Source organism: Arachis hypogaea, chromosome 14, assembly GCF_003086295.3.
Source record: "Arachis hypogaea cultivar Tifrunner chromosome 14, arahy.Tifrunner.gnm2.J5K5, whole genome shotgun sequence".
NCBI lineage: Eukaryota > Viridiplantae > Streptophyta > Magnoliopsida > Fabales > Fabaceae > Arachis > Arachis hypogaea.
Genome location: NC_092049.1, coordinates 9432936 through 9505024, shown reverse-complemented (window position 1 = coordinate 9505024; position 72089 = coordinate 9432936). Strand labels below are relative to the sequence as shown.

Below are 72089 nucleotides of genomic sequence, written 5' to 3'. Positions count from 1 at the left end.
ACAATTGCTTCAGGTTGGGAGTAGTACCACTCCCTCGCCTTTTCCTCTAGAGAAAACGGGAAGGCGATTAGCAGAACAGAAGTTTCATCTGCACCATGACGCCTAACAGTAGAACAGGCTGTCTGAAAATCCCTGAGGTGCTTGATAGGCTCCTGAGCCGATAAGCCATGAAACTTAGGTATTAAGTTGATTAGCGCAGTTTTCAGTTCAAAATCTGCAGCCAGATTTGAGTGACGCGCTTGATACGGTTGCAGAGTAAAGTCTGGGGCTCCTGCCTCCTGGAGAGTAATCCTCCTGGGCACTACCATGTTACCTGTACGTAAATCAACAGAATGAGTAGTAGAAGAGCTTGTTTCTTCCTCAAATGCCACTTCAGATTCGCCTTCAGAAGAGACTGGTTAATTGATAACAACCACTTCACTACCTTTAGAGTCTAACCGACCCCGAGCTCGCCTAATACATGAAAGAGTTCTTTCAATTTCAGGATCAAATGTGGCTAAGCTCGGATCAGGCAGTGAACGCGTCATTCAACGAAAGAAACATACAGCTCATGGTAATAAAATAAAATAAAATACACGAATAAATAAATTAAAAATATGTACACCAACTAATAATTTAGCATTCTATTGCAACTCCCTGGAAACGGCGCCAAAAATTGATGCGGGCAGAAATCAGCCAATTAAGAAATTAATATAAGAAATACGTTGCGAGTATAGTTCTTAACCAGCAAAAATCCACTTATCAATTTAGAAAGGTTCTTACAAAATTAGAATAAAAATACTGGGAGTATGAATCCCAGGTCGTCTCCCAACGAGTTGACAAAAGGGTGCTATCTTATTAATCAGGAGTTTTCCGAGAAATTTTGAGAGTTGAATGACAGAAAACGAATAATTGTAAATTAGCGCAATGAAAATTAAAAAAGATTTATATATTCAAAATAAAAAGCCTTGACTGGGGGAATGATTAATTGGAAGTTCTATCCTTGTTGGAATTCTCTCAAGTGTAGTGTAAAGAGGTTGTTGTTTTCACTTAGTTAACCCTCACTAAATAAAGGAAAGTCAAGCGATTGTGCTAACTCTTATTCGCAAATCCTAATCCTCTCCCTTGGGAAGGACTAGCATTAGTAATTCGAGAATTAGCCAACAACTTCCAATTTAACTAATCACTTGAGCATTCCAACTCTAGGGTCTCTATTTAATCAACCTCCAAATCAAGTTGGGAGTCTACTCCATCGACATGAAAACTACTTGCACAGAATTAAAAAGGGAGTAAAAGGAAGACATGATAAACAATAACTGAAAATTAATTAAGAGTAAAAGTAATCCTTTGCATTAATAAATTCTAAAAATAATCAAATTGTAACTCTGAACAGAGATTAAGGATATGGAAGAGTAAGGGAATAAGAAAACAAACTAGGATAACAACTTCAACGGAGGTAATGACTCTTCTCAATATCCAAAGCAAAAGCATAAACTATCAAACTATGAATGTGTTGAAAACCTAGAGGAAGAGTGAATTTTTCTCCAAGATTCCAATCTAAAAATCTAAAACTATTCTAATGAGAATGTGTGTTTAGTCTCTGCATGTTCTCTGGCTCTAGTCTGTGTTTCTGGGCCGGAAACTGGGTCCAAACTCGGCCCAAAATCGCCCCCAGCATTTTCTGTGATTTCTGCAGATCGCACATGTCACGCGTACGCATCCATCACGCGTACGCGTCGCTGGTCATCGTCGCGTTTCACGCGTGCGCGTTAGGTACGTGCACGCGTCATCGTGCAAAACTCCAATCCACGCGCACGCGTCAAGTACGCTCGCGCGTCGCTGTGCAGATCTTCAAATCACGCGCACGCGTGATCCATGCGTGCGCATCGATGCTCGCTGGTTACCTCCTTTATTTCTTGTGCTCCTTCCATTTTTACAAGCTTCCTCTCCATCCTCTAAGCCATTCCTGCCCTATAAGGCCTGAAAACACTGAACACAGATCACGGCATCGAATGTTATAAAGAAGGATTAAAATATACAAATTAAAGGCTTAGGAAGCAAGTTTTTCAACCATAAAACAAAACTAGAAAGGAATTGTTAAACCATGCAATTCGTATGAATAAATGTGCAAAGACTTGATGAAACCACTCAATTGAGCACAAGATAAACTATAAAATAGTGGTTTATCAATAAGTCACATCCATTAAGTATCCTAATGATCATAAGATCTTTGGATGTGTAAAATGATCAATTCCGTCCTAAAGAAGAAAATGAAGATATCCTTGGTCCTAAAGTACCATATCTTAGTGTCATTGGAGTGCTAATGTATCTTGCTAATAATATACAACCCGATATATCATTTTCTGTGAATTTACTAGCAAGGTATAGTTCCTGTCCAACCAGAAGACATTGGAATGGAATCAAACAAATCTTTCAATATCTTTATGAAACGGTTGATATGGGATTGTTTTATCCATATGGATCCAAGTCACAACTAGTTGGCTATGCAAATGCAGGATACTTGTCTGATCCACACAAAGGGGGATCTCAAATAGTATACCTGTTCACATATGGTGGTACATCTATATCATTGAGGCTCACGAAACAGACGATTGTAGCAACATCCTCTAATCATGCTAAAATACTAGTAATACATGAAGCAAGTCGCAAGTGTTTTTAGCTCAGGAGTTTGATTCAATATATTCTATTATCATGTGGACTGATTGATAATAAAATAGCTCCAACTGTTCTATTTGAAGATAATACAGCATGCATTACTCAACTTAAAGGTGGATATATCAAAGGTGATAAAACAAAGCATATCTCTTCTAAATTCTTATTCACTCATGATCTTCAAAATCAAGGGACAATTGATGTCCGACAAATCCGCTCAAGTGATAATCTGGCTGATTTATTTACAAAGTCACTCCAAAAATCCTCCTTTGAAAGATTGGTATATTATATTGGGATGCGTCGATTTCGAGATATTAAATAATGCCAACAAGAGGGGGAGACTGTACTCTTTCTTCCTTGGTCAGATTTTTTTCATTGGATTTTTCTTGACAAGGTTTTTAACGAGGCAGTCATCATCACAAAGGATATTGTACTCTTTTTCTTTCACTAAATTTTTTTTCCCATTGAGTTTTTCTTTAATAAAGTTTTAATGAGGCATAATGCTAAATGGACATCCAAAGGAGAGTGTTGTTGTAACACCCTAACTTCTAGCACCTCATGACCGTACTAAAAGTTCGAGCGCTACTTACCTCTATTTCTTTAGTTTCCTACTATATTTATTTAATATTGAGTCTCTACACGTTAACTTGTCTATAGTTTTTAAGAAAAACGAAATTCCTTTTATTTTAATATATAATAACTATTAATACATATACTATTAATACATAATAACTATTCATGCAAGACTCAAATATAAACCTACCCCTCTGTAAAAATACAATACTTTAAAATACCAAGGGCGAAGGGAAAATAAAATCTAAGATTAAACCAAACACGAAAAATACGAATACATATGTACGCAAAACTTGGTAGTTCAGTCGCGGTTCCGCGTCAAGGGTTCCTGAACCTATTGCTGAAACAGAAGATCTGTAGGGGGTGAGAACGTCATCCTCGCATGTTCTCAGTAAGGATAGCAAATGCCATAAAAATATACAGAATAATATACAAATAGTTAACTCATAACCCAAAAATAGTTTTCTTTATTAAACCCTTGAAATCCTTCCTAAGTCTTACCTAAAGACAGGTAAACCCCTTTCCTTAAACCACATTACTTAAAGAAATCTCCGTCACAATAACAATTCCTCGTCCCTAAATAATATTCCTCAATTGCTGCAATATCTAAATAAGGCAGCATCGCAAATAATATACCTAAACCCAAACCACAAACATCAGCCCCCACCACGTTATTAAGTCCACAACACAAGTAGAATGTCCAGTCAGGTACACAAGCAAGTTACCAAGACAACAGCACAATCACAAATAAACAAAATAAGCAACCACAATCAAATGCAAATGCGCAAACAATATGATGCATGTCTGTCCTAAGCAGGCTATGAGCTCACGCATCGCTTGTCTACCCGCAACCCGACGTTACTTGGGGTGAACCCCGAATATGGTTCCTTTACCATGTCAGTCAGGCACAATTATCATCATGGGCGAACCCATGTCAGTTAGGATATCTTGGCATCACGGTATGAACAGGCTATCAATTAGGTGAACCTTCCCACATTAGCAACCTTAGGCTATCAGTTAGGTGGGCACTTTCGCATTAGCAACCATAGGCTATCAATTAGGCAGACATTCTCACATTAGCAACCTTAAGCTATCAGTTAGGCGGGCACTTCCGCATTAGCACTTTGGTACAAAGATTCATTTAACATACACTTTTCAAGCATCTATCATATTCATTCTTTTTTATTTCTTTCCTCTTAAGTATCTATTTTCTTCATTAGTTCTCATTTCCTTTCTTTTTATTATTCCTCTACATCACCAATTACATACGCACACCCCCGCATCACCTACATTATTAAATGTCCCTCCGCATCACCGCTTAATTACACATACCTCTGCATCACCAAATAATCAATCACACCTTTGCATCACCACCTATCTACTCATCTATCATACCCTTAAATCAGTTTTTAAGTAATCAAACTTCATAATGCTTAATGAAAACTCTTTTTCTTAATAAACCGAACTCAATTATAACTTAAAACAAAAATCTTTTCTCAATAGATTAAACTTAAAACATAGTACTTTTCTTGATAAATTGAAAATCAACTATTATGAATCCTAAATTAAGTTTTCTTTTAAATAATGCCTTAAGCAAACCTCGGAGTTTTATAAAAACTTCTGCAGCGTTCTCTCTAAAATTCGGTTTTTGCCACTCTTCAAAGGCCCCAAGTTAACCACCTTTCAAACTCTTTTTAAAACATTTTCAAGTAACAAATTCAATAATCACACTGTTCGAAATATCAAATAAGTTTTCAATAATCAAATCATTTTCTTTAAAACTAAACCTCTTTCTATTTCATAAAATTTAGCTCCCTTTCAAATCTTTGCTATTAAAACCAAAGAAAAATCCGCACGTTCATTCAAACTTTACAAAACCTTCCGACCATGTTCTTTTTACATTTAACATTAACCAAAACCACCTTTTCATTTATTTTTACAAGAACTCACTCCCCCTTAAAACTCGACTTCACCACCCTTACGAGCTCCCTCACTTCCATAACTTTTCGACAATTTACCAGTCTTCTATCAGTACTTTTCAAACATAAGGTTCTCAATAATTGACATATGATTCAAATTCTTGTAAAATCATTCATAAACTCTCAAAATTACTACTTCTAGTTAATAAATCAATTCCCATTCACTTTCATAACCAAAAACTCAATCACAAACACAGCCAATCATTCACAGTAAAAAATCCAAACTCAATAACATTATGATTTTGATCATATTTGTAATTATTTATTATACTTTTGGACATCCTTAAATTGAAAACTGTTAATTTTAAAATAAAATCCCTTATCTCCATACAAGATCAAAATCAACGAAAATTTCGGAAAAACTTTCTGATCGAACTGCTGAAGAGGAAAACGCTAGAATTGGCTACTCCACTTCCGGAACTTCTTCGGCCGAACCTTGCATGGAGCAACTCCACCATCGATTTCTTCCAAATAAAAATGACGTCAACGTAAAGAGAAAGAAGATACAAATATTTTTATTGGATTAGATTTTTTATTGGAGTTATGAATCACAAAAAATCAAGCTCGAAGGCTCGGAGGTGCCATGGAATCATGGCTTCTCACTTTAAGACATTCTCTCTTTTTTTCTTTTGTTTTGGTTTCGGTGGAATGAAGAAACCAAATGAAGCAAAATGATAATTAGTGGTGATGAATGAATTTAAAAGGAGGGTACATGTCATTGCTCATATATATGCCAAGGAAACATGTGTAATGTTTATATATATATATATATATATATATATATATATATATATATATATATATATGAAACATTTTAAGTACATCGGGAATACTGGTGCTCTAATTATTTTAACCGTTGATCTTAATTATAAAAAATATATATAATATATATTAATTGAAATTAACGATTAAAATAACTGGTATACGATACTTTCCAGTACACTTAAAATATTTCCATATATATATATATATATGGTGTGTGTGTGTGTTGTGTGTGTACTCCGGTGCACTTGAAATATTTCCATACCACATGTGTGCGCGCGTTTATAATTATAATATATATATATATATATATATATATATATATATATATATATATATATATATATTTGTTAAAATATTTTATTGTAATAAAAATAATTTAAAAATTTTAATAAATTTTAAACTCAAAGTATTATAAAATTTAATTTAATTATTTTTAAAAAAATATTTTTTAAATTAAATAATAAATTATGAATAACTCATTATTTAATTTTAAAAAATTCGAGTTATTATTGTTGTGATAAAAATGGTTAGGTGGATGTCTATTTATGATAGGCAGTTTAATATTCTCAAGATAAAATACATTTAATAGAGTTTGAAAAAGTAACATTGTGTACGTATGTAAATACGAGAATAAGACTCGGTTAATAATATACAATCAATAACAATTCACTATCTCTCTTTTATAGTGTCAAAACACTCTCGTTTTATATATATATATATATATATATATATATATATATATATATATATATATATATATATATATATATGAATTATTTTTATTATATTGTGATATTAATTGTGATAAATATTAATATTAGAATTTTTTTATTTTTTTTATTTTATATCTATTTTCTCTTCATTATTTATTTATTTCGCAACACATATATCACGTTTTTATTTTTTATACCTTATATTATTGCTTTTTTTTTTTTACTTGGGTTATTCCATACTTTGATTTTTCTTCTAAAACTTATACCTTACAAAGACAATATTAAAATGTTGATGTAAATTTTGAACTAAATCACATGATTCTATTTTTATTGTATTTAATTATTTATAGTTAACTCATTCATAAGGATATATCAATTTGTTCATTCCATTTCTAAATTTCGTAAAAAAAAAAACCTATAATATATATACATCTTTTCAGTTTTCTCATTGTTATTACATATTACATCATGTTTAATTTTCATATTAAAATTTTAATTAACTATTTATTTTCACATTTTATAATTTATGTTTTTAATTTTAATAATTAATATATTTTTTATTTAATATGATCATTTCTTTGTCATGAATTTAATTCTTTAATTTTAGTTCCATTGGTCAATTCTTTTTTTCATTAGGTTCTTTTTCATGAATGATGTTATTTAATCACTTATTACTATCAGGACCTAATCCTCATTCAACTTTCATGTTCAAACAATTTTATCATTATGTTTATTTATTTATTTTCACTATTTTTTATTTATAATTTTTTCTCTAAAATTAATTGTAATTTTTTTCTAATATTTTGGATAAACATAGTTGTCTGACTGTTTAGTAGAAGTTCAGATTTTTTGTTTGTAATATATATGTTCAATTTATCTATTAATCAGAATTATATCATAATATTGACTAATCTTTATTTGAATGAAAATAATTTATTAAATCTGGTAATGCAGCATCCATTTATTCATATTTTTTTACTCGGCATGATATCATTTTTATTTTCATATAAATTTTTTTCTTCTATTTATATAATGCAAGATGTTAATAAATCATTATGCATGCATTATGTAATTTTTAGTTCCCGTATAAGCACGGGTTCATTCACTAATATTAATTCAAAGCAAGAATAACATGGGATCCACTTGTAGATCTTGGTCTATGTCCAAAGAAGAAAAAAACAAAAATAATATGATACTAAATTTATACAAATAAAATCAAAACATACCATTAATCAAAAAAATAAAATCAAACCATACAATTATTTCAACTACTCATACATGTATATTTGGCAATGGATTTCTTGCTCCATATTTTATGTGGGAGTATCATTAACCCACTTAAAAATAATTATAAATTGAACTCCGTTTTTTTTTTTTTGAAAAAACTAAAAATTAGAAATTGACCTCTGTATTTATTAACTTTTACACTTTTCCCTTTTTAATTTTGATCACAGATTCAACGTTGTAAACCATTTGCTCTGATAGGGTTTTGCCCTCTTTCAATATTGATTGCCATGGTCTCTTCCTCTTCCTCTGCCGTCTCTCTCATCCGCTCATCTTCGCCGTGCAACCCGCTTCCGCTTCCACGGCCGCCGTGCCACCCGCTTCTCCACGCCGCGCAACCCACTTCCCCGCCGTCGTGCAACCCGCTTCCCGCTGCCGCACAACCCGCTTCCCCCGCTTTCTATCAGGTAACATTTTCACCCTATCTCTTGTATATATATATTTTCTTGCTTCTTTCCAAACTCAGATTCTATTTAGTTTATTTTGTTTTATTGCTTTTTCTATGGTAAGGTTTTTATGAATTTGAATGAAGTTTAATTTCAATTTGTGTTTGATATATGTTAAAGAAACTTTGTTTCAGTTGTTTATCAGTGATTCTATATTTCTGGTTCATATGTGCTGTTTCTTCTTATTTATTGGTAACAACCATAATTTGATTGATTCTGTATGTGTATATTAAATTTGATTTCTTACTAGCTAGCTAGCTTGCTATAGTGATATGACATTATTATTATGCACAGCTTCGTATTTAGGGCTTAAAGAGTTTTTGCCACCATATTTGGATCAAAATCTCACAAATCAAGAACTCATCTCAGGAGTCAGCTTTGCCTCTGATGGTTCTGGTTATGACACACTTACACCAACTCTCAGTGTATCTATAACACTACTCTCTTTCTTTATCTACATCTTATTTATCACATGCCTGAAATGGTTATAATTCCTTTTTATTCCTCAAATATATGTTTCATGCCTAGCTTTAATTTGTCAATTTGGTTAAAAATATTTTTGTACAAAATTACTTACCTAAATCCTCTTTATGTATAGATATAGATGGATAGAAGTATTAAGTATACATAGATTGGTTAATTTTTCTGAATTTGTATTGGTCTCTCTATCAATTGCAGAATGTAATTTCAATTCAAAAACAGTTGGAACATTTCAAAGAATACAAAAATAGGTTGGAGAGGATTCTTGGTAAACAGAAAACAGAAGATCATATGAAGAACGCTATATTTTTCAGAAGTGCAGGGACAAATAACTTTGTTATTAATTATTTTACATTGCCAATACGAAGAAAGACAGGGGATAAGTTATTGTTTGGAACGGTGTAGAATTGAAGGAAGTAATTGGTATCCAGAGAAAGAGAAAGAAAAGGACAGAGGATAAGTTATTGTTTTGCAGCATGAAGCAGTAGCTACCTGGCGTTGATGCTAAATTGCAGAAGATTGCAGATTCTACGAGGTTAGTTGTTGTCATCAGATGATTGATGGTTATCTGTTATGCAATGTAACAGTCATACGAAGTGAATTCAAGGGGCATTGAAATATTCTGCAAGAGTTGGCTTCCTGAGGCATCCAAGCCAAAAGCAACAGTGTTTTTCTGTAATGGATATGGAGACATCTGCACTTTTTTCTTTGAAGGCATGTTCCTGATATTAATAACATGTATCTGCAATTAACTAGAGCAGTAATGCTGTGAATTAGCAACTCGAACGTGTCATGGGATTATTTTCAGGCATAGCTAGGAAGATAGCATTAGCTGGATACAGAGTCTTTGCTATGGATTATCCTGGATTTGGCCTTTCACAAGGCCTCCATGGCTATATCCCTAATTTTGATGGTCTTGTTGATGATGTCATTGAACATTACTCCAAAATCAAAGGTAATTAAATTCTCACCATCTGCTCTGTCTCGAATTTTAGTTGGTGTTAATTTTGCTGTCATAATAAATCTGTTGAGATGCCATTAGTTTCTCCTCAGAAAGTAGATCAAATATGATATCATTGTCTCCTGGTTGGTGGTTTTTGTACTTTAGATAGAGTAAAGTGATTAGAATGGCATAATGTTTACTTCTGTTCTATCATTATAAATTAGCCTGTATGAAGCAATGCTTAATAGTAGAAAGTTCAAAGAGGATATCAGAAGGAATGAGTGTCAACTAGGCAATAGCATAACTAGAATTAAAGCATCAAATGTATGATGTGCATTAGGAAACTATGATGTGCAGAAACCCCAAGGGTAACATTAACATTGCAGAGTTGAGAAAGGCCGCAGAAACTCACAAGGACAACTTATCAGCACTTATGGTAAAATTTGCTTCTTATATATTGATACTTGTATATTCTAGTTATATAAGCAAATTGACATTATTGTCAAACTTTGAGCCTTTTTTATACTAAGTTTGGTTATAATTTGATTGTAGGTAACATATCCCTCAACCTATGAATGTACCTACGGGCTTAGATTATTCCTGCGAGGCTGCGACCACTTTGAGCCTTTTCTTACTTTTTATGAGATATACTTTTCTTTGAGTCTTTTCTATTATTCTTACTTTTCTTACTTTTCATGAGATATACTTCAGTTCTATGAATGTACCTACGGGCTAGATTATACTTCAGTTCTGTTTTCTTTTAAAGGAAAATGGATGACTGCAGGCTCAATGTCAACAATGATGAATTCTGTTTTAAATATTACAACCAGAGTGCATATAAGTTGTTATCCAAGTGCTTTGCGAATCCTTGCAGCATAGACCAATATACTATGATATTTGCATGGCAGTGATGCAATATTGGAATATTTCTAAAAAAGTCTTGCCTCTTCCTCCTCACTCAAGTGAATAATAATTGTGTTACTTTATTTTATGATTGATGTTGTACTTTGTAGTTTTATATGATTATTTGTATGAAGTTATATTGTATTATATAACTTAAGATAGATCAATTATTTGTATGATTATTTTTTATCTCTCTCATTGTGTATCACTTTTATATTATCCTATTAAAAACTTATAATTCTGGATAAAACTAAAAATCATTAGTGTTATTTACCTTATTTTTTAAAATTTTTTTATGATGAACTCATCTTTATTAAAGTAAAAAAATAAACTGTATAATATATATTTTACAACTATAAGTACAAAATTACTTGAAATTTAGATAATAATGATCTATTCACTAATTACGCTATATCCTTTTGGTAAATGGTTAAAGATCAAAGTAGAATTTTACTCTTAAAATTTTAAATTTTAATATTTTTAAAAATAATATATTTACATTTTTGCAATCGAAAAACAATCTTTCTTGATGGGCACCGAATCAAAGAGAGAAGCAAAAATTATTGAAAACCAAAAAGAAAGAGAGATGAGCTCGTGTTTAGCTCTTATCATGCAGTAACAATAGTACTCACCTAAAAAAATTATTTTTTAGAAATTCCATACAAAAAGAAAGTTAGGAAAGAGACGTTGAAAATGTGAGTGTAGATGGTTTCAGAAGGAATGCCGGTTTCCTTTTTTAATGGTAAAAAGTAAAAACCAACTCCAAATGACATGAACATGAAAGATGAATGTTGGTAAGGGCAACTGGGAGAATTAAAAATGTTGGTCAGAATAGTTTTCTTTGACCAAATACTTCATATAGGACCAAAGATATTAGCCTAGTTTAAGATAAATCCAACAAGACACACCAAAGAATATAGCATCAAAAGCAATTGCCCTAAAGATCATGGTTCAATCCATTCTGCGTTATTGCTATTAGTAGACAGTCCTGCATTCCTTGATCTTAAAGCCATCTGAAAACTTAGAATCTGAAAACTCAGAATCTAATTTCACAACACAAACTCATCTTAGATTCATAAAAATTAACCAGAAAGAAAGATGAAAGTGAAAAGGCAGTGGCTTATACATATTTGGAATGTAGTGATATCCTGTTGTTGCAAGGCTATTGCTAATTGCAGATCAGAACTGTCACACAATTACAGGTAAGATCAAAATTAACCATATCGTATTGAATAATTTTAATTGAAATTACAACAGGATTTAAAAAGGAAAGGGGGAAGGGAGAAAATGTTTACAATGAATTCTATGGGAGTCAATTTTTGGAACCTAATGTATGGTCTAATGCTCAAGTTAAATCTCGCATGTTACATGGCCTTTGTAAATAAATTTACATGAAATATTCCTAACTAGCATCTTAAACCAGAAATAAAGGATTCCACAACCTTAAACCAAAATACTATACCATATTACAGCACTTCATTGCTATTGTACGAAGCATTCTCGTCATATACCTACAATATAAACAATATAATATCATTAGTACTAGCTAATAGGCAGCAATTAAAACTTTGTCATAACTCATTGGTAAAAATACTTACTAGTGAGTCATCTTCAATGTTCATGTGGTCATCCAAGTCATTATCAAATGACATTCATATCATATCATATGGTTATGGACTTGCAGTAAAGGCAAGAAAAAAGGAATAGCAAAGTGCAAAAAGCCAAGAAGGGGGTTAAAATGGACATGAGGCCATAATTATACAAAGGAAAAATATTATTTTGTATGAAATCACATTCACACATCTGCACAAGAATTTAATTATAACTTTACTGGAAACAAATTTATATAGACATGCAATCATTATTGTTATAAAGGTAAAATTCTTTGATTCAGTCATCTACTTTGCTAGTTGAGGTTTTGACGTTGAAAAGGGAATGGTTCAACGTTCAGATTTGATTGGCCTTTACACTCAATTTTGTTTCGATTTCATGGCAATAACATTCCTCCTAACTACTGAGTAGCACAGCAATATCATCACTATTATCACCCAAAAAAGAAAAAAACATACGAAATGATGAATTGAAATGGCATAATGATTAACTAACCTCCAAGCGTTGAGGCAGCGTCTTGCGCGGCGGCGGCGGAAGCAGGTTGCGGCGTCATCTGAGGCGTGTTGTGACGGCGAGGATTGGCGAACAAGAGATACAGCAGAGGAAGAGGATGAGAGAATGGTGGTGAATGAAATTGAATGAAAAACCCTAGCAGAAATGCTTCTCTTCTCTTCTCTTTTCTTCTCTTCTCTTCTCTTCTCTTCTCTTCTCTTTAATCTTCTGCAATTTAGCATCAACGCCAGGTAGCTGCTGCTTCATGCTGCAAAACAATAACTTATCCTCTGTCCTCTTCTTTCTCTTTCTCTGGATACCAATTACTTCCTTCAATTCTACACCGTTCCAAACAATAACTTATCCCCTGTCTTTCTTCGTATTGGCAATGTAAAATAATTAATAACAAAGTTATTTGTCCCTGCACTTCTGAAAAATATAGCGTTCTTCATATGATCTTCTGTTTTCTGTTTACCAAGAATCCTCTCCAACCTATTTTTGTATTCTTTGAAATGTTCCAACTGTTTTTGAATTGAAATTACATTCTGCAATTGATAGAGAAACCAATACAAATTCAGAAAAATTAACCAATCTATGTATACTTAATACTTCTATCCATCTATATCTATACATAAAGAGGATTTAGGTAAGTAATTTTGTACAAAAATATTTTTAACCAAATTGACAAATTAAAGCTAGGCATGAAACATATATTTGAGGAATAAAAAGGAATTATAACCATTTCAGGCATGTGATAAATAAGATGTAGATAAAGAAAGAGAGTAGTGTTATAGATACACTGAGAGTTGGTGTAAGTGTGTCATAACCAGAACCATCAGAGGCAAAGCTGACTCCTGAGATGAGTTCTTGATTTGTGAGATTTAGATCCAAATATGGTGGCAAAAACTCTTTAAGCCCTAAATACGAAGCTGTGCATAATAATAATGTCATATCACTATAGCAAGCTAGCTAGCTAGTAAGAAATCAAATTTAATATACACATACAGAATCAATCAAATTATGGTTGTTACCAATAAATAAGAAGAAACAGCACATATGAACCAGAAATATAGAATCACTGATAAACAACTGAAACAAAGTTTCTTTAACATATATCAAACACAAATTGAAATTAAACTTCATTCAAATTCACAAAAACCTTACCATAGAAAAAGCAATAAAACAAAATAAACTAAATAGAATCTGAGTTTGGAAAGAAGCAAGAAAATATATATATACAAGAGATAGGGTGAAAATGTTACCTGATAGAAAGCGGGGGAAGCGGGTTGTGCGGCAGCGGGAAGCGGGTTGCACGACGGCGGGGAAGTGGGTTGCGCGGCGTGGAGAAGCGGGTGGCACGGCGGCCGTGGAAGCGGAAGCGGGTTGCACGGCGAAGATGAGCGGATGAGAGAGACGGCAGAGGAAGAGGAAGAGACCATGGCAATCAATATTGAAAGAGGGCAAAACCCTATCAGAGCAAATGGTTTACAACGTTGAATCTGTGATCAAAATTAAAAAGGGAAAAGTGTAAAAGTTAATAAATACAGAGGTCAATTTCTAATTTTTAGTTTTTTCAAAAAAAAAAAAAGGGGTTCAATTTATAATTATTTTTAAGTGGGTTAATGATACTCCCACATAAAATATGGAGCAAGAAATCCATTGCCTGTATATTTAATGATGCCACAGTATAAAATATAATGAAAATCTTCTAGGGTAAATTAACATTTTTTTTTCTATTTTAAAAACAATGTAACAACTAAGTGCGGAGCCCTCTTATCTCCAAAAAGACCTAAAAAAAAAAATCTAAAACTTCTTACATCAAAATCTTTTTTTATTGGATACATAGTTTTTCTATTTTAATAAATTTGTTTATTGAATTATAAAATTACTCTCAAGATATTAAAATAAATATTGATGTAAGACATTTTTATTTCTCAATAAAGACTAAAGGCATAAATGGCAAGATGTGTATTATATTAGATAAAGCCAAGAAACAAAATTTTTAAAAAAATTATATTATCTCAGCATTATTTAAAAAAAAAAAAGAATAGATTGATCATCCACTACTATCAACACCACACAGATTTTACATCATCTTCTTCTGTCTATTACTATTTACCACCAAAAAATTTTTGGGAAAACTAATATAAAGGACCATTAATAAAACTTAATTAATAAAAAGGATTATTAATTTTAAAATTATTAAAAAGGACTAATTTATATATTATTAAAAATAAAAACAAAAAAATGAAAAATGAAAAGACAATAATATCCAATAATCTTTCTTCTCCTTCCCTTTGTTTTCTTTCCCCATCTTCTTCACCCGTTCTCAAACCCACTCCATATCCAACCTAAGGAAAACGTCGGTGGCGCGCGCTTGAGAAGATTCGCCAAAGGTAGAATCGTCGTATCAGAGGCCGAATCGATGCCGTCTTCGTCGCGTCAAAAGAGATTCGTCTTCATCACCATCCAGCAAAGTTGTCAGAGGCAAAATCGTCATCTTCGGGTAGAATCGTCTTCTGAAGCTCGTCGCCGGCGGTGAAACTCATTCATCCCTCGTCGACCATCGCTCCTTTGACTCCTCCAGTCGCTCGCAGCAGCAAGCCCCACCTGAAGCTCCCCAAAGCCACACGCTTATTTCAGGTTCAAGTCCCTGCCTTAAGCTTTTGAGCTATATTAGTATCCCTGAAATTAAAAATTGTATAGCTTTTAAGGTGAAAACTGCAATACATGATGAAGTTTGTTAATTTTCAATTCATGAATAAGATTTTAGTGTGATCTGGAAATGCCTTAATTCAAACCTGATGATGCTATTAGTCACTGACTCACTGTTTTGTTTTACTGATTATGCGATTTTCAATTTTGTTTCTTTCAAGTTATAAGGGCATATGCATTAAACAAAATCTAAGTTACAGTTTTTTTAATGAATATAGTAGTGCATTATTGATGTTAAGAGCGTTATCTTTGGCCCCAGTAAGAACTCTAATAACACTTGTTGTCTATATTGAAAAATACATTAATGAATGAATGAATCTGAATTTGAAGGGTTTATGTTCAATGTGTGTTTGGTATGAGGCTGAAAATAAAGATGGATCAGTTTTTGTTTCTAAACTTGTGTTCTAAAATTTTTCATGGACTTTAAACACAATGCTTTGGCGTTGCTTATGATTGTAGCATTTCTTCCTATTTGTCTAATTAGAAGAACCTGATTATATGTCATGACTCTTAATTATGTTTACACAAAAAAATGCAGGATTTCAAAGATAAAGAGCTTACTTCAACAATTTGGTCTAATAAAAAGGGTCATGTGGTAAGTATCACTACTAGCCTTTAGGTGGCTACAATTTAGTGACCTAAAATAATTTATATTGGTTATAATAATAAAAGTTTATGGTGATTGTTTTGCCAGAGAATTAACCAAAGTTCTTGATTTCACTTTATACTTTGTTTCTACAGGCTCAGGCAAGACAGCAAGGAGAATACGAGACTTTCCACCGTGACTTAAATATTGGATTTGGTAAATGAGATTTTAGTCTTTTGGATCTTGAAAACCCGTTTCCAAATAATGAAGCTTCTGTCCATCTTCTTTGGCATAGAGAGAAAGATTTGATGGTGCCTGTTATAGTACAACGATACATCGCCGAAAATCTTCCCTGAATTCAGTATCATGAACTCAAAGGATCTGGTCACTTGTTCCCTTATCTTGATGGTATGAGTGATACTATCATTAAGTCACTTTTAGGTGCAAAGTAGGCTTCTATGTTATAGGCTTCTCCCTATCTGAAAATTCAAAGAGTTGATTAGAGTGAAATGTATTATCTACATTGAAATATCATTGAGTACACATGGCTGTAGGGAGAATTAGGTTACTTTCAAACATGAATTCTATCTCTTGCTTGAAAACAGATTGAAAGAGAAGCTGAAATGTTTCTCTACAGCCTCATTGAGTCTATGAACTTGAATTGATTTGAAATATGAATTTCTTTTTGATGAGTGTGATGATCATTGTCCATGATTATTAGTAACTAGCAACTATCAAGGCTATCAATGAAGCATAAGGAATAATAGTATGAAAACATTAGAGTGATCTAATTTTACTGGAAGACTGGTATGGAAGCACAATTATTCATTGGATCTTTGACTTGTAATGAAAATATCAATTGAAAATTTTATAAAGTGTTTCTTTTTCTAAGATTGTTTTGTTTAACTATGAGCAGAGTTACACAATTTCAGTGTAAAATTGCAGAGTTTGTGTAGAAAATTACAGAACATTAGTGCAAAATCATAGAAAAAATTAAATTGCAGATTTTTATTTACTAAGTGCAGCAACTTTAATGCAGAATTGCATAATAGAACTAAAGCCAAACCTGTTGCATAATCCAAGTGCATATTTGCATAAACGCTATTAAAATCAACGTAAAACTATAAAATTCAAGTGTAAGATTACACAAATTTAATTAAAAATCAAAGTAAAACTATAAAGTTTAAGTGTAGATACAATTAAGAAACTCAGCAGAATCACCTAATATGCATAACTTAAGAAAAACCAATATTGCAATTCTAAATGTGACAATCTATAAAATTAGAACTACCTAAAAGAAATTCATATTTTTTCTGGATTAGGATTTCTACATTTAGAACGATTATGACCACTCTGATCACATCGGCTACATTTGTAAACATGCACATCTTGAAATTGTGACTCTCGACGCTTCTTGCATGGTCTTCCCAGAGGACGAGTTGTTGTAGGTGGCATAAGAAAAATATTATTCTCCCAGTCTGTTAGGGTCAGGTTGTTGACATCAGGCATATCATGAGTTTCAATTGGGATCATACTGCTCGCATAAATCTTTTCTTGTGAACTTTTCAGATAGCACTCCTCTACATAGGTGTAGATGTTGCCATGTAATAATTTAATTGCAGCACAAGCATGTGGACATGGAATTCCAGTCATTTGCCATTCAAGACATGTACATTCTATGCGTAGTAGATTCACACATACATCAACATTTGACCCTCTAACCATAACATTATGATCTCCATATCTCACTGCTTTAAGAAACTCACTTCTAGCTACATGCTCCATCAATATTTTATCAATCTTTGGCCCAACTTCATTCTTCCATTTAGTCATCTCTAACTTTGCAGTATATAACAGATTTGCAAGTTTGTCTCTATGCTCTGTTATTAAAGCACAAATACTATGAGTCCTCTCTTTTCTTATCCATGAATTAAATGATTCAGCTACATTGGTAGTTATGAGGTCCCATCGTCGATGAGGGAATTGAGACTTTGCCCATTTGTTAATATCTCCTTTAGTCTCTAACCAATTTGCAAGTTCTGGTGAAAATGCACGAAGTTGTTCCACAGCTTCTGTAAATTCTGTGCCAAAACGGGTATAACAAACTGCGTCTAGTAGTTTTTTTGCATCTTCTTTTACTTCACCGCGTATTCCCCTCTGTAATTTTTTAGTTTCTGCACAAAAATTTTCTTTCACATGTCGATAACAATAAGCATGTCTATCCCTGTCATATACTTGCTCCACAGCTGCAATAATTGATGGATGCCTATCAGATATTAACGTAACTGGAATTGACCCAGTTAGTTCTTTCAAATTAGATAGGAACCAAAGCCAATTCTCATTATTTTCAGCACTAACAATTGCATACGCAATCGGAAATAAATCATTATTTGCATCGCATGTAGAGGCAGTTAGAAGAGTTCCCTTGTATGGACCACTTAAGTGGTAACCATCAATAAATAATATAGGCCTTGCTCCACGAAGAAAACCTGTCACACAACACCCATATGCAACAAAAAGCTTTTCAAATTGATAACTAGGAGAGCATGTCCATTTTGCAACTGTTTGTGGATCAGTTTTCACTAAACGATTACATATCCAAGGAATTAGCATATATGAATCTTTAGGTACGCCATTAATTTCAGCTAATGCTTTCTCCTTTGCAGCCCAAGCTTGGTGATATGTTAGTGAAAATCCGTATTCCTTGAAAATATCATTTCGTATGTCATTAGGCAACTTGTCAGGAGTTAATCTCAACTTGTCGACAATAATTGAAGACACCAAATTAGATCTGAAAGAGTGAGTACTCTCCAATACATCTTGAGCTGAGTGCTTATGATTCTTGATAAAATGTCTCACCACGAGGAACGAAGTATTTTTTCCCATAGCATAAGCCGACAATTTCCACGGACAACCTTCAACCTTGCAGACACAAATTATTTTACCCGGACTATTCTTTAAGAACTTGTATGTAAACTTATGAGCAATACCATATTCAAACAATGCTTTCCTCAGCTTATTTGCATTTTGAAAAATTTGTCCTTCTTCCTTTATAAGATCATTCCACTTAGCAGAGCTATTAATAATCTGAGGTGTAGGGACAAGTTGGGTTGTACATAGAATTGGTGTCAATGGATTTTGACCATCAATATTAGTAACGACATCGACTCCTTGAGTTGAATTACTTGATAGTGTACTAATCATAAAAAAAATTAAATTAATTTCATAGCAATTCACTAATCACTAATATAAGAAAATTTATAAAAAGATAACCCAGTTGGAATACATACCTGTCATGAACGTTGTCGTCATTGTCCTCATGAGGTGCAATATCATGGTTAGTCTTTTCTACCTCCATGATATATACATGAGCTGTATCATCATTGAATGTGATCAATTGGTTAACACTATCAATATCAATGAGATCTATGAGTTGAGATTGGTTAAACTTGACTGTGTAGGTAATGCGTTTATTCTGCATATTTTCCTTGGTTCGAAGCCATATCTTATGCATTAAATTTGAATGCGTGCATCCTTCTTCAATTAGCTCTCCTATGATTTTTCCTCCATGATAAATAATTTTCTGGTTTGGTACAACTTCAATATTACCTCCAATGTGAAAATAACAAAAAATTTGTCGACGAACAGTAGATTCCATGTCTATGCAAAAATATAAAACAATAAATAACCAATAATGAGGGAAGAGACAAAATCTAAAAACGAATTTGAAAAAAATATATTACTCAATAGTAATGTTTCTGCAAGAATATACCAGAAAATCAACTTACCTGCCAGGAGTATACTCATAGGTACTCTCAGGTCTTAAGTTTTGTGATTGGCAGCAACAAATGTCTCTATGAGTTATAGATGAAGAATAAGGATTTGAGTGTCATAGATAATTAGAAAAAAAATTATGTTAAAAAAAAGAAATAAATGAAAAAATAATGTAAGGATATATTTGTCTCTTCACAAAAAAAATTTGGTCCTTTTTTTTAAATATTAAAAAATAAATCTTTCTAAATAATTTTAAAATTAAAGGTCCTTTTTAATAATTAAATCTTCCTAACGGTCCTTTATAATAATTTTCCCAAAATTTTTCCCACTACCATAACAATAAACATCTTTTCTTTAAAAAAAAGTAAAAACAGAAAATATGAAAGAAGGAAAAAAATGGGCACCATGAACCCAAAGACCACAATGGTTACGTGAGTACATTTAGGGGTTTATCTCTTTGTAAAACATAGAAATGCCATTTTAATAAACAAATGGACAATGAGAGAAGCAGAAAAATATTACTCTGTGATAACTGATAAAAATGCCATTTTAAAAAACATGAAGTTTGGTTTCTATTATTCTGTGATAACTGATAAGTGATAACCTTACTATAGCTTTCTTTTTCTTTTTTCACAACCCCGTTTTATTGTTCGATAAGTAAAATATTAATTCAAAAAAATAATATGATTATGACACCACGGTATAAAAATATGGTGAATTTCTTCGGTTGTTAATTATTATTTCTTTCTCAACACAAAAAATAATTACCATTTCTTTATATAGTAAAAATAATTTAACAACTAGGTGTGTTAAATTTATTGTTTTTCACGGTAGTATCAATTCAGATTTTAGAATGTTTATGAATCTTTACTGTGCTAAGTTTTTTGGTATCTAAAAGAATAGAAACAAAGAAAAAGAGGCCAAATAGAACAAAGCAAAGGTTCAAGAAGCAACAACTTTCCCAATTACAATCTTCTGCAGCTCCCATTCTGGATAATCAAAGTGACTTCACTTATTGTGCTAACAATTAGTATTCAATCATATGATGACAGATGATGAAATGAATATAGAGGCACTAACATTAAATAAGATGTTCCAAAATGATATAACTATGATAAAACACAAAATTATAAAACCCAAAATCTCAATAATCTCCAAACAACTAAATAGGAAGCAATCAATCCATGAACAGCAGAAGCGTCGTTGAAAATAAAATTAAAAAAAGCTAGTCTTTCACCATCTACTCTTCAACTATTGTTCCCTTCTAGCTGACATAGATACCATCAAGGAACTTCCTAATATCCTTATTTTTCACATGGCATTTCTGTTAAATCAACAGAAAAAGAAAACTTACAATTAGAATCCAGGCAAGAGGAAAATGTAAACTGTTTGACAATTTGCAAGTGAATAATAAAGAAGAAAGAATGAACCTGGTTAATGCCCATTTCTATCCAAAAATTGACAGAAATTGGTAGAAATGCTGTACGTAACGAGATTGTTTAGTAATTTTTTTTTTCGCGACCTCTTAATTAAGTATGGAGAGATTATGCTATTTGAGCTATACCTTATTGGCGAGATTATTTAGTAATTTACCTACTAAATTTATACAAATAAAATAAAAAATACAATTATCTTAACTACTCATATATCTATCTTCTATTTATAACTAGTAACTGAACCGTGGGATGCACGAAAATAAAAAAGCTACCTTAATGAAACTAAAAAAATACTGATTCTTCATTAAAATAATATTTCATTACTTCTTTTTGAACTACATTTAGATTCATGTACGTACTTAATCAACCTTAGCTGTTAAATTTGGGTCTAAAAATGGTATCTTAATCGACTTTAAACAGTCATCAGCTACGCTTTTTAAAAAAATAGAGAAATAATAATCACTAAATCATTTAACCCTTTAACTACTTTTTAGTTACTATTGTGCTTTTAATGAAATAAATTTGCTAAGGTCAACAATCACGACCACTGCTGGTTTTATACTCGCCGTCGTTGATCCATTGCTTGCATACGCTTTTCATAATTTTTTTTCGTTAATTCTGATTAGATCTGCAGAGGGGGTGAAAGCGAGAATGAGAGAGCAAGAGGTGAGAGCGGGAATGAGAGAGCACGCATGAAGTTTTTAAATCTGAAAAAATGCTAAGAATATTTTTGGAATTTAAAAAATATTGAAATGTTTTAGATTAGGTTTTTTATTCTTAATTTTAGCATATTTGTTTTTTAATAGAATATTCTATTATATTAGATTTTTTTTCGATGGTAGAGACTTAATTAAAAAAAATTAAATGGTATAAGAACCCAATTAAAAAAAAATATAGAGACTTAAATTAAAAATTCAATGAAATTATAAAAACTTGCAAAGTAATTAAACTTTTAATTTTTGGATAAGTAAAATCATATCATATCATATCATGGATTTAATTTTGATGCACTGTAAAGTAGTTTTACACGTGCATCCAATTAGGTGACGCCAAATCAGTAAAAATAACTATTTTTTATATGGAAAAGTATATGGAACCAAAAGGTGATCAGCCAAAAAGTAAACAAAACCGTTTAATTAGAATCACTTTTTGAATAATATGTTTGAAAACTACTCCTGGGATCACGGAGCACAAACCAAAATCCGATATTTCATAGAGTCCAAATACATTTTGGCTTGTTTTTGGCTTATATGCTTTTGGTTCCCTAGTTGTTCTCTTTTTATATTAACCACATAAATGTTCATAAAAAACGGATATAATTATACGATTATATAACACGATTTACATTATAGGTGCATCAAAATTAAACTCATCTCGTTTTACGTGAGTTTTTACTTAGTGTTCCCTTTTGTTCAAGCACATATGCTCCATCTTCATCTTCCACGGATTCAATTCATTTTAGTCTCTTCCCATCCTCTCTTATTTGGTCCCCTTTCCAGTTTTTCATTCAGGGTTTCTCAATTCTCACTTATCTCTCGTGACATCTTCCTACCCAATCGCCCTTTCATTCATCATCATTACAGTATTGTAAATATATATTTTTTGAATTTCAATTCCCTATTCCCTTATCGTGACACTGCCCAATCCTGTGTTCTTTCCCACCTCATTACAATCAATGATATCTCGCTTTTCTTTGGCGAAGAAGCATGCAGAGCTTTATTTGATGTCCCCCATTTCAAAATTTAAATTTAAATTCATTTGTATATATTCATTTCAAGGCAAACCATAACCTCAATTATTTCGTTCGTTCAAAACTGTAACATCCTACCACACAAAACTTTACGCTTAAGCCGTAAAACAGAGGTGGTGTGGTATTACGATCTCTAAAACAAAATATATACATAATAGTATCTGAAAAAGAGTAATATACGAGGAGCCTTAGAAAACAGGTAAAACAAAATCGCAAAATAAAAAGCGCATCGCTCAGAAAACGAGATTACTTACGTGCTAAGAAACCTAGAGATCATAGATGTAACTAAGTAGAAGGTGGGGATTGAGGATCAAAAGTACAGAATATCAAGCTCCTAACTCAACCTACGAAACTAAGGCTAGCCGGAGAATATTTACATATATATATACATATCCCGAAAACCCAAAATACATGACTGAAAACCTAACTCTCCTTAAACCTCTAAGAGGGACAAAATAAACAAGTTTCTTGGAGAGAAAGCTAAGTACATATATACATAAACTGAACAACAAAAGAACCCAGGAACCACTCCGCTGCAGAAGTCCAGACGCCTAGCAAGGTGCCTCTCGACCTGCATCTGAAAACAACAACATAGTATAGGGTGAGAACCGGAGGTACTCAGCATGGTAAAGCTGCCATGCACATAATATATAAGGTTCTGGGGGTAGATCGCCGACACTCAGATTATAGAACTTAATTTATTAAACAGAAACTATAATGGGGTAGGTCTTCTAAGGAGTTCCAAACTCAACTTAAACCTAACATTAAAACTAAACCTGTCCACCTTTCCTCCGTTCCTCCATCTCCAATGATATTTTATAGACAAACAAACAGACAAGTTTAGGCACAAGTAGAAGGCAGGTAGTGCAAGTAGCAAGCATAACAATTAGCATGATATATATCTAGTTAGGCAACCTCAAGTAATGCATAGCAGACAAAACAAACAGAATGCACATGATGTATGTCTGTCCTATGGCTGATGAGGTTCATCTGTCGGTTATTAAGCCAACCCGACAAGTCCGGTTTGCTAAATCATGGACTGTCCGCCGACGCGCATCCCCAAGAGTCTATGCATAGTTTTTTCTCAAATATATATAAAATTACTCAATGGGGTCAATCTTCCCAAGAATTTAGAGTGCTCGGTCACATCTTACGTCGTAGGGTCAACAGAGTATCGAGTGTCGACTTGGAACACGTGGTGGCAGGCCGCGGTACTTTACCCAGGGAAACGCGTATCTCAAATCAAATGAGTATATAATGCCACAATAATATTCATAACCATTATAATCTTTGCAAAATCATATCATACATGCCATAATATCATATATATTCCAATTATACTCATTTCCATATTTGTTTCACCAATTTTTCTATTTTACTTCATCTCCAAGCTATCTCAATTTCCTATCTCCATCCTAATACTAGACCTCATACTATGATTTGAGACTAAAAAGATGAAAATAGAGGTTTAAAAGTTTAGAATTCGGTTTAAAAACTCAAAATATAGTTTTGCAGAACATAAGGCCACGCGTACGCATCCCCAAGCTATCTCAATTTCCTATCTCCATCTTAATACTAAACCTCATACTATGATTTGAGACTAAAATGATGAAAATAGAGGTTTAGAAGTTTAAAATTCAGTTTAAAAACCCAAAATCTAGTTTTGCAAAAACAGGACCACGCGTACGCGTGGGTCACGCGTATGCATCGGTACGCGTTTAGGCCAAGACGCGTACGCATTCCCTGATTACGCGTACGCTTATGCGCCAGGCAGAAGGGTATGGTCGCGTATGAGAAACTTGCGTACGCATAAACCCCAAGTCACGCGCACGCGTCGGCCACGCATACGCGTGGGCGTGCAAATTTAGGCTATTACGCGCACGCATAGGTGGTGCACAAATTGTGAATCACACTTTTCACAACTCGTACCACTAACCAGCAAGTGCACTGGGTCGTCCAAGTAATACCTTACGTGAGTAAGGGTCGAATCCCACAGAGATTGTTGGATTGAAGCAATCTATGGTTATTTTGTAAATCTTAGTCAGGAAGTCAATTATGTTTATCAGTTGAATTGCAAATAAACAAGAGAGCATGGATTAAAGGTTACTTGTTATGCAGTAATGGAGAATATGTTGGAGTTTTGGAGATGCTTTGTCTTCTGAATCTCTGCTTTCCTCTGTCTTCTTGTTCACGCACGCACGTCCTCCTATGTAAGGTCCCACATCGGTTGGGGAGGGGAACGAAGCATGCCTTATAAGGATGTGGATACCTCTCCCTAGCATGACGCGTTTTGACGAGTGAGTGTGGGGAGCTTCGGCTAGCATCCCTATCGTCAAAGGCAAAACCGTGAGGCCTTGTGTGCCAAAGCGGACAATATCGTGCTAGCGGGTGGTCTGGGCTGTTACAGATGGTATCAGAGCCAGAACCCGGATCGATGTGCCAGCGAGGGCGCTGGACTCCCTTAGGGGGGTGGATTGTAAGGTCCCACATCGGTTGGGGAGGGGAACGAAGCATGCCTTATAAGGATGTGGATACCTCTCCCTAGCATGACGCGTTTTGACGAGTGAGTGTGGGGAGCTTCGGCTAGCATCCCTATCGTCAAAGGCAAAACCGTGAGGCCTTGTGTGCCAAAGCGGACAATATCGTGCTAGCGGGTGGTCTGGGCTGTTACAGATGGTATCAGAGTCAGAACCCGGATCGATGTGCCAGCGAGGGCGCTGGACTCCCTTAGGGGGGTGGATTGTAAGGTCCCACATCGGTTGGGGAGGGGAACGAAGCATGCCTTATCAAGTTGGAAGGAAGAGGATACCTATTTCTGAAGATCACTTCAACGAACTAGAATCGGATGATCAATCAAAAACTAAAAAGCTAAATCCCCATCACATCGGACTAGTGGCGTATAGGATCGTTTTACTATCACAATGTTCGAACCTGCATGATGTGTTTCACATATTACAGCTTCATAAATACACCTTCGACCCAGTTATGTCCTACAACCAGAATCAGTCCAAGTAAGAGAAGGTCTGACGCTTCCAGTAACTCTGGTTAGGATTGATGATACTAGCATTAAACGTTTACGCAGGAGAGAGGTTTTCTTAAGTGAAAGTAGCTTGGTGTTGGGCTGGTATTGAAGAATACACCTAGAAACTTGAGACAGAGATGCGGAAGGACTACCCACACCTCTATTCAGGTAGCGCACTCTGAATTTTGAGGACAAAATTCCTAATTAGGTGGGTAGGATGTAAACCCCGCTAAAATCGGTATATAATTAGTCAATAAATCGAATTTTCAATAGGAAAATTAAATACGCAAAACTGATATCAAAATAGGATAGAGCTCGTCGAAACGAGAATTTTGATACCAATTTCGAAAAGTTTGGCCCAAGATTGGGCCGGATGGGCCGAACTGGTTGAACCGGACCCAAAATGGGCCCAAGGCCCAACCAAACCCAATCCATTAAAGAGGCACAGCTTCTTATTTCCTTTCTTCTTCATTATTCACGCTGGGAAACTTTCTTAGGGGGAAGAAGAACACAAGCAAAAACCTAACCCTCACTTTAATTTCAAATCCATGTAACTTTTGATCCGGAGCTCCGATTGACGAACCGTTTGCGGCCACGCGTTCACCGTGACGAGCTCTATGAAACCCATGGAACAATTGGGTAGGTAACTCATTATTTCCTTCTCAGCCAGCTTCTCCTAATTTCGGAAATTTATGAACAATTAAGTCAAAAATTGTTCAATTCTTGTGTTCTAGGTTCAAGTTAGCTTCCGGAACTTGTGGGCTCAAGCTATTGAGCATATGGGTATGGTAAGAATACCCTAACCCTAGCCAAATCTTGTTTTAGTAATGGAGAACTGAAATTGGAATATGTATATGTAATAGGTGTAGATTAAGTGGGTATATATGCATTGGGAATATTTGGAGGCTTGTTGGTGATCAAAGCTTAGTTTGTGGCTGTTTTACTTGAGCTTGAAGAGGCTGTAATTTTGTGTTAAGAAGCTGCCTTGGGTGAATTAAGTGATCGGCCAAGGTATGGTTTAAGTTTCATACGTTTAATATTTACGGTATTGTGAAAGCTTAGGTTAGAGGTACCATAGGATAAGTTGAATTGTTTGTTGTATTTAATGATTAGCCTTGTAATGTTATTGGAATAGATTTGTTGGTGGACATATATATTGGAATTATGAGGTGTGGAAGTTATTAATAGTGTGTTCTTATATTTATTTATGATGGATTAGGATTGGTGTTTGTTGATAAGGATGTAGAGTTGTGTTGTGGTGGTATTGCATGTGCTGTAACTAATTATGTAATGATCGGAATTGCATGAGACCAAGTCTGGGCTAAACTTGGGAATATAAGGAACTAAACTGGAAAATTTGGGACCTTTTTGTTAAATATACAATTTATGGCAATTTTTTTAAAGTTAGGTTGTTAAATCTGTCCTGCAGCAGAAAATGTCAAACAGGGCAGCAACTTGTTTACCTTGTTGCGACTTCTACGAGTTGAGTTTTGGAGCGAAACCAATTTTGTTATAAAATTTGAATAATTTTCCTTATTTCTCTAAAACCTCTTAATTTTAAGAGTTGAGGATTGGGAGTTGTGAGTTTTTGAATATTGGTGGTCAGAGCTGAAAAGAAACAGATTTCAGCAAGCTATGTATCAACTTCCAATGCTTGTAACTCTTAGAATTGAATAACAATTGGGTTGCAACCAAGACACACTTGTTCCTGGATGAGTAAAGTTTAACTACATTACTTTTAAAAGTCATTGGATTTAACTTGGATTTTATATTGAATTTTGAATATCATATGCTGCTGCTGTTTTTCTGGTTTTATGCACTGCAGAGCAGTCACGGTTTTTCCTTTATTCCCGAGGCTAGAAAAATCAGAAGATTATGATATTTAGTTTGTTAGAAAGCTTATTTCAATATGAACGCCTGGATATAAAGTTTGTGCAATTCTGAGTTCATTTGCTATATTAGAAACAGAAAAGAAAATAGAGTGTCGAGGATGTCTTAGTGATGGTCATGGGTTCGAGAAGTTAAAGTTTAATCCTCGTGTGATGTGATTGGTTAACGTTAGAGTTGGGTTGATTTAAAGATTATTTGATATTAAGAAGTTTGAGAAGAATTTGATAAATAGTTTGGTCAGGACCTGGAAAGGGTAATCAAGATGAATTATAAGGGAATGATGATGAAAGGTGTGAAAGGGAGGTTGTTAACAAAAGGAGTTAATATGCCATGGCTTGATGAATGATTAAACAATGATTATGACTATGAAATGGCTTATGAATGATGATATCTGAGATACGAGTTTCCCTGGGTAAAAACCGTGGCTTGCCACCACGTGTTCCAGGTTGATTCTCGATACTCTGTTAACCCTACGTCGTAAGGGTGACCGGGCACGTATAAATTCCCGGGTATGGATCAACCCCCATTGAGTGATTATATGATGAATGTATGTGAAATCTATGCATAGACTCTTGGGGATGCGCGACGAGGGACAGTCTAAGGTTTTCGGACTTGTCGGGTTGGCTGGATAACCGACAGATGGGCCCCATCAGCCATAGGACAGACATGCACCATATGCATTTGTTTGCTTTGATTGCTATGCATTTTCTGGGTTTGCCTAATTGATTTATATCGCCTGCTACCTGCTATACTTGCTATTTGTACTATCTGCTCATTACTTGTGCGTGATCTTGTTTGGTTGCTTGTTTTTGTTGCATTGTGGACGATGGAGGGATGGAGGAAAGGAGAAATGGCTTGGTGTTGATTGAATATTGAAAATGAAGGATTAACCACATGACCGTATTTCGGTTCGGTGGCTTTCGTGATAGTGGTTCAGTGGCTATCGTGATAGTGGTTCAGTGGCTATTGTGATAGTGGTTCAGTGGCTATTGTGATAGTGGTTCAGTGACTATTGATATAGTGGTTCAGTGGCTATTGTGATAGTGGTTCAGTGGCTATTGTGATAGTGGTTCAGTGACTATTGATATAGTGGTTCAGTGGCTATTGTGATAGTGGTTCGGTGGCTATTGTGTTTTTCGGTTCAGTGGTTGTTGTTAGGTTAAGTTTGAACTTGAATAAGTTAGGCAGATTTAGAATACCTACCCCTGTTTATGGCTTCTATTTTTGTGCTCAAGTTGGATAATTGAATAACGGAGTTCTAGGATTGCCTATAGCATTCTCAGGACCGTACTTCTTATGCGCGTGGCACTTTTACCATGCTGAGAACCTCCGGTTCTCATTCCATATTGTGTTGTTGTTTTTCAGATGCAGGTCGAGAGGCTCCTCGCTAGGCGTCTGGATTCTGGAAAGCGAAGTAGTTCTTGGGTGTATTTTGGTTTCTATTTGTATATATGTATATATAAGTGTAGCTTACTCTCCAAGTAATTTATGTATGCTGCTCCTCTTAGAGGTTGAGGGAGAGATAGGAGTTTACTTTGGTATTTTGGTATATTTTGGGGACACTTATGTATGTTTATATGTATATACGTATCCTCCGGCCAGCCTTAGCTTCGCAGGCTGAGTGAGAGGCTAGTTATGCTGTTCCTTGGCTTTCCTTTATCTCTTCGTTTATTGTTCTATCATATTCCTATTAGGTTTCTTCACCCGCAAGTAATTCGATTTCCCGAGAGTTGTGCTTTTTATTTTGCGATTTTGTTTTGCCCGTTTTTTTTTAAGGCTCCTAGTTAAGTATCTCTCTTCCTATTATTATATATATATAATTCTATCTTTAGAGGTCGTAATATCTTACTATCTCAATCTTATGACTTAAGCATAAGATTTAGGATAGTAGGGTGCAAGCTGTGTGTTGGTGGATCACCGTTGTCAATGGCTACCTTCCATCCTTCCAGTGAAAACTACGCTCACGCGCTCTGTCACAGCACGGCTAATCACCGGTTGGTTCTCGATCCGGTTGGAATAGAATCCCTTGATTCCTTTGCGTTTGTCACTAACGCCCAGCCTTCAGGAGTTTGAAGCTCGTCACAGTCATTCAATCCTTGAATCCTACTCGGAATACCACAGACAAGGTTTAGACTTTCCGGATTCTCATGAATGCCGCCATCAATTCTAGCTTATACCACGAAGATTCTGATTAAGAGATCTAAGAGATACTCATTCAATCTGATATAGAATGGAGGTGGTTGTCAGGCACACGTTCATGGGTTGAGAATGGTGATGAGTGTCACGAATCATCACCTTCATCATAGTTAAGCGCGAATGAACATCTTAGATAGGAACAAGCGTGTTTGAATAGAAAACAGAAATACTTGCATTAATTCATCGAGACACAGCAGAGCTCCTCACCCCCAACAATGGAGTTTAGAGACTCATGCCGTCAAAGAGTACAAAGTTTAGATCGAAAAATGTCATGAGATGCAAAATAAGTCTCTAAAAGTTGTTTAAATACTAAACTAGTAGCCTAGGTTTACAAAAAATAAGTAAACTATGATGGATGATGCAGAGATCCACTTCTGGGGCCCACTTGGTGTGTGCTGGGGCTGAGATTTAAGAAATTCACGTGCAGAGGCCATTTGTGGAGTTGAACGCCAGTTTTTGTGCCAGTTTGGGCGTTCAACTCCAGCTTTTGATCCTTTTCTGGCGCTGGACGCCAGAATTGGGCAGAGAACTGGCGTTGAACGCCATTTTACATCGTCTATACTTGTGCAAAGTATGGACTATTATATATTGCTGGAAAGCCCTGGATGTCTACTTTCCAACGCAATTGAAAGCATGCCATTTCGAGATTTGTATCTCCAGAAAATCCACTTTGAGTGCAGGGAGGTCAGAATCCAACAGCATCAGCAGCCCTTTTTCAGCCTGAATCAGATTTTTGCTCAGCTCCTTCAATTTCAGCCAGAAAAATACCTGAAATCACAGAAAAATACACAACTCATAGTAAAGTCCAGAAATATGAATTTTTTCTAAAAACTAATGAAAATAGACTAAAAACTAACTAGAACATACTCAAAACTATATGAAATTAACCCCAAAAAGCGTATAAAATATCCGCTCATCACAACACCAAACTTAAACTGTTGCTTGTCCTCAAGCAACTAGACAAATAAAATAGAAGACTAATAGGTTGAGAAGCAATAATATCTCAGAGTTTTTGAGTGAAGCTCAGATTCTAATTAGATGAGCGGGACTAGTAGCTTTTTGCTTTTGAACAGTTTTGGCATCTCACTTTATCCATTGAAGCTCAGAGTGATTGGCATCTATAGGAACTTAGAATTCAGATAGTGTTATTGATTCTCCTATTTCAGTGTGATGATTCTTGAACACAGCTATTTTATGAGTCTTGGCCGTGGCCCTAAGCACTTTGTTTTCCAGTATTACCACCAGATACATAAATGCCACAGACACATAATTGGGTGAACCTTTTAGATTGTGACTCAGCTTTGCTAAAGTCCCCAATTAGAGGTGTCCAGAGTTCTTAAGCACACTCTTCTTTTTGCCTTGGACCTTGACTTTAACCGCTCAGTCTCAAGTTCTCACTTGACACCTACACGCCACAAGCACATGGTTAGGGACAGCTTGGTTTAGCCGCTTAAACCAGGATTTTATTCCTTTAGGCCCTCCTATCCACTGATGCTCAAAGCCTTGGGATCCTTTTTATTTGCCCTTGCCTTTTGGTTTTAAGGGTTATTGGCTTTTTGCTCTTGCCTCTTGGTTTTAAGAGCTTTTGGCTTTTTCTGCTTGCTTTTTCTTTTTCTTTCTATTTTTTTTTGCCTATTTTATTATATATATATTTTTTTCTCTGCAAGCTTTGTTCTTTGCTACTTTTTCTTGCTTCAAGAATCATTTTTATGATTTTTTAGATTATCAATGACATGTCTCATGTTCATCATTCTTTCAAGAGCCAACATATTTAACAGTCTTAAACAACAAATTCAAAAGACATATGCACTGTTCAAGCATTCATTCAGAAGACAGAAAGCATTGCCACCACATGTTACTAATTAGAATTTTTCTTATTAAAAACTCAAAATTTTATTGCCTCTTATTCAAAAGATCTACTATTTTATTCATGTTTGCTGATGATGAGAAAAATAGACTATAACTTAATTGGGGATAAAATCAAAATAGACACTAATTACTACTAATGATCATGTAATGAAGACACAAACATAGATAAGCACTTAACATAGAGAAAACGAAAAACAGAGAAAGTAAGAACAAGGAACGAGTCCACCTTAGTGATGATGGCATTTCCTTCTTGAGGAACCAATGATGTTCTTGAGCTCTTTTATGTCTCTTCCTTGCCTTTGTGGCTTGATTCCTAGTGATTTTTGGTATTTCTATCCTCAGTTGTTTCCAATAATTATGTGGAGGGAAGTGCATCCCCTGAGGTATCTTAGGGATCTCTTGATTTGCAGCCACATGTTCTACCACTGAGCTATAGATCCTTCACATAATTGTTTTACCACACCAAACTTAGAATGTTGCTCGCCCTTGAGCAAAAGAAGAAGGAATAGATGAAGAAGAAGATGTGAAAAAAAAAACTAGGATTATGAGGAGGGAAGGTGGGGATCCTGTGGGGTCCACAGATCTTGAAATGATCCTGTGAGGTCCACAGATCTTGAGGTGTCAAGGCATTTACATCCCTGTACCAATTTAGGCATGCAAAATGCCCTTGCACACAACTCTGGGCGTTCAGCGCCAGGTTGGTGCCCATTTTGGGCGTTCAACGCCCATTTACTAGCCATTTCTGGCGTTGAACGCCAGAACCATGCTTGTTCTGGGCGTTCAGCGCCAGGATGTTGCCCATTTTGGGCGTTCAGTGCCAGAACCATGCTCTGTTCTGGCGTTGAACGCCAGACAGGTGCTTCCTCCAGGGTGTGATTTTTCTTCTGCTGTTTTTGATTTCGTTTTCAATTTTTAATATTTATTTTGTGACTCCACATGATCATGAACCTAATAAAACATGAAAAACCATGAAAGTAAATAAAAGTTGGGTTGCCTCCCAACAAGCGCTTCTTTAATGTCCTTAGCTGGACCTTGCTGAGCTTTTAATCTAGCTTCAACCTTGAGCACTCTTGCTCAACATTGCCTTCAAGATAGTGCTTGATTCTCTGTCCATTAACAATGAACTTCTTGTCAGAGTCAATATCTTGAAGCTCTACATAACCATATGGTGATACGCTTGTAATCACGTATGGTCCCCTCCACCGGGATTTTAATTTCCCGGGGAATAGCCTGAGTCTAGAGTTGAACAGCAAAACCTTCTGTCCTGGTTCAAAGATTCTAGATGACAGCTTTCTGTCATGCCACTTTTTTTATTTCTCTTTATAAAGCTTGGCATTTTCGAAAGCTGTGAATCTGAACTCCTCTAACTCATTTAGCTGGAGCAATCTTTTTTCTCCTGCTAATTTGGCATCAAAGTTTAGGAATCTGGTTGCCCAGTAGGCCTTATGTTCCAGTTCCACGGGCAGGTGACATGCCTTACCATACACGAGTTGGTATGGAGAGGTCCCTATAGGGGTCTTGAATGCTGTTCTGTAAGCCCACAGAGTATCATCCAAGCTCCGTGTCCAATCCTTTCTACGGGTATTTACTGTCCGTTCCAGGATTCTCTTTAATTCTCTGTTAGAGACTTCAGCTTGCCCATTAGTTTGTGGATGATATGGAGTAGCTACCTTGTGGCGGATTCCATACCGAACCATGGCAGAGTAAAGCTGTTTATTGCAGAAGTGAGTGCCCCCATCACTGATTAGCATTCTAGGGACACCGAACTTGCTAAAGATATGTTTCTGGAGGAACTTCAGCACCGTTTTAGTATCATTGATGGGTGTGCCAATGGCCTCAACCCATTTTGATACATAATCAACTGCCACCAGAATATAAGTGTTTGAGTATGATGGTGGGAAAGGTCCCATGAAGTCAATTCCCCATACGTCAAACAACTCAATCTCCAAGATTCCTTGTTGAGGCATGGCGTAACCATGAGGCAGATTGCCAGCTCTTTGGCAACTGTCACAGTTAAGTACAAACTCTCGGGAATCTTTATAGAGTACGGGCCAATAGAAGCCACATTGGAGGACCTTGGTGGCTGTTCGCTCACCTCCGAAATGGCCTCCGTATTGTGATCCATGGCAATGCCATAGGATCCTCTGTGCTTCTTCTCTAGGCACACACCTACGGATTATTCCGTCTGCACATCTCTTAAAGAGATAGGGTTCATCCCACAAGTAGTACTTTGCATCAGTAATTAATTTCTTCTTTTGTATCCTGTTGTACTCCTTGGGTATGAACCTTGCAGCTTTATAGTTTGCAATATCGACAAACCATGGTGCTTCCTGAATGGCAAATAAATGCTCATCAGGAAACGTCTCAGAGATCTCAAGAAAGGGGAGGGACGTCCCTTCCACTGGCTCTATCCGGGACAGATGATCAGCCACTTGGTTCTCTGTCCCTTTTCTGTCTCCTATTTCTATATCAAACTCTTGCAGAAGCAATACCCATCTGATGAGCCTGGGTTTTGAATCCTGCTTTGTGAGTAGATATTTAAGAGCAGCATGGTCAGTATACACAATCACTTTTGATCCTACTAAGTATGATCTGAACTTGTCAATGGCGTAAACCACTGCAAGTAATTCTTTTTCTGTGGTTGTGTAATTTTTCTGGGCATCATTTAAAACGCGACTGGCATAATAAATGACATGCAGAAGCTTGTCATGCCTCTGTCCCAATACTGCACCAATGGCATGATCACTGGCATCACACATTAGCTCAAATGGTAACGTCCAGTCTGGTGCAGAAATGATTGGTGCTGTGACCAGCTTAGCTTTCAGCGTTTCAAACGCCTGCAGGCACTCTGTGTCAAACACAAATGGCGTGTCAGCAGCTAGCAGATTGCTTAGAGGTTTTGCGATTTTTGAAAAATCCTTTATAAACCTCCTATAGAATCCTGCATGCCCCAGAAAGCTTCTGATTGCCTTAACATTGGCAGGTGGTGGTAATTTTTCAATTACCTCTATTTTTGCTTGATCCACCTCTATTCCCTTGTTTGAGATTTTATGCCCAAGGACAATTCCTTCAGTCACCATGAAGTGACACTTTTCCCAGTTTAAAACTAGGTTAGTCTCTTGGCATCTTTTCAGAACAAGTTTCAGGTGATCAAGACAGGAGCTGAATGAGTCTCCATATACTGAGAAGTCATCCATGAAGACTTCCAGAAATTTTTCCACCATATCAGAGAAAATAGAGAGCATGCATCTCTGGAAGGTTGCAGGCGCATTACATAGCCCAAATGGCATCCTTCTATAAGCAAACACTCCGGATGGACATGTGAATGCTGTTTTCTCTTGATCCTGGGGATCTACTGCAATCTGGTTATAGCCTGAGTAGCCATCCAAAAAGCAGTAATAATCATGACCTGCTAGTCTTTCTAGCATCTGGTCTATGAATGGTAAAGAAAAATGATCCTTTCTGGTGGCTGTATTGAGCCTTCTGTAGTCAATACACATGCGCCACCCTGTAACTGTTCTCGTAGGAACCAGTTCATTCTTTTCATTATGAATCACTGTCATGCCTCCCTTTTTTGGGACGACTTGGACAGGGCTCACCCATGGGCTATTAGAAATAGGATAAATAATCCCAGCCTCTAGTAATTTGGTGACCTCTTTCTGCACCACTTCCTTCATGGCTGGATTTAGCCGCCTCTGTGGTTGAACCACTGGTTTGGCATTATCCTCCAATAGGATTTTGTGCATGCATCTAGCTGGGCTTATGCCCTTAAGGTCACCTATGGACCACCCAAGAGCTGTCTTGTGTGTCCTTAGCACTTGAATAAGTGCTTCCTCTTCCTGTGAATTTAAAGCAGAGCTTATGATCACTGGAAAAGTATCACCTTCTCCCAGAAATGCATATTTCAAGGATAGTGGTAATGGCTTGAGCTCGGGTTTAGGAGGTTTTTCCTCTTCCAGAAGAAATTTCAGAGGCTCTTTCATGTCCTCTGAGTCCTCCAAATCAGGCTGAACATCTTTAAAGATATGTTCCAACTTTGATTCGAGACTCTCAGCCATGTTGATCTCTTCTACCAAAGAGTCAATAAGATCAACTTTCATGCAGTCTGTTGATGTGTCTGGATGCTGCATGGCTTTGACAGTGTTCAACTTGAACTCATCATCATTGACTCTCAGGGTTATTTCCCCCTGTTGGACGTCAATGAGGGATCGTCCAGTTGCTAGGAAGGGTCTTCCTAGAATGAGAGTAGCACTCTTGTGCTCCTCCATCTCCAGCACAACAAAGTCAGTGAGAAAGGCGAATGGCCCAACTCTGACAATCATGTCTTCAATCACGCCTGATGGGTATTTAGTAGAACCATCAGCAAGTTGGAGACATATCCGGGTTGGTTTAACTTCTTCAGTTAAGCCAAGCTTTCTGATAGTGGATGCAGGTATTAGGTTGATGCTTGCCCCAAGATCGCATAAAGCTGTCTTGGTGCAATTACCTTCTAATATGCATGGTATCAGAAAACTCCCAGGGTCTTTAAGCTTTTCAGGAAAGCTTTTCAGAATGACTGCACTGCATTCTTCAGTGAGGAGAACTCTTTCTGTTTCTCTCCAATCCTTCTTATGACTCAAGATCTCTTTCATGAACTTGGCATAAGAAGGTATTTGCTCAAGTGCTTCTGCAAATGGAATCTTTATTTCAAGAGTCCTGAGATAATCTGCAAAGCGAGCAAATTGCTTATCCTGCTCCTCTTTCCGGAGTTTTTGAGGATAAGGTATCTTGGCTTTATATTCTTCAACCTTAGTTGCTGCAGGTTTATTGTCTACAGAAGTGGTTGAAGAAGCCTTTTTAGAGGGGTTGTTATCAGCATTTGTATGTGTCTGATCTCTCACTGGCAATTGAGTGCCAGAGTTAGAAACTGGAGTGACGTTGGACGCCAACTCCTTGTCTGTTCCTGGCGTCTGAACGCCAGAATTGTGCCCATTTTGGGCGTTCAGTGCCAGATCTTGCCCAGTTTGGGCGTTCAACGCCAGATCATTGCCTATTTCTGGCGTTGAACGCCAGTTCTGCCTTGTTTCTGGCGTTGAATGCCAGTTTTGGGCATGGTCTGGGCGTTCAGCGCCAGCCTTCCACCAATTTTCTGGCGTTTTAGTGCCAGAATTATTTTTCCCTGGGCTCTTACTGTCCTCAGGTGAATTTTGGGTGGTTTGCTCATTCCTTAGCTTTTTGCTGCCTTGAGGTGGGGTATTCAATGTTTTCCCACTTCTTAATTGAACTGCTTGGCATTCTTCTGTTATTTGTCTTGACAGCTGCTGCTTTGTTTGCTTAAACTGTTCTTCCATATGTATATTAGCCATCCTTGTCTCTTGTAGTCTATCTTTGAATTCGGCTAATTGCTTTGTTAGAAAGTCCAATTGCTGGTTGAATTCAGCAGCTTGTTTCGCAGGACTGAGTTCAGCAGTTGCTGTTTTAACCTCTTCTTTCATGGAAGGGTCACTGCTTAGGTACAGATGCTGATTCTTGGCAACTGTATCAATGAGTTCTTGCGCCTCTTCAATTGTCTTTCTCATGTGGATAGATCCACCAGCTGAGTAATCTAGAGACATCTGAGCTCCTTCTGCAAGCCCATAGTAGAAGATGTCTAACTGAACCCACTCTGAAAACATTTCAGAGGGGCATTTTCTTAGCATCTCTCTGTATCTCTCCCAGGCATCATAAAGAGATTCATTATCTCCCTGTTTAAAGCCTTGGATGTCCAGCCTTAGCTGTGTCATCCGTTTTGGGGAAAAGTATTCATTCAAGAATTTTTCTGTCAGCTATTTCCATGTCCTTATGCTGGCCTTAGGTTGGTTATTTAACCACCTCTTAGCTTGATCTTTTACAGCAAATGGAAACAGTAATAGTCTGTAGATATCCTGATCTATTTCTTTATCATGTACTGTGTCAGCAATTTGTAAAAATTGTGCCAGAAACTCTGTAGGTTCTTCCTGTGGAAGACCGGAATACTGGCAACTTTGCTGCACCATGATAATGAGCTGAGGATTCAGCTCAAAGCTACTGACTCCAATGGAGGGTATGCAGATACTACTCCCATATGAAGCAGTAGAGGGGTTAGAATATGACCCCAGAGTCCTCCTGGACTGTTCATTTCCGCTTAGGTCCATGATGGAGAAAGGGAGATGATGTAAAATAGAGAAAATATTTTTATTTATTTATTTATTAATTTATTTCAAAAATAAAATAAAATAAATAAAAGTGGGTGAAGATTTTCGAAAAATTGAGGAGAGAGAAAGTGGTTAGGAAGTTTTTAAAAAAATCTGAATTTTAAAAATTGATTTTCGAAAAAGATGCTTTAAAATAGAGAGAAAAGATATTTTTAAATTTTAAGAAGAGAGAAAAACAATAAGATAGCATAAGATTTAAAATTTTTAGATCTAATGCTCCTTGTTTTCGAAATTTTTTTTTTTGGGGGGGAAAACACCAAGGAACACTAAACTTAAAAATTTTAAGATCAAGACACAAGGAAAACTCAAGAACACTTTGAAGACTCACAAGAACACAAGAACACAAAGGAAGAACACCAAACTTAAAATTTTTTTGAAAACCAAGATAAATTTTCGAATTTTTTTTTTTTTTTGAAAAATCAACAAGAAAACACCAAACTTAAAGTTTGGCACAGGATTTAATAGAAAAAAATATTTTTGAAAAAGATTTTAAAAATATGATAGCCAATTACCATGAACATAAACACCACGTTCTAACTAATTGAGCTATAAATTTAAAGTGTTTTAACAAGGGATAAATAATAAAAGACTCTAAACTAAAAAAAGAAAATTTTTTCCTAATCTAAGCAACAAAATAAACCGTTAGTTGTCCAAACACGAACAATCCCCGGCAACGGCGCCAAAAACTTGGTGCACAAATTGTGAATCACACTTTTCACAACTCGTACCACTAACCAGCAAGTGCACTGGGTCGTCCAAGTAATACCTTACGTGAGTAAGGGTCGAATCCCACAGAGATTATTGGATTGAAGAAATCTATGGTTATTTTGTAAATCTTAGTCAGGAAGTCAATTATGTTTATCAGTTGAATTGCAAATAAACAAGAGAGCATGGATTAAAGGTTACTTGTTATGCAGTAATGGAGAATATGTTGGAGTTTTGGAGATGCTTTGTCTTCTGAATCTCTGCTTTCCTCTGTCTTCTTGTTCACGCACGCACGTCCTCCTATGGCAAGCTGTGTGTTGGTGGATCACCGTTGTCAATGGCTACCTTCCATCCTTCCAGTGAAAACTACACTCACGCGCTCTGTCACAACACGGCTAATCACCGGTTGGTTCTCGATCCGGTTGGAATAGAATCCCTTGATTCCTTTGAGTTTGTCACTAACGCCCAGCCTTCAGGAGTTTGAAGCTCGTCACAGTCATTCAATCCTTGAATCCTACTCGGAATACCACAGACAAGGTTTAGACTTTCCGGATTCTCATGAATGCCGCCATCAATTCTAGCTTATACCACGAAGATTCTGATTAAGAGATCTAAAAGATACTCATTCAATCTGATATAGAACGGAGGTGGTTGTCAGGCACACGTTCATGGGTTGAGAATGGTGATGAGTGTCACGAATCATCACCTTCATCATAGTTAAGCGCGAATGAACATCTTAGATAGGAACAAGCGTGTTTGAATAGAAAACAGAAATACTTGCATTAATTCATCGAGACACAGCAGAGCTCCTCACCCCCAACAATGGAGTTTAGAGACTCATGCCGTCAAAGAGTACAAAGTTTAGATCGAAAAATGTCATGAGATGCAAAATAAGTCTCTAAAAGTTGTTTAAATACTAAACTAGTAGCCTAGGTTTACAAAAAATAAGTAAACTATGATGGATGATGCAGAGATCCACTTCTGGGGCCCACTTGGTGTGTGCTGGGGCTGAGATTTAAGCAATTCACGTGCAGAGGCCATTTGTGGAGTTGAACGCCAATTTTTGTGCCAGTTTGGGCGTTCAACTCCAGCTTTTGATCCTTTTCTGGCGCTGGACGCCAGAATTGGGCAGAGAACTGGCGTTGAACGCCAGTTTACGTCATCTATTCTTGTGCAAAGTATGGACTATTATATATTGCTGGAAAGCCCTGGATGTCTACTTTTCAACGCAATTGGAAGCATGCCATTTCGAGTTCTGTAGCTCCAGAAAATCCACTTTGAGTGCAGGAAGGTCAGAATCCAACAGCATCAGCAGCCCTTTTTCAGCCTGAATCAGATTTTTGCTCAACTCCTTCAATTTCAGCCAAAAAAATACCTGAAATCACAGAAAAACACACAACTCATAGTAAAGTCCAGAAATATGAATTTTCCTAAAAACTAATGAAAATAGACTAAAAACTAACTAGAACATACTCAAAACTATATGAAATTAACCCCAAAAAGCGTATAAAATATCCGCTCATCAATAGGCTCGTACTCGCACGCATACGTGGGAGGCAGAAGCTACCATATGCAATGGGGGTTATACGTGGAGCACGCGTACGCGTGGGCGTACGTTTTTCGAAAAATTTTACTAAGTCTGAAACCTGCAGATTCACCATTTTAAACCTCAAACTTCTGACGCGCATAACTTTTCTGTTTTAAACCATTTTTCCTCCGTTCTTCGAACGGCGTAAACTTTATAGACCCAATTTTTATACAAAATAAGTTTGAGATCATTTGAGGATTCGGAAGTCAAGTTATGCTTTGCCGAAATTCGTCAAAAAACCAATTTTCATAAAAACTTTAAAACCTCCATTTCTCAAAGAATCCAACTCAAACCTGATATGCTATATCCCAAAACCAACACAACATAACCTTACTATTACCACAATGATCCTTCCAAGCCTACCATATCTCAACTTAACAAATTCATGCATCAATATCTCATATACATCAATAAATTCAACATTTTCTTATTCAATATACATATTTACACATATCACCATCATCCGACCACTTATCATTCATTCCACACAAACCAAAACCAGCACATGATCCTTATCAAGGTTACTAAGCATTAACATACACATACGTTCCAACCTATCCTATGGTCACCTAGCCTACGTTTTCACAGAACATTACATATTAAATACGCAAAACCTAAACCATACCTTGGCTGATTTCCACGTACTAACCAAGGCAACCCACTTAGTCAAAAAGGCAAGACTTTAATCACCAAGATTAAACTCTAACTCCACCAAGCTCTCAAATCAAGCTTCCAATGATTCCAAGGTCTCCATATCATGCATTCATACACCTAACACATATATATACATACATATACCCAACAATTCAATCAACATAATCCAAACAAGAAATAACTAGGGTTTAGGACTCTCACTGTGCCCACGGACTAAACGAACTAAATCCGTCAAGCTCCACAAGCTAAATTGAACCTAGAGTACCAAATTAAACAAAATCTCAACATGGGTTCTCTTTAATTTCAAAAATTGAGGAATAGAGAGGCTGGGGTGAGATTGAAGCTTACCTATGAAATTGATCCGATAGAATCGTAGAGTTCGATGCAGTGGACGCGTGGCCGCAAACGGTGCAGCGATCGAAGCTTAGATGGAGAAGTTATGGTGGATTGATGTTGTGGTGAGGGTTTGGAAACTCTCCTCTCCCCTTGGTTGTTCAGCGTGCTTCTTTGTTGAATGGGGAAGGAGATGAGCTTTTGCCCATTTAAGTGATGGGTCGGGTTGGGCCCACAGGCCCAGTTTGGACCCGATTCAACCAGTTCGGCCCGTTCGGTCTAATCTTGGGCCAAATTCTTTAAAATTAGTGTCAAAATTCTTGTCTTAAAAGGCTCTATCTTATTTTAATATAAGATTTTCATTTCTAATTTTTCTTATTAAAATTTAATTTATTAACTAAATATTTACTAATTTTAGCAGGGTTTACATCCTACCCACCTAATTAAGAATTTTGTCCTCAAAATTCAGATTCAGTTACCTGAAAAGAGGTGTGGGTAGTCCTTCCGCATATCTGACTCAAGCTTTCAAGTATGCTCTTCAATACCAGCCCGATTCTAAGCTACTTTCACTAAAGATACCTCCTTTTCGCATAATCACTTGATACTGGTGTCATCAATCCTAACCGGAGTTACTGGTAGTGTCAAATCTTCCCTCACTTCAATCGATTCTGGTTCCAGAACATGAGTTGCATCAGGGCTGTATTTACGAAGCTGCGACACATAAAACATGTCGTGCAGGTTTGAAAGATGCAGCGGTAAAGCGATCCTATAAGCCACTGGTCGAATTCTCTTCAAGATCTCAAACAGTCCAATGTAACGGGGATTTAGTTTCTTAGTCTTAATGGCTCTTCCCACTCCGGTGGTTGGAGTAACTTTCAGAAAGATGTGTTCTCCTTCCTCAAACTCCAAAGGCTTTCGAATTTGATCATCATAGCTCTTCTGACGACTTTGAGCTATAAGCATTCGGCTACGGATCTTCTTTATCTGCTTCGTGGTCCAGCTATCATCTCAAGCCCTAACAAGATCCTTTCTCCAGCTTCATACCAGCATAGCAAAGATTGACATTTCCTACCATACAGAGCCTCATACGGAGCTATTTCGATGCTCGCATGGTGGCTGTTGTTATAAGCAAACTCTACTAGGGGCATATATCGATCCCAGCTCACCGGTTGGTCCAAAACACAAGCTCTCAGCATATTCTCCAAAGTCTGGATTGTTCTTTCTGACTGACCATCTGTATGAGGGTGATATGCAGTGTTTAGACTCAATTGAGTGCCAATGCTCGCTGAAAGGCTCCCCAAAACCTTGATGTGAATTGAGGATCCCAGTCGGATATAATAGTGGAAGGTACGCCGTGTAACCTCACAATTTCCTTAATGTATAGCCGCATAGTGCACGAAATTGTGATCTCCAGGCTCGAACAAATCCTGGTAATGGCTCCAGAGATTGGTGCTCTGATCTTAATTCATAATTGTCACAACTTCGATACAACTAACCAGCAAGTGCACTGGATCGTCCAAGTAATACCTTACGTGAGTAAGGGTCGAATCCCACGGAGATTGTTGGTATGAAGCAAGCTATGGTCACCTTGTAAATCTCAGTCAGGCGGATATAAAGTGATAATGTTGTTTTCGAATGTTATATAATAAAATAGGGATAGAGATACTTATGTAAATCACTGGTAGGAATTTCAGATAAGCGAATGGAGATGCTTTTCGTTCCTCTGAACCTCTGCTTTCCTGCTATCTTCATCCAATCAATCTTACTCCTTTCCATGGCTGGCTTTATGTGATACATCACCACTGTCAATGGCTACTTTCGGTCATCTCTCGGGAAAATGATCCAATGCCCTGTCACGGCACGGCTAATCGTCTGGAGGCATCACCCTTGTCAATGGCTTCATCTTATCCTCTCAGTGAATAATATGCTCACGCACCCTGTCACGGCACGGCTATTCATCTGTCGGTTCTCGATCATGCTGGAATAGGATTTACTATCCTTTTGCGTCTGTCACTAACGCCCTGCAATCGCGAGTTAGGAGCTCGTCACAGTCATTCAATCATTGAATCCTACTCGGAATACCACGGACAAGGTTTAGACTTTCCGGATTCTCTTGAATGCCGCCATCATTCTAGCTTACGCCACGAAGATTCTGGTTAGGAGATCTAAGAGATACTCATTCTAGCTTAATTCATGTAGAACAGAAGTGTTTGTCAGGCACGCGTTCATAAGGGAGAAGGATGATGAGCGTCACACATAATCATCACCTTCATCACGTTCTTGGGTGCGAATGGATATCTTAGAAGAGAAATAATAAGAATTGAATAGAAAACAGTAGTACTTTGCATTAATCTTTGAGGAACAGCAGAGCTCCACACCTTAATCTATGGAGTGTAGAAACTCTACCGTATGAAAATACATAAGTGAAGGTCCAGGCATGGCCGAGATGGCCAGCCCCCTAAAACGTGATCAAAGGATCATAAGGTAATCCAAAGATAATCCAAAGATGCCTAATACAATAGTAAGAGGTCCTATTTATAATAAACTAGTCACTAGGGTTTACATGAGTAAGTAATTGATGCATAAATCCACTTCTGGGGCCCACTTGGTGTGTGCTTGGGCTTGGGCTTGAGTGTTACACGTGCAGAGGCCATTTGTGGAGTTGAACGCCAAGTTCTGTGCCAGTTTGGGCGTTCAACTCTGGTTTTGGATCCTTTTCTGGCGCTGGACTCCAGATTTGGGCAGAAGGCTGGCGTTGACCGCCAGTTTACGTCGTCAATTCTTGGCCAAAGTATGGACTATTATATATTTCTGGAAAGCCCTGGATGTCTACTTTCCAACGCAATTGGAAGCGCGCCATTTTGAGTTCTGTAGCTCCAGAAAATCCACTTTGAGTGCAGGGAGGTCAGAATCCAACAGCATCAGCAGTCCTTTTTCAACCTCTGAATCTGATTTCTGCTCAAGTCCCTCAATTTCAGCCAGAAAATACCTGAAATCACAGAAAAACACACAAACTCATAGTAAAGTCCAGAAATGTGAATTTAACATAAAATCTATTAAGAACATCCCTAAAAGTAACTAGATCCTACTAAAAACATACTAAAAACAATGTCAAAAAGCGTATAAATTATCCGCTCATCACAACACCAAACTTAAATTGTTGCTTGTCCCCAAGCAACTGAAAATCAAAATAGGATAAAAAGAATAGAATATACTATAAATTCCAAACTATCAATGAAACAGAGCTTCAATCATATGAGCGGGACTTATAGCTTTTTGCCTCTTGAATAGTTTTGGCATCTCACTTTATCCATTGAGGTTCAGAATGATTGGCATCTATAGGAACTTCAGATTTCGAATAGTGTTATTGACTCTCCTAGTTCAGTATGATGATTCTTGAACACAGCTTCTTTATGAGTCTTGGCCGTGGCCCTAAGCACTTTGTTTTCCAGTATTACCACCGGATACATAAATGCCACAGACACATAATTGGGTGAACCTTTTCAGATTGTGACTCAGCTTTGCTAAAGTCCCCAATTAGAGGTGTCCAGGGTTCTTAAGCACACTCTTTGTTTTTGCTTTGGACCTTGACTTTAACCGCTCAGTCTCAAGTTTTCACTTGACACCTACACGCCACAAGCACATGGTTAGGGACAGCTTGGTTTAGCCGCTTAGACCAGGATTTTATTCCTTTAGGCCCTCCTATCCACTGATGCTCAAAGCCTTGGGATCCTTTTTATTTGCCCTTGCCTTTTGGTTTTAAGGGTTATTGGCTTTTTCTGCTTGCTTTTTCTTTTTCTTTCTATTTTTTTTTCGCCTATTTTTTTTTTCTGCAAGCTTTGTTCTTTGCTGCTTTTTCTTGCTTCAAGAATCATTTTTATGATTTTTCAAATTATCAAATAACATGTCTCCTAGTCATCATTCTTTCAAGAGCCAACATATTTAACATTCTTAAACAACAACTTCAAAATACATATGCACTGTTCAAGCATACATTCAGAAAACAAGAAGCATTGTCACCACATCAATATAATTAAACTAAGTTCAAGGATAAATTCGAAACTCATGTACTTCTTGTTCTTTTGAATTAAAACATTTTTCTTTTAAGAGAGGTGATGGATTCATAGGACATTCATATCTTTAAGACAAAGTTACTAACTACTAATGATCATGTACTGAAGGCACAAACATAGATAAGCACATAACATGGAAAACGAAAAACAGAGAAAGCAAGAACAAGGAATGAGTCCACCTTAGTGATGTCCTTGAGCTCTTCTATGTCTCTTCCTTGTCTTGGCTGCTCCTCCTTCATTGCTTTTAGATCTTCTCTGATTTCATGAAGGATGATGGAGTGCTCTTGATGTTCCACCCTTAGTTGCTTCCAATAATTGTGTGGAAGAAAATGTATCCCCTGAGGTATCTCAGGGATCTCTTGATTTGCAGTCAAATGTTCTACCACTGAGCTATAGATCCTTTACATAATTGTTTTACCACACCAAACTTAGAATGTTGCTCGCCCTCGAGCAAAAGAAGAAGGAATAGATGAAGAAGAAGATGTGGAAATAAAAACTAGGATTATGAGGAGGTAAAGTGGGGATCCTGTGGGGTCCACAGATCCTGAGATGATCCTGTGGTGTCCACAGATCCTGAGGTGTCAAGGCATTTACATCCCTGCACCAATTTAGGCATGCAAAATGCCCTTGCACACAACTCTGGGCGTTTCAGCGCCAGGTTGGTGCCCATTTTGGGCGTTCAACGCCCCTTTGCTGCCATTTCTGGCGTTGAACGCCAGAACCATGCTTGTTCTGGGCGTTCAGCGCCAGGCAGATGCTCCTCCAGGGTGTGATTTTTCTTCTGCTGTTTTTTTTTATTCCGTTTTTGATTTTTTTTTTTATTTTGTGACTCCACATGATCATGAACCTAAGAAAACATGGAAAACAATAAAAATAAGAATTAGATAAACATTGGGTTGCCTCCCAACAAGCGCTTCTTTAATGTCAATAGCTTGACAATGAGCTCTCATGGAGCCTCACAGATGTGCAGAGCTTTGTTGAGACTCTCCAACACCAAACTTAGAGTTTGGATATGGGAGTTCAACACCAAACTTAGAGTTTGGTTGTGGCCTCCCAACACCAAACTTAGAGTTTGACTGTGGGGGCTCTGGTTGACTCTGCTTGGAGAGAAGCTTTTTCTGCTTCCTCTCCATGGTTGCAGAGGGAGATCCTTGAGTTTTAAACACAAGGGAGTCCTCATTCCATTGAAGGACTATTTCACCTCTGTCAACATCAATCACAGCTCTTGCTGTGGCCAGGAAAGGTCTTCCTAGGATGATGGATTCATCCTCTTTCTTTCCAGTATCCAGGACTATGAAATCAGCAGGGATGTAAAGGCCCTCAACTTTTACCAATACATCTTCTACGTGTCCATAAGCCTGTCTTCTTGAGCTGTCTGCCATCTCTAGTGAGATTTTAGCAGCTTGCACCCCATAGATTCCCAGTTTCTCTATTACAGAGAGGGGCATGAGGTTTATTCCTGAACCAAGGTCACACAGAGCCTTAAAGATCATGGTGCCTATGGTACAGGGTATTATGAACTTTTCAGGATCCTGTCTCTTCTGAGGCAATGTCAGTTGATCCAGATCACTTAGTTCATTGATGAACAAGGGAGGTTCAACTTCCCAAGCATCAATGCCAAATAATTTGGCATTCAGCTTCATGATTGCACCAAGAAACTTGGCAGTTTGCTCTTCAGTGACATCCTCATTCTCTTCAGAAGATGAATACTCATCAGAGCTCATGAAGGGCATAAGGAGGTTCAATGGGATCTCTATGGTCTCTAGATGAGCCTCAGAGTCCTTTGGTTCCTCAGAGGGAAACTCCTTATTGACCACTGGACGTCCCAGGGGGTCTTCCTCCTTGGGATTCACGTCCTCTCCTCTCCTCACAGGTTCGGCCATGGCGCTTATGTCAATGGCCTTGCACTCTCCTTTTGGGTTCTCTTCTGTATTGCTTGGGAGAGTACTAGGAGGATTTCAGTGATCCTTTTACTCAGCTGGCCCACTTGTGCTTCCAGATTTCTAATGGAAGACCTTGTTTCATTCATGAAACTTACAGTGGCCTTAGATAGATCAGAGACTAGATTTGCTAAATTAGAAGCATTTTGTTCAGAGTTCTCTGTCTGTTGCTGAGTTGATGATGGAAAAGGCTTGCTATTGCTAAACCTGTTTCTTCCACCATTATTAAAGCCTTGTTGAGGCTTTTGATCATTCCATGAGAAATTTGGATGATTTCTCCATGTTGAGTTATAGGTGTTTCCATAAGGTTCACCTAAGTAATTCACCTCTGCTATTGCAGGGTTCTCAGGATCATAGGCTTCTTCTTCAGAAGATGCCTCTTGAGTACTGTTGGATGCAGCTTGCATTCCATGCAGACTCTGAGAGATCATATTGACTTGCTGAGTCAATATTTTATTCTGAGCCAAGATGGCATTCAGAGTATCAACTTCAAGAACTCCCTTCTTCATAGGCGTCCCATTGATTACAGGATTCCTTTCAGAAGTGTACATGAACTGGTTATTAGCAACCATGTCAATGAGTTCTTGAGCTTTTGCAGGCGTTTTCTTTAGGTGAATGGATCCACCTGCAGAAGTGTCCAGTGACATCTTTGATAGCTCAGATAAACCATCATAGAATATATCCAGGATGGTCCATTCTGAAAGCATGTCAGAAGGACACTTTTTGGTCAACTGTTTGTATCTTTCCCAAGCTTCATAGAGAGATTCACCTTCTTTCTGTCTGAAGGTTTGAACATCAGCTCTAAGCTTGCTCAGCTTTTGAGGAGGAAAGTACTTGGCTAAGAAAGCCGTGACCAGCTTATCCCAAGAGTTCAGGCTGTCTTTAGGTTGAGAATCCAACCATAATCTAGCTCTGTCTCTTACAGCAAAAGGGAAAAGCATGAGCCTGTAGACTTCAGGATCTATTCCATTAGTCTTAACAGCATCACATATCTGCAAGAATTCAGTTAAGAACTGAAAAGGATCTTCAGATGGAAGTCCATGAAACTTGCAGTTCTGCTGCATCAGAGAAACTAATTGAGGTTTCAGCTCAAAGTTGTTTGCTCCAATGGCAGGAATGGAGATGCTTCTTCCATGTAAATTGGAATTAGGTGCAGTAAAGTCACCAAGCATCCTCCTTGCATTATTATTATTTTCGGCTGCCATCTCCTCTTCCTGTTCGAAAATTTCTGAAAGGTTTTCTCTGGATTGTTGTATTTTAGTTTCTCTTTAATTTTCTCTTCAGAGTCCTTTCAGGTTCTGGATCTGCTTCCACAAGAATGTTCTTATCCTTGCTCCTGCTCATAATACAAGGAAGAATGGACAGAAAAATGATAATAATAATAATAATAGAGATCCTTTATACCACAGTATAGGGATCCCTTATGTGAGTAGAAGAAAAGAGGAAGAAATTCGAACACAGATAGAAGAGGGGGTTCGAATTTGGTGATGATGTGAGGAAGAGATGTTAGTTAATGAATGAATAAATAGAATAGGATGAGAGAGAAGGAGGGAATTTTCGAAAATCATTTTTGAAAAGGGGTTAGTGATTTTTGAAAATGGTTTTTGAAAAATTAGTTAGTATTTTTCGAAAATTTTTTTTTTGAAATAAAAAAAATAAAGATAATTAGTTAATTAAAAAGAAATTTTTGAAAAAGGGGAGGATATTTTCGAAAATTGAGAGGGAGAGTTAGTTAGGTGGTTTTGAAAAAGTTAAGAAACAAACAAAAAGTTAGTTAGTTAGTTGAAACAAATTTTGAAAAGATAAGAAGTTAGGAAGTTAGAAAAGATATTTTGAAAAGATATTTTTGAAAAAGATAAGATAAGAAGATATTTTTTGAAAAGATATGATAGGAATTAGTTTTGAAAAAGATTTGATTTTTAAAATCACAATTAATGACTTGATTCATAAGAAATCACAAGATATGATTCTAGAACTTAAAGTTTGAATCTTTCTTAACAAGCAAGTAACAAACTTCAAATTTTTGAATCAAAACATTAATTGATTAGTTATTTTCGAAAATTTTATATAAAAATAAGAAAAAGATTTTTGAAAAATATTTTTGAAATTTTCGAAAATAACCATGAATTTTGAAAAAGATTTGATTTTTGAAAAAGATTTTGAAAAAGATAAGATTTTCAAATTGAAAATTTGATTTGACTCATAAGAAACAACTTGATTTTAAAAATTTTTGAAAAAGTCAACTCAAATTTTCGAATTTGATGAGAGAAAAAGGGAAAGATATTTTTTTGATTTTTGAAATTTTTATGAAAAACATGAAAATTATGCAATGCATGAAATTTTTAGATCAAAACAATGAATGCATGCAAGAATGCTATGAATGTCAAGATGAACACCAAGAACACTATGAATGTCAAGATGAACATCATAGACACAATTTTGAAAAAGTTTTAATGCAAATAAAACATGCAAGACACCAAACTTAGAATTCTTTAATGCTTAGACACTAAGAATTCAAGAATGCATATGATAAACATGGAAAGACACAAAACAAAAAATCATCAAGATCAAACAAGAAGACTTACCAAGAACAACTTGAAGGTCATGAATAACACCATGAATGCATGAATTTTCGAAAAAATGCAAGATGCATATGCAATTGACACCAAACTTATAACATGACACATGACTCAAACAAGAAACAGAAAAATATTTTTGATTTTTATGATTTTCTAATTTTTTTGTATTTTCTTTTAATTTTTTCGAAAATATTTGGGAAAAAGGAAGCAATGAATTCATAGTCCTCAATCAAAATCCTGGGAATTAGACATGGCTTAATAGCCAGCCAAGCTAAAACATGTTATATGAGACACTAGAATTCATTCTCAAAAATTTTGAAGAAAAATATATTTTTGAAAACATTTTTATTATTTATTTATTTATTTATTTTTTTCGAAAACAGATGAGAAAATTTTTGAAAATATTTTTGAAAGATTTTTGAAAACGAAACGAAATGAAAATTACCTAATCTGAGCAACAAGATGAGCCGTCAGTTGTCCAAACTCAAACAATCCCCGGCAACGGCGCCAAAAACTTGGTGCACGAAATTGTGATCTCCAGGCTCGAACAAATCCTGGTAATGGCTCCAGAGCTTGGTGCTCTGATCTTAATTCATAATTGTCACAACTTCGATACAACTAACCAGCAAGTGCACTGGGTCGTCCAAGTAATACCTTACGTGAGTAAGGGTCGAATCCCACGGAGATTGTTGGTATGAAGCAAGCTATGGTCACCTTGTAAATCTCAGTCAGGCGGATATAAAGTGATAATGTTGTTTTCGAATGTTATATAATAAAATAGGGATAGAGATACTTATGTAAATCACTGGTAGGAATTTCAGATAAGCGAATGGAGATGCTTTTCGTTCCTCTGAACCTCTGCTTTCCTGCTATCTTCATCCAATCAATCTTACTCCTTTCCATGGCTGGCTTTATGTGATACATCACCACTGTCAATGGCTACTTTCGGTCATCTCTCGGGAAAATGATCCAATGCCCTGTCACGGCACGGTTAATCGTCTGGAGGCATCACCCTTGTCAATGGCTTCATCTTATCCTCTCAGTGAATAATATGCTCACGCACCCTGTCACGGCACGGCTATTCATCTGTCGGTTCTCGATCATGCTGGAATAGGATTTACTATCCTTTTGCGTCTGTCACTAACGCCCTGCAATCGCGAGTTAGGAGCTCGTCACAGTCATTCAATCATTGAATCCTACTCGGAATACCACGGACAAGGTTTAGACTTTCCGGATTCTCTTGAATGCCGCCATCATTCTAGCTTACGCCACGAAGATTCTGGTTAGGAGATCTAAGAGATACTCATTCTAGCTTAATTCATGTAGAACAGAAGTGTTTGTCAGGCACGCGTTCATAAGGGAGAAGGATGATGAGCGTCACACATAATCATCACCTTCATCACGTTCTTGGGTGCGAATGGATATCTTAGAAGAGAAATAAGAAGAATTGAATAGAAAACAGTAGTACTTTGCATTAATCTTTGAGGAACAGCAGAGCTCCACACCTTAATCTATGGAGTGTAGAAACTCTACCGTATGAAAATACATAAGTGAAGGTCCAGGCATGGCCGAGATGGCCAGCCCCCTAAAACGTGATCAAAGGATCATAAGGTAATCCAAAGATAATCCAAAGATGCCTAATACAATAGTAAGAGGTCCTATTTATAATAAACTAGTCACTAGGGTTTACATGAGTAAGTAATTGATGCATAAATCCACTTCTGGGGCCCACTTGGTGTGTGCTTGGGCTTGGGCTTGAGTGTTACACGTGCAGAGGCCATTTGTGGAGTTGAACGCCAAGTTCTGTGCCAGTTTGGGCGTTCAACTCTGGTTTTGGATCCTTTTCTGGCGCTGGACTCCAGATTTGGGCAGAAGGCTGGCGTTGAACGCCAGTTTACGTCGTCAATTCTTAGCCAAAGTATGGACTATTATACATTTCGGGAAAGCCCTGGATGTCTACTTTCCAACGCAATTGGAAGCGCGCCATTTTGAGTTCTGTAGCTCCAGAAAATCCACTTTGAGTGCAGGGAGGTCAGAATCCAACAGCATCAGCAGTCCTTTTTCAACCTCTGAATCTGATTTCTGCTCAAGTCCCTCAATTTCAGCCAGAAAATACCTGAAATCACAGAAAAACACACAAACTCATAGTAAAGTCCAGAAATGTGAATTTAACATAAAATCTATTAAGAACATCCCTAAAAGTAACTAGATCCTACTAAAAACATACTAAAAACAATGTCAAAAAGCGTATAAATTATCCGCTCATCACCGCACTAACTCCTCCATCGTGCAACTTATCCGAATGAAGAGAAAGTGAGCTGACTTGGTCAGTCGATCCATAACTACCCAAATGGAATCACAACTCGTTCGAGTTCTAGGTAAACCCAACACGAAGTCCATTGCAATACTCTCCCATTTCCACTGTGGAATCTCCAAGGGCTGAAGGATTCCTGATGGTCTTTGATGCTCAATTTTAACCTTCTGGCAAGTTAAACACTTGGAAACGTGCAACGCCACATCATTTTTCATCCCTGGTCACCAGAACATCGTCTTCAGATCTTGATACATCTTGGTGCTTCCCGGATGGATTGAGAATCCGCTCTTATGAGCTTCCTTCAAGATGCTTTGTCGCAAATCTCCGACATCTGGCACAATAATCCGGTCCTTGAACCTCCATAAACCATCCTTATCTTCTGACACTCTTTACTGTTTTCCTTGCTTAATCGCCGGCAAAATCTTATACAATTCTTTGTCATTCTGATGAGCCTTTAGGAGTTCAACTTTGAAATCACCTGAAATCTGTAGTTGACTTAAGCACATAGTCTCAAACTCTTCTCTGACTCCCAGTTTCAACCCTTGGAATGCTTTTAGTAACTCTTCCTCTCGTAGCATCATCCAAGCAGCACATAGAGACTTCCGACTCAAGGCATCTGCCACAACATTCGCCTTTCCAGGATGGTAGTTGAACTCGAAGTCATAGTCTTTCAGAAGCTCCATCCATCTCCTCTGACGCATATTCAGCTCTTTCTACTCAAAGAGGTACTTCAAACTCTTGTGGTCTGAGAAAACTTAAAACTTGACGTCATAGAGATAATGCCTCCAAATCTTTAAAGCAAAAACAATGGCAGCAAGCTCCAAATCATGAGTTGGATAATTCATTTTCATGCGGCCTTAACTGCCGTGGGGCATATGCCACGACCTTACGGTGCTGCATCAGCATGCACCCTAAACCCTTCAGTGATGCATCACAGTACACTTCGAACGGTTCACTCGGCTCAAGCAACACCAACCCGGGTGCGATAGTCAATATCTACTTCAATGCTAGAAAACTCTCCTTGCACTCAGGAGTCCAAACAAAAGGTACATCCTTCCTAGTCAGCTTGGTTAAAGGTAAGGCGAGCTATGAAAACCCCTTAATGAATCTTCGATAATAACCCGCCAAACCTAGGAAACTCCTGATCTCCGTCACTGAAGTTGGTCGTTCCCAATTCATTACTGTTTCAACCTTAGTAGGATCTACTGCTATTCCCTGCTTGCTCACCACGTGGCTAAGAAACTTCACTTCAGTCTTCCAGAACTCACACTTAGATAAGAACTCACCACGTGGCATACAACTTCCTATCTTTCAAGATTTGCAGCACAGTCCGTAAGTGATCCGCATGCTCATCTTTTGTTTTAGAGTAAATAAGAATGTCATCGATGAATACGACAACAAACTTATCTAGATACGGATGGAAAATTCTATTCATGTAATCCATGAATATCGCCGGAGCATTAGTCAATCCGAAAGACATCACTGTGTACTCATAATGACCAAAGCGCATCCTAAAAGCAATTTTGGGAATATTCTCGTCTCTAACCCTTATCTGGTGGTATCCGGATCGCAAATCAATCTTAGAAAACACACCGGCTCCTTGTAACTGGTCCATTAGGTCATCAATTCTTGGCTTGTTCTTCACAGTAACCTTATTCAGCTGCCGATAATTGACACACAGGTGCATACTTCCGTCTTTCTTCTTTACCAGTAGCACTGGCACTCCCCACGGAGAAACACTCGGCCAAATAAAGTGTTTACCCAACAAATCTTCTAGCTGAGCCTTCAGCTCGGCCATTTCTAGAGGTGACATCCTATAAGGAGCACTCGAGATTGGACCGGCTCCAAACACCAACTCAATAGCGAATTCAACCTCTCGGTTAGGTAGAAATTTGTCAATATTGTCTGGAAACTCACAAACAACCGGAATCTGCTCCAAGCTTTGGTCATCACCCGAAACACCCGCAGTTAATAGCATAATGCCCTGACATTCAGTTCCAGAATAATTTACCATCATAGAGTTCAAATAATAGTGATTCACCATGACAGGCACTTCTGACCCTTCCGGCATAAAGCATATAGTTTTCTCAGAACAATCAAGCAAGACATGGTTCTTAGACAACCAATCTAGTCCCAAGATGATATCAAGACAGTCATCGGCAGACAAATCAGATCATGCACGAATTCACGTTGTTGTACTCGAAACAGAACTTGTGGACATCCTAACCTAGTCACCATAGCCTCGTGGGTAGCATTATACACCTTTAAATCATAACCCAAGACTGCTATTTTCAATCCTAACTCATCAGCCTTTTCAAACGCAATGAATGAATGTGTTGCTCCAAAATCAAACAATGCACTTAAAACTTTACCAGCTATCTCACAGTTACCTCTAATCAATGTCTTTGACCCCTCAGCGCCTGCTGCAGAAGTAGTATATACTCTTCCTGGCTGCTGCACTCTGCCAGTCTCATATTTCTTCTTTTCTGGGTATCTCCAAGCTAGGTGCTCGGGTTTCCCGCAGAAATAGCACACTCCCATACCCAATCTGCATGGAACTCCTGGATGATGCTTCCCGCACCTCTAACAGTTCAAGTCCTGTTGTGGCTGTTTACCAAATCTTCTTCCCTGATTAGTATTGTGAGTCGGCCTCCTGAAGTTGCCTTGCCCCTGATTGTTTTGAGGGAAAAAGCCTCCACGTTTGAAATTCTCGCCCTTCGGTGCAAAGTTTCTCCCCTGATTCCTCTGAAAAGGCATTCTCATGCTTTCTTTCTCTGCTGCCACCTTCCTCACACATTCTTCAGCCACCCTACTCTTGTTTACAAGTTCAGAGAACCCTCTGATCTCCATTGGTGCCACCAAGTTCAGAATCTCACTCCGAAGACCTCCCTCATACTTGATGCACTTCCATTCAGCAAAATCCTCTAGAGCGCCTTTACAAATGTGAGAGAACCGGCATAATTCCTCAAACTTATTGGTATACTTAGTAACAGTCATCTGCCCTTGCTTCAATTGCATCAATTCAAGTTCCTTGGCGTTTCTAGCCGAACTGGGAAAATACTTCTTGTAGAATTTCGTTCGAAACCATTCCCAAGAAATCATGACACCATCTGGCTGCAGGATTCATCGTGTTCCCTGCCACCAATACTGGCCCTCGCCTTGAAGCTGATAAGTTCCAAATTCAACCCACTGCTCCTCAGGAACCTGTTGAGCCTGTAGCACCTGTTCCATTGCTTGGACCCAGTTATCGGTCTCAGTGGGGTTTGAGGTTTCCCGGAAGGTCGGAGGGTGAACCTTCAGGAATGTGGCAAGCGTTATAGGGCAATCTTCATTGTTATTCCCATGGTTCCCATTGTTTATCTGGTTTCCCAGAGTTTCGACTGTCGCCTGCATAGGCGCAGCCATGTTTTCCAGGGCAGCCATAAAGTCTACAGGGTTAGGATTATTCCCTGTGGCTTCAGGAATAGCATTTCCTATTCTGCCTCTACCTCTCCCGCGACTGCGTTCACGAGTCGACATCTGGTCCCTATACACACCAAACAAGTGATATCAAGTTGATCAGTCTCAATATCACAAGTCTAATCCTTTAAGTTCCAAATGCATGCTCATAAACATTTATGCCACATATATCAGTTAGATATCCTAATAGCACATAGACATATACACAGAGAATGCACAAAAGCATAGTCAGTCCATCCCTTAGGCTCTATAGGAACGAACTGCTCTAATACCATAATGTAACACCCTACCACACAAAGCTTTATGCTTAAGCCATAAAACAGAGGTGGTGTGGTATTACATTCTCTAAAACAAAATATATACATAATAGTATCTGAAAAAGGGTAATATACGAGGAGCCTTGGAAAATAGGTAAAACAAAATCGTAAAATAAAAAGCGCATCGCTCAGAAAACGAGATTACTTACGTGCTAAGAAACCTAGAGATCATAGATGTAACTAAGTAGAAGGTGGGGATTGAGGATCAAAAGTACAGAATATCAAGCTTCTAACTCAGCCTACGAAACTAAGGCTAGCCGGAGAATATTTACATATATATATACATATCCCGAAAACCCAAAACACATGACTAAAAACCTAACTCTCCTTAAACCTCTAAGAGAGACAAAATAAACAAGTTTCTTGGAGAGAAAGATAAGTACATATATACATAAACTGAAAAACAAAAGAACCCAGGAACCACTCCGTTGCAGAAGTCCAGAGGCCTAGCAAGGTGCCTCTCGACCTGCATCTGAAAACAACACAGTATAGGGTGAGAACCGGAGGTACTCAGCATGGTAAAGGTGCCACTCACATAATATATAAGGTTCTGGGGGTAGAACGCCGACACTCAGATTATAGAACTTAATTTATTAAACAGAAACTATAATGGGGGTAGGTCTTCTAAGGAGTTCCAAACTCAACTTAAACCTAACATTAACACTAAACCTATCCACCTTTCCTCCGTTCCTCCATCTCCAATGATATTTTATAGACAAACAAATAGACAAGTTCAGGCACAAGTAGAAGGTAGGCAGTGCAAGTAGCAAGCATAACAATTAGCATAATATATATCTAGTTAGGCAACCTCAAGTAATGCATAGCAGACAAAACAAACAGAATACACATGATGTATGTCTGTCTTATGGCTGATGAGATTCATCTGTCGGTTATCAAGCCAACCCGACAAGTCCGGTTTGCTAAACCATGGACTGTCCCCCGACGCGCATCCCCAAGAGTATATGCATAGTTTTTTCTCAAATATATATAAAATTACTTAATGGGGTCAATCTTCCCATGAATTTAGAGTGCTCGGTCACATCTTACGTCGTAGGGTCAACAGAGTATCGAGTGTCGACCTGGAACACGTGGTGGCAGGCTGCGGTACTTTACCCAGGGAAACGCATATCTCAGATCAAATGAGTATATAATGCCACAATAATATTCATAACCATTATAATCTTTGCAAAATCATATCATACATGCCATAATATCATATATATTCCAATTATACTCATTTCCATATTTGTTTCACCATTTTTTCTACTTTACTTCATCCCCAAGCTATCTCAATTTCCTATCTCCATCCTAATACTAGACCTCATACTATGATTTGAGACTAAAAAGATGAAAATAGAGGTTTAAAAGTTTAGAATTCGGTTTAAAAACTTAAAATATAGTTTTGCAGAACATAGGGCCACACGTACGCATCCCCTGATTACGCGTATGCTTATGCGCTAGGCAGAAGCGCATGGTCGCGTATGAGAAACTTGCGTACACATAAACCCCAAGTCACGCGCACGCGTCTGCCACGCGTACGCGCACGCATACGTGGGAGGCAGAAGCTACCATATGCGAAGGAGGGTACGTGTATGCAAAAATCTCATGTCACGCATACGCGTGGGCGTACGTTTTTCCAAAAATTTTACTAAGTCTTAAACCTGCAGATTCACCATTTTTAACCTCAAACTTTCAACGTGCATAACTTTTCTGTTTTAAATCATTTTTCCTCCGTTCTTTAAACGGCGTAAACTTCACGGGCTCAATTTTTATACAAAATAAGTTTGAGATCATTTGGGAGTCCGGAAGTCAAGTTATGCTTCGCCGAAATTCGTCAAAAAACCAATTTTCATAAAAACTTCAAAACCTCCATTTCTCAAAGAATCCAACTCAAACCTGATATGCTATATCCCAAAACCAACACAACATAACCTTACTATTACCACAGTGATCCTTCCAAGCCTACCATATCTCAACTTAACAAATTCATGCATCAATATCTCATATACATCAATAAATTCAACATGTTCTTATTCAATATACATATTTACACATATCACCATCATCCCACCACTTATCATTCATTCCACACAAACCAAAACCAGCACGTGATCCTTATCAAGGTTACTAAGCGTTAAACATACACAAATGTTCCAACCTATCCTATGGTCACCTAGCTTAAGTTTTCACAGAATATTACATATTAAATACGCGAAACCTAAACTATACCTTGGCTAATTTCCACGTACTAACCAAGGCAACCCACTTAGTCAAAAAGGCAAGACTTCAATCACTAAGATTCAACTCTTACTCCTCCAAGCTCTCAAATCAAGCTTCCAATGATTCCAAGGTCTCCATATCATGCATTCATACACCTAACACATATATATACATACATATACCCAAAAATTCAATATCCAACATAATCTAAACAAGAAATAACTAGGGTTTAGGACTCTCACTATGCCCACGGACTAAACAAACTAAATCCGTCAAGCTCCACAAGCTAAATTGAACCTAGAGTACCAAATTAAACAAAATCTCAACATGGGTTCTCTTTAATTTCGAAAATTGAGGAATAGAGAGGCTAGGTGAGATTAAACCTTACCTATGAAATTGATCCGATAGAATCTTAGAGCTTGATGCGGTGAACGCGTGGCCGTAAACGGTGCAGCGATCGGAGTTCGGATGGAGAAGTTATGGCGGATTGATGTTGTGGTGAGGGTTTGGAAGCTCTCCTCCCCCCTTGGCTGTTCAGCATACTTCTTTGCTGAATGAGGAAGGAGATGAGCTTCTGCCCATTTAAGTAATGGATCCGGTTGGACCCACAGGTCTGGTTTGGACTCGGTTCGTCTCGTTCGGTCTAATTTTAGGCCAAATTCTTTAAAATTAGTGTCAAAATTCTCGTTTTAAAGAACTCTATCCTATTTTAATATAAAATTTTCATTTTTAATTTTCTTTATTAAAATTCAATTTATTGACTAATTATTTTCTAATTTTAGCGGGGTTTACAACAGCTCTAATCCTGATCAAATCAATGGAGTTTTCGGTGAGCATCGGATTGTTCAAGGTGCATCCCTTGGTGATGGTGAACATGTCCGACCACTACACTCGCGTCGAGTCTAAGCTCAACCTTCCCGATCCGAATTCCAGCGCTTCTTCCAATTCCCCTGCTTCACGTACGGTGGCATTATAGTTTGTCCAGAAGGGCTGCACCGTCGTTTTCTTCAACTTCCGTAATCTTCATCACTCCTCATGGTTAGTTTGCTTATGGTTCTGATTTTTCTCATGATTGATGATTTTAATTTTGTGCCATTCTCTTTCCCTTTCCTCTTTTGTGAGATGTTGAAGTGTGTTTTTGTCTTTTGGAGTTACGGTGGTTCACAAGGCGGCGGTGATTGTGGATTTCTTCTGTATCTAAATTCAATTATATCGAGTCACAAATCTTCCTTCCTTCCTTTTTAACAAAATCGAATTCTTCAATTATCCATATCTTCCTCTTTGGTACGTTGTTTTTCAGGGTTCAAGAACTGTTCAGCATTGTGCATAACATCCTCAGCTCCACTTTGTTAATTCTTTTATTTCTCCTGATATCGCACATCATCTCAACGCATGTCTTCTGCGAACACATAACTCCTGCAAAATATAGGTAATTGATCTTTCATGTAATATTATTCTTCTTTTTTTTTTGGGGTTTACTGTTTGCCGTTGAAAACTTTTGACAAAGTTAAGATTTTCAATGAAATTGGTATCTGTTGTTTACACCCAAATATATTTTTATTTTTTTAGTTATGTTTGTCGTTGGTGTTAGTCCTAAATTATAGCTTCTATTGAGTTCTTCTTTCTGATGCTATTTTTGAAAAAAAATAATGAGATGCCATTTTCACTTTAAATTTTGGAATTGGAATGTATTGTGTGATGTTTGTTGATTTGCTTAATTGAAAATACATTTTATTCATTCCTTGCAAAGAAGGGTTTTGCAGTTGGATGGAGGCTCAGTAATTCTTCTTTCACCTTGTTCATAATGCTCTCAACTCACTTGGCTTTCTCAAAGAGAATCTCTAGGTGGCTATCTTCTCTTTCTATGCACTTAACTATTTAAGTGTTTCATATCTTTTCTCATTTTAGTTTTGACTAAACTATCTTCTCATTCCTATAGTTTTTTGCTAACGGAGTATTCTTTGGTGCTGTTGTAATTTTATCTCTAAGAACCAACACTTGCTCTCACTTTCAGTGACAAGATTAGAAAATGTTTATATCAAATGATTGTATTATTTTTTCTATTTTAATTATGTTCACTTTAATTCTTTTTGTTCCTCATTTTGAATCAATTTGATTTTCATCAAAGTTGTATTTGTGTTTCTGTTGAGTTCTAACATTGCCTTTTTTACTTTTTTCACTGTTGATGGTTCTAATTTTGTGTCATTCTCTTTCTCTTTCCTCTTTTGTGAATTGTTTTCATGGATTTTTCGTATTTTTGGGTTTATTTGGGTTGATTACACAAGAAATTCATCTAAGTTTTCTTCATATTCTGAGTGATATAACCTTGTTTTCTATGGAAACTCTTGGAAGAAAAAGACTGCTTTTATTTGATTCGATTTTATTTTTTAAGGTGAGTTTTCTGATATGGTTAACTTATTAGTAATATAAATAAAGAGTTGATTTGCTAGATTGTGCTCTCTATGAATTTCAATTTCCTCAAAACAAAAGTTGCATTCACATAGTATTTTGATACAAAACTAATATCGTTAACTAAATATTTACATGCAATAATTTGCATTTGAATATTGTAGTTGTCATCTCACCTTTTGTGAGAGCTTTCCCTTTAACTATGTAGGTTGTCTTCAAATTTTGTGAGTGATTACTAAATTGTGTTAACTTATTTTGCATTCCAAGGAAGTTACAGACAATAAGTTTGTTAGGAGAGAATTTCAAATTAAAATTGATTATTAGCATGTAATACAAGTAAATTGAAGTCTTTTTAAAATAAAAAAAATGAGTTTTATTTTTTTAATTTTTAATTTATAATAATTTTTGAGTTGGATTGTTTTTTTAAGGTGAATGAGTTGAAAATTCCAATCTAGGCATATGAATATTGTTAGAATGGCTGTTGTTCTATACTTTTATTGGAGTTCTATACACATCATATAAAAAATACGATGTGACTAAGAACCTACTTTAACCATTGTATGAATATGTTTTTAGGATTACCAATACTTTCATTGCAGTTTACTTAATCACCCATTATTTTCATTCTTTTTCAAAACACCTTTTTTTTTTAGGATTTATCATTTGAAAGTTAAATTTTGGGATCAAATTGTCATGATTGTGTTGTTTGTCCTGATTGATTAAAAAAAATTTTAATATTTCTCTTTTAATATACATTGAGCATGAAATTGGAGCTATGGTAAAAGTGGATGATACTGAAAATAGTGACATGATTAGAGAAAGAGTCACTCACAGAGAAAGGAGAAAAAGAGTGAAAATAGGTAAATTCTTATTTATCCAAGTGCTCTGAAATCTAGATGCTTACAATTTTCTTTTTTTTTGGCTTATGTAATTCTTGATTCTATTTGGTTGAAATCCTATAGTTTATAAAGAATTGTGATATCTTCCCTTTTTTAATTTATTTTTTGGCTTAAATTTGTAGTGATAATTATCTTTATGGAGTTAATAGTCAAATTCGTCCCTAAAAGATCATCTATTCTTCAAATTAGTCCTCAAAAGATTTTTTTAGTCATATTAGTCCTTAAAAGATAAAACGTAAGTCAAATTGGTCCTTTCGTTAGTTAGATGATAACGGCATGATGACGTGTCACGTTAAGTGCCACATTGCACAATGACGTGGTAGGTTAATGCCATGTGTCACAAGATGATTGGTTGACGTGTCAGGTCAGTGACATCTAGCATGCCACGTGTCACTTGACGTGTAAAAAAGTTATTTATAATCAAAATAGTCCTTGGAAGTTTAGACGTAAGTCATTTTTATCCTTAAAATTTTAAAAATTAATCAAATTAGTCCTTATATAAATTTCTTTTATTTTTTCTTCATAATATTAAATTTAAAGTATTTTTTGATAGTATTAATTTTAATATTATTTTATAGACTTTAATAAAATTTTCTTTACATAAAATAATAAAAATAATTAAATTATTATAAAGTTATTTTGTCATTTTTATATTTTCAAATTGTAAATTTTTATAATGATATTTTTTTATTTAAACAAGTTTATTAAATTATTGTTGATTATATATTTAAAAATTTAATATTTTAAGTTTATAGTTTTTTTTTTTAAATAACTACTATATTTATTTAGTGAGATATAAAAGATTAAAACATTTAAAATAACTAATATATTTATTTAGTGAAATATAAAAGATTAAAACATTTAAAATAACTACTATTTTTATTTAGTGAAATCCAAAATATTAAAACTAATTTTTTTAATATTTTAAAATAACTACTATATTTATTTAGTGAGATATAAAAGATTAGAATATTTAAAATAACTACTATATTTATTTAGTGAAATCCAAAATATTAAAACTATATTTTGAATTTCACTAAATAAATATAGTAGTTATTTTAAATATTTTAATCTTTTATATCTCACTCTATAAATATAGTAGTTATTTTAAAAAAAAAAGTCTAGGGGGCGAGCAACTTTATTAAATTCTGGCCAACATGTAACTAACAAAACAAAAATGAGTAATCCCACACCATTGGATGAAATCTCACACCATTAAAAACATCATTAATGGCTACTTGATGGCTATAAATCACAAAAGTTGCTAGTCCCCTAGCACTTCTCTTTAAAAAAATCTATTAAAATATTAAAATTCAACAAGTAATACCACAAATCGGTTTTTTAATTATTGAGTTCTACCATATATATTAAATAATAATAAAAATTATAATTATAATTTTAAAAAATTTAAAAAATTTAAATTTTAAAATAAATATTATATTATATAGTAAGATTTAAAATATTAAATTTTTAAATATATAATCAACAATAATTTGATAAATTCATTTAAATAAAAAAAATTGCTATAAAAAAATTACAATTTGAAAATATAAAATTTAAAATAAAAATGACAAAATAACTTTATAACAATTTAAATTATTTTTATTATTTTATGTATAGAAAATTTTATTTATTAAAAAATAATATTAAAATTAGTACTATCAAAAATACTTCAAATTTAATATTATGAAAAAAAAAATTATATAAGAACTAATTTGATTAATTTTTAAAATTTTAAGGATGAAAATGACTTACGACTCAATTTTTAGGGACTATTTTAATTATAAATAACTTTTTTACACATCAAGTGACACGTGACATGCTAGGTGTCACTGACCTGACACGTTATCATGCCACGTGGCACTTAACGTGATATGTCATCAGTCATTATCATCTAACTAACGGAATGACCAATTTGACTTACATTTTATCTTTTAAGGACTAATATGACTAAAAAATCTTTTGAGGACTAATTTGAAAAATATGTGATCTTTTAGAGACGAATTTGACTATTAACTCTATCTTTATGTGATAATTTTGATATCATTTATATAAAATTATAAATGTGGGTTGATCCATCTTTACCAAACTCTAGATAAGGTTTACAAATTTCCATCACTTGCGTTCTCCATCTGCTCCTAATGCTCCTTGGTTCACCAAAGCCACCATCCAAAGGTTTTGTTTTCTTTCCTCCTTCTTGGCAATTTTAAGCAAGGTTGTTTATCTCTTGAAGTATGAGTTTCAGATATCAAAATGGAGTTTATGAGTTGTGAACAAAAGGAGCGTATTTTACGGTGGGTGTTGATGTTGTGTACATTCCCTCTCCTGTTAGATCATCCGTGCTCATTATCTTAACAGCAGCAATTCCTTTTGTTCTCTCTTCACATCCTCTTTATATTGGTTACTTCTTTCATTTTTTATTCCGTAACCTAATTTAATTCTCATCATTTCTCTTCTGACACTTTTCCTCTGCAACTTTCTTCATTTTCCAATTCTCTGCTTTTCCCATCATCATTAATGTAGTTCACTTTCTTTTTATTCAAATTTTAATGATGTATCCCCCTTTCTCTTCTACCCACCATCCAGGCTTCTTATGAGGACAAGAATGGTGTTGTTGTGCCGTTATGTGAGGCTGCCGAGATGACCGATGGGGATGATTATGGGATTCGGTAGCAAACAGGTGGTGACGGCAGTTTCTATGGCTCCATATATTATTCCAGAAGTACCCCTGGTGTAATGGCTTCTTCTTCTTTATCTCACTTCTTATTTCTTATTTCTTATTTCTTATCTTCAACAAAAGAAAAGACATAAAATTGAAATCTTTACCAAATTCTCAGTTTGTTGGTGTTTATTTCTTTTTTTTTTTTTTTTTGGTTGGAGATGGGATTATGTGCAGATGTGGGAAGATCTAATTCCGAAGGCAATAGAAGGAGGCATTGATGTCATTGGAACCTACGTCTTTTGGAATGTTCATGAGCCTTCTCCTAGCAATGTGCTTCGCTTTATTTTATTTTTACTCTTTCTCTCTCAAGTCCTTGGTTCTGTCTTTGACTCAATCATCTTCTCATGAAATTTTCTAACATTTTGAATTATGTTTTGTGGTGTTTTTTGGTGATGTGAATAGAATTCAGTACAATTTCAAATTTTTAGATATGATCTGGTGAGGTTCGTGAAGACAATACAGAAAGCAGGGCTATATGTTGTTGTATATCATTAAATTATTACTTGGGTTTTTTTTCATCGCAAGGTTCTGAGACTTTTTAAAAAGGATGCACATAATTAAGGAAAGAGAATGCATGGAATGATTAGGAAGGAAGCTCATTAGAAAGACTTCTAGGAGAATGATAGTGACTCATTTTATCTCAGCACACAATTTTACTAAATTTTCCTTATATAAATGACTTCTTTTGGTAATTTCACATTTAAAATTAATGTTGGTCAATAAAATTCAAAAAACATGAGAATTTGAGACCAGTGAGTTACATGAAAATAAAAGTCAAAAGGAGATCTCTGCTAGAAAACATACAAACAAGTTTGACAATTTCAATTTGAGAGTAATAAGTTACATGAAAATGAATGTTAAAAGGAGATCTCTGATAGAAATTATTATACATATAAAGTAAAGCAAGAAGGCTGCAGCTAAAAGGCTGCTGAAATGCTAAATGTTTTACTGTTTATTATTTCTCCCTTTTTCAATGATTTACTGTTTAATATCATGCTTAGTTATGCTTAGGTTAGAGCAGATTTGCATTGTTATTCATATTTTATGATTTAATTAATTAATTAGATTAATTATGTGTATAATAATTATTATTTGTTTAATCTGCAAATTGTGTTCTAAATTTTAAATTTTGAAAAGTTGATTTGAAAAAGTTGAATGTCATTATCCTCACAGATCATATGTTTTCTAATTTTTTGGTCTCCTCACTCTTGCTCTCTAATACATGAGCAGCAGTATTTTATGAATGGAACTCTTCTCAGATTCTATGTAAACTCAGACAGTGAAATGATTATATATGTCAACTTAATGAGGTTGTGAGCACTCTTTTTGGTGTTCTGTTTTTCATTATTTTAGTGTAATTTTATCATCTCCACCCATACATGCCCAGGATATGTGTTAAATAATAAATACTTAACTGCAACTTTTACTGTTTTGTTATCATTTTTAAACCCTGCTATAATAAAATATGCTAAGCCTTCTTTTTTTTTTGGTGACGGTAATAAACTAAAAAAAGAAAAACTAAATAAAGGATCTTCTTAAATAGAGGGACAATTCTTTTTAAGACTACTCTTAAACTTCTCTCAAGGTGAAGGAAGCTCCACATGAGAAAGTTGTAACTTCATCGCCATCTTTGCCATAGTATCTGCCACCGTATTTGCATCTCTCATAATCAAACAAAAGTCAACACGCCAATTCCAATGCATGATATCTTTTATTTTGAGCACCAATGGATCAATAAACCCAAAACCATCTTGGTGATTAGTAACAAGATTAAATGCTTTCACACAATCTGTCTCACAAATAACATCTCGTTGACCCACATCCCAAGCTAAAATATATCCTCTCCAAATAGCAAACAATTCCCCTTGAAGAATACTATTACTCTCAATCATTCCCAAACACCCCTTTTGCCAACTCCCATTACAATCTCTAATAACACAAGCAAAACCAACACTATCACCCGAACTAAGATAACTAGCATCACAATTAATCTTGAAAGTACCAATGGATGGAGGATTCCAAAAACCATTTAGAGTAGAGGGAAGGGACTTACGTTGTAATTCAAAAATATTCCTAAGCTCCTTTTCTGAAGTTAATGCCAGACAAATCACTTTTTTCGGACCCCAAGTTTCATGAAGATTAAAGATGTCATTATTCCTTGCTTGTCATATCTACCAAAGTCCCGAAAAGAACTTGAACGGATGCTCTCTACTATGATACAAGAACCAGTTCTTCAAATCCAAAGGATGACAGGAAATATCCAACCTGTGCCATACAAGCTGAGCTTTTAGGCAATCCCGAATACAATGTAAAACCGATTCCTGGTTAGAAAGACATCTTGGGCACCTATCCGATGACGACATCCCTCTTCTAAAGCGAAAACTTGCAGTAGAAAGAGCCTCCTTAAGACACAACCAAGCTAAAAACTTATGCTTTTCCGGAACAAGCTGACACCAAACCCAAAGCCAATTCTCCCGCTCCTCCCAACCAAAAAGCTTCTTACACAACCACAAGTAACCATTGCATAGGTCATAGACTTTTACAGCAGACCCAAACCAATACCAACCCACTTCCGGACCTACTTGTACATCTAGATTGTAAGAGAGAATATTACCTTTCAGATTTTGAGATAAAGGAGAATAAAGAGTATCCAAATGCCACCTACCGACCGACCAAATATCCTGTATCCAGAGATTCGAATCAGAAATGTGAACATAATCCATCTCGTTAGATAACCGTCCTTCTCTCCTCCAGCTACAAAAACCAAAAATTCTGGTTCAAATCCCCAATACACCAAGCAAACCCATCCTTCAACACTTCTCAAGCCTTGCAGAGACTCCTCCAAATGGGAGAGCCCTTGTTTTTAGGACAACTAAAACAGTTATATAGAGATAATCGGTATTTGGCATCTAACAATTGGACCCATAACTTGTTTGGCTGCTGGAAAAAAGTCCAAATTAGCTTCTCAAGAAGAGCAATATTCACACAATAAGGATCTCTAATCCCCAATCCTCCATATTTTTTTGGATTAACCAGTACCTTCCAACTAACAAGATTCAATCCTCTTCTATCAACTTGTCCTTTCCAAAAAAAATTCCTCATCATAGACTCCAATTTACTAATGATTCCTTTGGAAAAAATAGAGACCTACATCTGGTACGTGAGAATAGCGGCTGCAACAGAATTAACCAAGTAGAGTCTGCCAGCCCGATTGAGTAAACTCCCTTTCCAGCTTGCTAGTGTACTTCGAATCTTATCTAGGACACCATTGAAAGGTGAACGGGTCACCCTAGAATGGTTAAGGGTAACCCCAAGATAATTGCCCAAGTCCTGGACAAATCTGATAGAGGATACCCCAGTAAAAATATCTTTCCTTGTTGCAGAGACATTCTTGGAGCGAAGCGCTTTAGACTTCTCCACATTAATCTTCATCCTAGATGCTTTGCAAAAAGTCTCTAAAATCAACATCACATTTTGCACTTGTCTCTTTGTAGCTTTACAGAATAGAAGCAAGTCATCCACAAACATTAAGTGGGATATCCTTGGTCCCCCTCTAGAAATAGCAACCGGCTCCCACAAGCCCAAATCAACCTGATGACTAATAAAGCATGCCAATCGCTCCATACACAACACAAAAAGATAGGGTGACATAGGGTCTCCTTGTCTAAGACCCCGGCTAGGAGTAAAACCATTCAGACGATTCCCATTCCAAAGAATAGATAAGAAGGAAGCAGTGATACAATTCATAATCAAATTAATTGTAGGAATAGGAAAACCAAAGCTCTTAAGGGTATGAGCTAAAAACCTCCAGTCAACTCTGTCATAAGCTTTCTCTATATCAATCTTAAACGCCAGTGTGCCTTTCTTTGATTTAGTCTTCTTCATAAAGTGGAGGACTTCTTGAGCAATAATGATGTTGTCAGGAGTTCTTCGTCCCGGAATAAATCCTCCTTGAAGTGGGCCAACAATCTCCGCAAGATGAGGACGGAGCCTATTAACAAGGACCTTCGTGATGATCTTGTAAACTACATTGCAAAGACTAATTGGCCTGAAATCTTTCATAGATACCAGTGATTCAACCTTTGGAATAAGAACCAGTAAAGTCTCCATCATTCTCGAATCATGAGTAACATCAGAGAATGCCTGCTTCACCATCTTCCAAACATCAAGACCAATGATCTCCCAATATTCTTTGAAGAAGAAAGCTTGAAACCCATCAGGACCCGGAGCTTTAAAGGAGTTCATGTGAAAAACAGCTGTTCTGACTTCCTCCATAGTAACTGGTGCCGTAAGATTATTGTAAGCTTCTTCATTCAGAGAAGGAAGAGGCACATCACCAAGGCAACCCAAATCAACATCATCCAAATGACAGAATAAGCTTTTATAGAAAGACTCTGCTTCTTGACTCAAAACCTCTGGATCAGTTCCCACACTCCATCCTTGAGAAAAAGGCCATGAATTTTATTATGCTTCCTTCGCACAAGAGTTTGAATATGAAAGAATCTTGTATTCCTATCCCCGAACCTTACCCACTGCTCTCTGGACTTTTGGAACCATAGGAGCTCTTCTTGCACTAGAGTATTATTATAATCATCAAGCAACTGTTGCTCTTTTTGACGCAAATAAATGCTATCCACCACTTCCAAACGCTTTTGTAAATAATTAATCTGCTGCTCTAATTCACATTTCTTAACAAAAATGTTACCAAATACCTTCGAGTTAAACTCTAGTGAATTTTTCTGTACTTCCGAAAGCTTGCCATGAATCCCTCTATTACCAGACCACCATGACTGATTCACAATATCCCTATACCCTGGATGAGTAGCCCAAGCAGCAACAAAACAGAAAGGTCGATTCCTTTTAAGCTGAGGACGACCTTTACAATGCACCAGAATAGAGCAATGATCAGATTGAAGCCTATTTAAAACTTCTGCATAAGCCTCTGGAAAGATAGATAACCAACTACTATTTATACATACTCGGTCAAGCTTTTTTGCCATGTCAACATAATTTTTCACCCTCCTGTGCTAAGAAAATCGCCTCCCAATAGTCTTCAGATCAAACAAACCACTATCTCCTAGTGAAGTAGCAAACATGTCTGCTCTTTGATGAGAAAATTGACGACCCTTAGATTCATGAGAAAATTTGACTTTATTAAAATCACCAAGAACAATCCAAGGTCCTTGAAATACCATGGATTGTGCAACAAGATAATCCCAAAGGAGAATCCTTTTTTAAAATTGAGGACTACCATAAATACCACTACACCTCCAAACTAAATTATCAGATTGAACCTCAACAGTAACACCCTAATCAAAAGCATCAATGAACTTACAACAAACACCCTTCATAGAGGATAGAAACCAAATACCCCCCTTATGCCCCTCTGCTTCCACTATACCAACAGAGTGATACCCCAACCTTTCCCAAAACAATTTTAAATGTTGAAAAGGGGAGTGAGTTTCAACCAAAATAAAGAAAACAGGTCTAAATTTTCTAACAAGTTCCTTACAATGCACCCGGGCTAACTTATTAGAAGCACCCCTAATATTTCAAACAATCATATTTAAACTATCCATAAATAATAGGGATAGAATAAATAAGAACATAAACTCTAAATAGAATCACCAACCTCAATAGGTGATTTGTCCTACGGTACTGGCACACTCTGATCCTCAATACTTGCAACCTTCGGACCCCCTAATGTTGCACCTGCCATGCTTCCATCTACTAAGGTTTCCTCCGTTATGCCACCATTTTTATCAACTGGCGAGTTCTGTAGGGAGGAAGGCCGCGGACGCTTCCGTAGAGAAATTCCACGACGTGCAGGAGTTTTACGCGATGAAGATGGCACAATTTCATGTTTTTCTCATTTTCCCATCCTAATGCCAATTGATTTGCCTCCATCACTATGCAAATTGGGCCTTGGGACCCTTCTCGAACCATACTTGTGTTGCTTTCCATCTTGGTTCTTCAAACCTGATGGCTGACCCATTGTGAATTTTTCCTTACGCAACACTTGTTGCCAGTCGTCTCCATCATTCATGCATGCCTCATTAACATGACCATCAGGTACGTGAGGAGCCAATGATTCCGTAACCACATCCTTCCCTTTAACAACTCCTAATTTCTCACCTGAATTACGAGAATTCTCACCCAAATCGCCAGCTTCCAATTCAGCCTCTTTTTTAATCTCAAGATTGTTGTGTGGCACTAGTGTCAGAATTTCATTATTTTTTCCATCATCACCAAAAGAATCATCGTTTTCTTCCAAGGACTCCTTCTCCCTGCACAATGATTTATCATGCCCATACTGTGCACAAGTAGAACAAATCAGTTGTAAACTCTCGTACTCCACTTCATGAGTCATACCCTCCACTATAATATGTTTGATTACAGGCAATCCAAGATTAATTTGAACACAAGCTCGGGCATATTTTCCTCTTTCTGCAAGCTTAGTGGCCAAGTCTACTTTTACCGGAACTCCTATTGCAGAAGCAATTCGCAACATTGCTTGTTTCTGGTAACACCAAATTGGAAGTCTCGAGACTCGAATCCATACTAGCGTTGGTCTGAAGGATTTTTCGCATGGCCTAAAATCCATGACCCATGGCTTTACTGCAACATAATGACCGTCTATCAACCACAGACCACCAAGAATGACTTTAATTTCTCACGATCCGCAGCCATATCAAATTTAACCAAAAAATACCCAAACCCCACATCCAACAAATCAAACCCTCCTTTGATGCGCCATCTATCCGAAGCTTATGCATAAGAGCCGTGTAGCCATAATGCTTATCCAGCATCTTGATCACGATGGCTTCCTTATAACGTTCAGCTAGACAGCTCTTTGCCTCCTTAATAAAATTGACACTTGGTGGACGAGAGTCACCCTGCTAACCTGTCACCGTCGCGATACCCTCGCCAGATAAAGACCCTACTAATGCAGAGGCCTTATACTTTTCTGCACCAATGACCTTATCTCTAAAAGAGACCTTTGATGGCTTTTCTAAACCCTCTCGAGAAGAACCCTCTTTTACACCGGATACACACCCTCTGATGCCAGGGCATTTCGGTCAGTTTCACTGACCTTTTTTTTACTGTTTTAGGGTAGTTTCATGCATTTTCTTAGGAAATAAGCAAGTTTTGGGTAGAATTTCACTTACATCTTGATTTAAGCAAACATTGTGAACTTTACATGATTTCATGAGAATTATGCATAAATTAAATGACAAATTGGATGATGCATGACTCATAACTTGGATTAGAGCTTTGATAAATTTTATTTGCTTGATTTCAGGACAAAGAAAGCAAGGAAGAGCCACGTTAGTAGCGTGACCACTAACGTGGAATGGGAGCTAGATTGCAACGTTAATGAGAAAAGTGATCGCCAATAACGCCTTCGTGAGCCATCATAGCCCACGTTAGTTGCCACGTTAACTACGTTAACGTGGAAGCTAATGTGGAAGAGAAGTAAAGCTCCAACGTTAGTGGTAAAAGTGAATGCCACTAACGTTGAAAAAAGGGGGCACACCTAGCCACGTTAAGAGTCACGTTAAGTACATTAATGTGAGCTCTAACGT

The 72089-nt window shown here is 36.5% G+C and overlaps 3 protein-coding genes, 2 long non-coding RNA genes and 1 other non-coding gene across 7 annotated transcripts; 3 read left to right on the top strand and 3 right to left on the bottom strand.

The window, feature by feature from the left end:
• Positions 1–17444: 17444 nt before the first annotated feature.
• On the bottom strand, positions 17445–19949 carry LOC112742198 (uncharacterized). Its single transcript, XM_025791441.1, has 4 exons — positions 19931–19949; positions 19752–19802; positions 19433–19568; positions 17445–19338 (listed from the first exon to the last, which is right to left on the bottom strand). Exons 1-4 carry the CDS (start codon positions 19947–19949, stop codon positions 17445–17447), a joined length of 2100 nt encoding a protein of 699 aa, XP_025647226.1.
• Positions 19950–26587: 6638 nt separating this feature from the next.
• On the top strand, positions 26588–29673 carry LOC112741419 (uncharacterized). Its single transcript, XR_003171472.3, has 4 exons — positions 26588–26763; positions 26859–26912; positions 26988–27135; positions 29380–29673. It is a non-coding gene; the product is annotated as an uncharacterized lncRNA (long non-coding RNA).
• A 12492-nt stretch (positions 29674–42165) lies between these two features.
• LOC112742197 (uncharacterized) lies at positions 42166–42534 on the bottom strand. Its single transcript, XM_025791440.1, has one exon. It carries the CDS (start codon positions 42532–42534, stop codon positions 42166–42168), a length of 369 nt encoding a protein of 122 aa, XP_025647225.1.
• A 5751-nt stretch (positions 42535–48285) lies between these two features.
• On the top strand, positions 48286–48393 carry LOC112746203 (small nucleolar RNA R71). The gene has a single exon (XR_003174098.1). It is a non-coding gene; the product is annotated as a small nucleolar RNA R71 (small nucleolar RNA).
• A 6211-nt stretch (positions 48394–54604) lies between these two features.
• LOC112742196 (uncharacterized) lies at positions 54605–55018 on the bottom strand. The gene has a single exon (XM_025791439.1). It carries the CDS (start codon positions 55016–55018, stop codon positions 54605–54607), a length of 414 nt encoding a protein of 137 aa, XP_025647224.1.
• An 8839-nt stretch (positions 55019–63857) lies between these two features.
• On the top strand, positions 63858–64924 carry LOC112741418 (uncharacterized). Of its 2 annotated transcripts, none has more exons than XR_011870593.1 (3): positions 63858–63956; positions 64368–64514; positions 64678–64924. It is a non-coding gene; the product is annotated as an uncharacterized lncRNA (long non-coding RNA). The 2 variants fall into 2 exon arrangements; XR_011870592.1 differs by having other exon boundaries at positions 63859–64075.
• Positions 64925–72089: the final 7165 nt, after the last annotated feature.

What these genes read in the sequence shown, in the direction of transcription:
- LOC112742198 (XM_025791441.1), bottom strand. An exon ending in TTGTTATTTTCACATTGGAG is followed by an intron (nt 19,569 to 19,751) that starts GTAATATTGAAG and finishes CTCAACTCATAG; the next exon opens with ATCTCATTGATATTGATAGT. An exon ending in GACGACAACGTTCATGACAG is followed by an intron (nt 19,339 to 19,432) that starts GTATGTATTCCA and finishes TTTTATGATTAG; the next exon opens with TACACTATCAAGTAATTCAA.
- LOC112742197 (XM_025791440.1), bottom strand. Translation starts at nt 42,534, where the DNA reads ATGCTTATAGCTCAAAGTCGTCAGAAGAGCTATGATGATCAAATTCGA.
- LOC112742196 (XM_025791439.1), bottom strand. Translation starts at nt 55,018, where the DNA reads ATGGGAGTGTGCTATTTCTGCGGGAAACCCGAGCACCTAGCTTGGAGA.